The sequence below is a fragment of the Zingiber officinale genome, chromosome 9B (assembly GCF_018446385.1).
Source record: "Zingiber officinale cultivar Zhangliang chromosome 9B, Zo_v1.1, whole genome shotgun sequence".
NCBI classification, from domain to species: Eukaryota; Viridiplantae; Streptophyta; class Magnoliopsida; order Zingiberales; family Zingiberaceae; genus Zingiber; species Zingiber officinale.
In genome coordinates, this window is record NC_056003.1 from 17601179 (window position 1) to 17671736 (window position 70558).

The 70558-nt window shown below is 40.9% G+C and overlaps 6 protein-coding genes across 6 annotated transcripts; 4 read left to right on the forward strand and 2 right to left on the reverse strand.

Moving 5' to 3' along the window:
• Positions 1-6903: 6903 nt before the first annotated feature.
• Positions 6904-8766, forward strand: LOC122022547 (BTB/POZ domain-containing protein At3g19850-like). The gene is made up of 3 exons (XM_042580578.1): positions 6904-7060; positions 7138-8211; positions 8310-8766. The coding sequence occupies exons 1-3, from the start codon at positions 6998-7000 to the stop codon at positions 8658-8660; spliced, it is 1488 nt and encodes a 495-aa protein (XP_042436512.1). The 5' UTR covers positions 6904-6997; the 3' UTR covers positions 8661-8766.
• An 859-nt stretch (positions 8767-9625) lies between these two features.
• LOC122022389 (snakin-2-like) lies at positions 9626-10347 on the forward strand. The gene is made up of 3 exons (XM_042580364.1): positions 9626-9786; positions 9865-9904; positions 9997-10347. The coding sequence occupies exons 1-3, from the start codon at positions 9694-9696 to the stop codon at positions 10179-10181; spliced, it is 318 nt and encodes a 105-aa protein (XP_042436298.1). The 5' UTR covers positions 9626-9693; the 3' UTR covers positions 10182-10347.
• A 62-nt stretch (positions 10348-10409) lies between these two features.
• On the reverse strand, positions 10410-11595 carry LOC122022388 (GEM-like protein 7). The gene is made up of 4 exons (XM_042580363.1): positions 11376-11595; positions 11223-11291; positions 10868-11142; positions 10410-10786 (listed from the first exon to the last, which is right to left on the reverse strand). Exons 1-4 carry the CDS (start codon positions 11500-11502, stop codon positions 10586-10588), a joined length of 672 nt encoding a protein of 223 aa, XP_042436297.1. The 5' UTR covers positions 11503-11595; the 3' UTR covers positions 10410-10585.
• Positions 11596-12454: 859 nt separating this feature from the next.
• Positions 12455-28043, reverse strand: LOC122022698 (testis-expressed protein 2-like). The gene is made up of 7 exons (XM_042580767.1): positions 27721-28043; positions 21156-21397; positions 17131-17797; positions 16683-17040; positions 15650-15744; positions 13403-13597; positions 12455-13270 (listed from the first exon to the last, which is right to left on the reverse strand). The coding sequence occupies exons 1-7, from the start codon at positions 27907-27909 to the stop codon at positions 12620-12622; spliced, it is 2397 nt and encodes a 798-aa protein (XP_042436701.1). The 5' UTR covers positions 27910-28043; the 3' UTR covers positions 12455-12619.
• A 21154-nt stretch (positions 28044-49197) lies between these two features.
• On the forward strand, positions 49198-51458 carry LOC122025611 (zinc finger BED domain-containing protein RICESLEEPER 2-like). The gene is made up of 4 exons (XM_042584447.1): positions 49198-50658; positions 50737-51049; positions 51113-51225; positions 51324-51458. Exons 1-3 carry the CDS (start codon positions 49228-49230, stop codon positions 51208-51210), a joined length of 1842 nt encoding a protein of 613 aa, XP_042440381.1. The 5' UTR covers positions 49198-49227; the 3' UTR covers positions 51211-51225; positions 51324-51458.
• Positions 51459-51541: 83 nt separating this feature from the next.
• On the forward strand, positions 51542-51937 carry LOC122025612 (plasma membrane ATPase-like). Its single transcript, XM_042584448.1, has 2 exons — positions 51542-51756; positions 51843-51937. The coding sequence occupies exons 1-2, from the start codon at positions 51542-51544 to the stop codon at positions 51934-51936; spliced, it is 309 nt and encodes a 102-aa protein (XP_042440382.1). The 3' UTR covers position 51937.
• Positions 51938-70558: the final 18621 nt, after the last annotated feature.

Below are 70558 nucleotides of genomic sequence, written 5' to 3' on the forward strand. Positions count from 1 at the left end.
CTTAATGGTTTAGATTTGAATCGTAAGCGGAACTTAACACTATTGATTCAAATCCACCTATGTTATTAATTTAATTAAATATTAATTTCCAAAATTGGCTTACAGGACTGCATGGCGAGACACATGACCTTCTTGGATATGGGAGTAACTACCACCGCCTAGACAAAGCCTTTTAAGGAAAGCTAATATTTAATTTCCTTAAATAACTCTAGGTTAACTAAAAAGAACAATCGAATCACAAATTCGAAAAAGAAGAAAACACAAACTCGAAAAATAAATTCGATAAACTAGATCTAATTGTCTCTTGTATTTAGAATTCTTACAAAGAAAATAACTAGTATGATGCAGAAGAAAACTACTAGTTATACCTTCTCTTTGTAAGCTAATGACCTCAAGATCTTTTGTCGTATTCCTTGCCTCGCCTTGGACGTCGTGTGGGCGACGATCCTCCAAGATGAACACCACCCAAAAGCTTCTTCCTCTTCTTCTAAAATCCGACCACCACCACCACCAAGGAGAAGAGAGCAAGAGGGAGGGTCGACCACTTGAGGTTCTCCAAGCCAGAGAATAAGAATTGTGTCTCATGAAGCCTCCTCAGCCCTTCTTTTATATTAGCTGCCCAAGGCAAATAAGGGAAGAATTTTTACAAAAATTAAAATCTTCCTTTAATTTTTCCTTTTCCCTTTTAATTTTCCTTTTCTTTCCTCTTGATTGAATCAATCACCAAATCAATTAGATGATGATATTTTTTATACTTGGTCGGCCACCTTGCTTGGAGCCCTTGGGCTCCAAGCAAGGTGGCCGGCCACCACATCAAGAATAAAGAAATATATTTTTTAAAAATTTTACAAGAAGAAATCCTCTTATAAAATTTACAAGCTCTCTTTCCTAAAGTAGGAGTTAAAAAGGGAAAGTTTTAAAAATTAAAATCATATTTTAAAATTTAAAATTTCTCTTATAAAATTTCCTTTTTTAACATGATGATAGAAAATTTAAAATTTAAAACTTATCTTCATTTTTTTCTTAAACCATGAGGATGGTTAAAAAAGGAAAGTTTTAAAACTTTTAAAACTCTCTATTAAAACATGTGGCCTAATTCAAATAAGGAAAGTTTTTAAAATTAAAATATCTCTTTTAAAACTTATAGTTTTCTACAAAGAGAAGATTTTAAAAATTTAAAAACAACCCTCCTTGTTTGAATATTGTGGCCGGCCCCTACTAGCTTGGTCACCAAGCAATAGGGTCGACCCCTATAGAAGAGGATGTGGCCGACCCTTGCTTGGTCACCAAGCATTGGACCGACCCCTTTCTTGGACACCAAGAAGAGCCTTACATTTGGATGGACTTGAGGCTATAATGAGGCTACGACAGGGACCTAGAGGAGAAATTGATTTTGGCCTTCCGATGAGCTTGAGTATCCCGTGTTCACCCCGAACACACAACTCAAGTTCATCGATAATAACTCATTCCATTAGAGAGTTATTATCGCACTACCGCACTAATCCCAAATTACATTATGAGCTCTTTCTTATCATGAGTGTGTTAGTCTCCCTGTGTTTAAGATTACAAATGCCCACTAATTAAGTAAGTTACTGACAACTCACTTAATTAATATCTAACTCCAAGAGTAGTACCACTCAATTTCATTGTCATGTCGGACTAAGTCCACCTGCAGGGTTTAACATGACAATCCTTATGAGCTCCTCTTGGGGTCATTCTCAACCTAGATAACTAGGACACAGATTCCTTCTATAATCAACAACACACACTATAAGTAATATCATTTCCCAACTTATCGGGCATATTGATTTATCGAGCTAAACCTCACCCTTTGATAAGTCAAAGAAATAAATATTAAATATATGTGCTTGTTATTATATTAGGATTAAGAGCACACACTTCCATAATAACTAAGGTCTAGTTCTTTTATTAAATCAGTACAAAAAGAACTTACCTAAAATGGTCCTACTCAATACACTTAGAGTGTACCAGTGTAATTTATTAGTCAAGATAAACTAATACTTAATTACACTACAACTATTCCGATGGTTTGTTCCTTTCCATCTTAGTCATGAGCAACTGTTTATAATTTATAAAGAACAGTCAACATGATCTACTGTGTGTGACACCACACACCATATTGTCTACTATATACATTAATTGAACAATTACATTTAACAAACAAATGTAGATATTGACCAATGTGATTCTTTTATTTCAAAAATAAATGTTTACAAAAGCTAGGCTTTTAGTATACACTTCAACACTTGAGTCTGAACGACATGATATTGTAGCAATATGTCCCGTCGACCGTATTGAAGCTGACATTCTCTTAGTCTTTCCAAGCGAGCGACACTTGGTGGTAGCCTTGATATGCGTCGAGCATGCAGATGAGCTCATAGCCCGCAGTCGAGCCCACCATCTGATCTATCCTGAGCAGCGGATAGAAGTTCTTCGGGCACGTCTTGTTTAGATCGCGGAAGTCAATGTAGACCCGCCATTTGTTGCCCGGCTTGGAGACTAGCACAACATTTGCTAGCGAGCTCGGGAATTGGATTTCCCCGATATGCCCGGCTTCCAGTAGTTTTTCTATCTCCATTTGGATGACCATATTCTGCTCCACGCTGAAATCCCTTTTCCTTTGTTTGACCGGTTGAGCGTCCGGTCGGACGTGCAGCTCATGCTGAGCCACGCTCGGGGAGATGCTGGGCAACTCATGTGTTGACTAGGTGAACACATCGTGATTTTGTTTGAGGCAAGCGATCAGCTCTACCTTCTCTCCTCCAGGTCGACGGTGATGAAGGTCGTGGCTCTTGACCGACTTGGGTGGATCTAAACCTCATCTTTTTCTTCATATACTAAAGTGGAAGGTTTTTCTGTGATAGCATTTACCTCTAGCCGTGGAGTCTTCCTAGCGGTCTTGGCCTCAGTCTTGACCATCTCCACATAGCAATGTCGAGTGGCCAGTTGATCGCCCTTGACCTCACCCACCTGGTTGCCCATTGGGAACTTTATCTTCTGGCAGTAAGTTGATACTACCGCTTGGAATTCGTTGATGGCCGGTTGGCCCAAGATGACGTTGTAGGCCGACGGTGTGTATACCACTATAAAGTTGGTGGTTCGGGTCCTCCTCAATAGCTCTTCTTCCAGTGAGATAGCCAGCCTTGCCTGACCGATCGGCAAAACTTCATTGCGTGTGAATCCGCAGACCGGGGTTGCCATGGGCAGCAGCTCTCTTCGATCGATCTGCAGCTGATCAAACGCCTTCTTAAAAATGATGTTCACCGAACTTTCTGTGTCGACGAAGGTCTGGTGAATGGTGTAGCTGGTGATCACCACTCGGATGATCAAAGTATCATCATGAGGGATCTCGACACCTTCTAGATCGCTGGGGCCGAAGCTGATCTGAGGCCCTTCGGCTTTCTCTTTGCTGCACCCCACGGTGTCGATCTCCAACCACCGAGCGTATGTCTTCCTGGCTCGGCTGGAGTCGCCGTCGGTCGGTCCACCAGCTATCATGCCTATCTCTCCTTGAGAAGCATTACTCCTATTTTCTTCTTCCTGAGCGGATGGTCTGTCTCGCTCGGCTGGGGCCCGGGACGGATCGGTGTCTTCCCTCCACTGCTGGTGATGGTGATGGCGTTCGAGCGCCCTTCTGTCGTCCCGACGCTCAGCGGATCTGTACCGTGGTCATCGATCGGGCGAAGGTGATCGCGGTGATATCCTCTTGGAGTCGGTCGGCTGACAATCGGTGTCAGTCCCTGACAATCCCTTGTGTTGTGCGCCACTGATTGGTGGAATGAACAAAACATAGGAGTCCATACCTTGCCCTTCGACGCCTTAGTCCGATCGGACGCCACATGTTGCATGACATGCGCCCTGGTCTCCTGGTGCGGTCGTGCTCCTTCAGCCCTCGGCCCCTTGGGCGGCAGATGGATGCTCGTCGGTCGACACTCAGTCGGTACCGTATTCTCGGTCGGCGCCTCCTTTCTTCTGGCCGTCTGTTCTTCTTCCGCATTGATGTATTCATTGGTCTTCTTGAACATGTGGTCGAAGTCCCTGGGCGGCTTCCGGATGAGTGACTGGAAGAAATCTCCCTCGACGAGCCCCTGGATGAAGGCGTTCATCATGGTCTCGAACAAGACCGAGGGGATGTCCATGACCACTTGATTGAAACGTTGAATGTATGCTCGGAGCGCTTCCTTGGGTCCTTTCTTCAAGAAGAAGAGGTTGACGCTTGTCTTCTAGTAGCGGCGATTGCTGACGAAGTGAAGCTGGAACATGGCTCGGAAATCCTTGAAACTTTGTATTGAACCGTCTAGCAGTCTTCTGAACCAGCGCTGAGCCGATCCGGAGAGAGTCGTGAGAAATACTCTGCACCTCAATCCGTCCGTGTACTGGTGCAGCGTAGCTTCATTGTCGAACCAATCCAGATGATCATCTGGGTCGGTCGACCCGTTATATGTCTCAATCGCCAACGGGGTGTAGTGTCGGGACAGAGGGTCTTGTATGATCTCCTCTGAGAACTGTCTGTTGATCCGTTCGGGAGACACGACGTTTCGGGGTGCTTTACATTTCCGCGCATCCCGAACGGGCGCATCGTTTGAAGATGATCCCCACTCCTGATGCGTTTGGGCTATCTCCGATAGGGTTTGGAACAGGGCTCGATGGAAGGGGATCAGCGCGGGCAGCGCTTCCCCTTAGGGGCCGGTCAACCTTCGGTTTTGCCCCCATACGGAGAGTTGCTTCGCTCGGTCTTCTTGCCCCACTCGCCTATCGGTCGCCGATGCTGCAGGCTACGGTGCTAGCCGATCGGCTAGCGCTTGTTGTTGTTTCTCTATCATCTTTGCTGCTCGTGCTTGCACGAGCATCTCTAGCTCCTCATGAGTGAGCGTCATGGTGGTTAGTCGTCCAGCGTCTTCCATCTTCTTGGCTCGGATTCAAGTGACGTTCCCACAGATGGCGCCGAATATGATCTTGTCCGAAAGTCGAAGGGATGGATGTTGGGGACGTGACGCTCCTGCTGACCTCTGGTGGACTTCGCTTCCGCCTGCAACACAAGTAGCGTCAGTGCCGAGCCAAGGAAGGGGTCCCCAGCGATGGCCCTCCGACGCTCAAGTCAGCCTCCGGTGAAGCAAGAAGAAAAAAAGAGAACTATAGCGCAACAGTAGAAATCGCGTATAAAGCATACCCCCGTCGATGCTTAGACCCCCTTTATATAGAGCTCCGGAAGCGCGCGTGCACGCTTCCCTAGGCGAGCATGCATCTCAAAGCTTTATCTGAAAAGACATGTCAATAAAGTGTTTCTGACATAGTACCTTAACGGGTCGAGCATATCTCTGAAGTGATAGTGGAAGCTTCTGTCATACGATCTTTTGTTTGACCATGCCGCCTGTCAGCGACACTAGCTCTCAAAAGGATGTCCGAGGATATCCTGCTGTGTCTGTTGCTTGACCGAGCAAAATGGCCGCCCGGCCGGAATTCTGCTATCCCTGTGCTGTCTGTTGTCGCGCCGAGCGGGATAGCCACTTAGCTGAAAGTCCCCTGTTCGAGTGTCATCTGTTGTTGGGGCGAGTGGGATGGTCGCACGGCCGGAAGGCCACTGTACACTTGCTCTATTGCTCGGCCGAGCGGGATAGCCGCTCGGCATGCAGTTTACTGTCCACGTGCTCGGTTGGTGTCGAGTCCGCTGCTAGGTCGAGTGGAGGAGCCTTCGGCCCGGATTCTGCGTGTCCCTTGAGCGTCGGTTTGATTATTCCTTGTGTCGGTGGGTTGGTGCCTAATCCCTGGTCGGAGTATGATTTGTCCGACCAGCCAATACCGTCCACCCGCTGATCATCTTGACTTTGACTTCTTTGACCTCTACCGTGACGAGCATATCTCTGAAGTGATAGTGGAAGCTTCTGTTATACGATCTTTTGTCTAACCATGCCGTCTGTCAACTGCACTAGCACCCAAAAGGATGTCCGAGGATATCCTGCTGTGTCTGTTGCTTGACCGAGCGAAAATGGCTGCCCGGCCGGAAATCTACTATCCCTGCGTTGTCTGTTGTCGTGCTGAGCGGGATATCCGCTCGGTTGAAAGTCCCCTGTCCGAGTGTTGTCCGTTGCTGGGCCGAGCGAGATGACCGCTCGGCCGGAAGCCCACTGTACACCTGCTCTATTGCTCGACCGAGCGGGATAACCGCTCAATGGACAATTTACTATCCACGTGCTTGGCTGGTGTCGAGTCTACTGCTAGGCCGAGCAGAGGAGCTGTTTGACCCGAATTCTACGTGTCCCTTAAACGTCGGTTTGATTATTCCTTGTGTTGGTGGATTGGTGCCTAATCCCTGGTCGGAGTATGATTCGCCCAACCAGCCAACACCGTCCATCCATTGTCCATCTTAACTTTGATCTTTTTGCCTTCCACCGTGATGATAGGGTGGTGCCCCTTATCATAACCGCATCATAATCATTTAAAATTTAAACTTACTGCAATATATTATAAAAAAAAACTCTAAGTAGAATCATAAATTTAGAAACGTTGATGGCTGGAATGGACTTCCGTCAGAGTTTTTTGATTTATTTGACCAGTAACTGGATAAAACCAAAATAAAAAAGAAAAAGAAAAACCACCAGGTTCTCCAATCCATACGAAGAAAACACTAGCTCCTCGAATCCACATGTCCTAGGTGACACGGGCCACCATAGGGATTGCTATATTTTACGGACTACTTGACATACCGAGCTCCTCCACCAGCGTCAGACAAAATCCAGACAAGTTTCCACTACGAACTTAGGGCTAGGATTTTACTGATCTATGCATATATTTGTTTTTTGGAATCTACACTCGCTTGTGAACTGATCTAACTAAACTAACTATATTAATATACATGTACATGTGACAATCATACGTATCCATCAAACAGCTGTAATCTAAGAGACATCGACCCTCCTTCCTCAAAGTGTTGCCTGCCCTCCCTTTTGCCCACTCAACTTCCACCAGCAAATCGGCAATGCATGAACTCTGTGACCTCAAGGTTCACATCGATGGCAGGCACGTCTTCTTCCTCCATCAGGTACTTTTTCCATCCGAATTTCAAGCTAAGCCAAGCCATCTGACTCATTGGTAATTAACTGATCTACTTTGTTGCAGAAAGTCCTCTGTACATTCTCAGGCAGACTGAAGAGAACGGTGAGGAGTCTACCGAAGGGCCTGGGACTACGGATAATGGAGTTCCCGGGAGGCCCCCGTGGCTTTGAGCTGGTCTCCTGCTTCTGTTACAACAATGGAAGCATTGACATTAACCCCTCCAACGTCGGTCTCCTCCACAGCTCCGCAATTCTTCTCGAAATGACCGAAGAGATGGTCGACGGCAACCTCGTGCGCCAGACTGAGGCCTTCTTGGACGGCCTCTTCGACTGTGCATGGAACGACATCATCACGGCCTTGAAGAGCTGTGAGCTCTTCTTCCATGCCGCCGACTCCTGTGGCCTGCTCCAGAAGCTCGTATCGACCTTACTTGCTAAGATAGCATCCAATTCGGAGAACGCATTGATTTCCTCAGTGTCATTTCCTTCCTCTGCCTCCTCCTCCCCTGACGCCTCTGCTTTCAACTGGGAGTGGTGGTTTGATGACCTCACTGTGTTGGCTCCGGGCACGGTAGAGAAGATCATGAAGGCTCTTGGGGCTTACGGCGCCGACAACAAGAACCTTCTTCTGACCAGGTTTCTTCTGCATTATCTGAAGACGGCGGCGCAGAAGCCGTGCTGCAGAGAGAAGCACAGTGGCCTGGCAGACACCGCAGTCCATGGTGTGGCGGTGGTGGGAGCGGCAGCCTTTTCATGCAGAGGGCTGTTCAGGGTGATGAGGGTGCTGACAGGGCTAGGGCTCAGCAGGGAATGCAAGGGGAAGCTGGAGAGGGCGACAGGGCAGGTGCTTGACCAGGCCACATTGGATGATCTCCTGGTGACAGGCCACGGTGGTAGTGGTGTATACGATGTGAATCTGATTCTGAGATTGGTGAGAACATTTGTAAACTCAGAGCAGGGTGGTTCATCCTTGCAGAGGATGAAGAAGCTTGGCAGATTGATCGACAAGTACATCGTTGAGATCTCTCCAGATCAGAATTTAAAGATATCAAAGTTTCTGGAGGTGGCCGAGTGCTTGCCAGATTCAGCCCGGGACTGCTTTGATGGAGTCTATAAAGCAGTAGATATCTTTCTTGAGGTAATTCGTTCAATCTATAAGTCTCACCATTTGTTTTCAGAAGATGTTTTCTTCATTTATAAGTTTAAACAAGTAGATATCTGTATTTATTGACGCAGTCACACCCGACTCTAACCGTCGAGGAGAGAACGAGGTTGTGTGGATGCCTTAACTATGAGAAGCTCACTCTTGAAGCCTGCAAAGAGCTCGCAAAGGGCCGGCGAGTTCCGCCGACGGTAGCCGTGCAAGCATTGGCCTCCCAGCAACACAAGGTGGAAAATTGGAGCAGTATTTGTAAATTGAGAAGCATCGCTTCTTCAGAGTCAGAGGAGGAGGAGCAGGAGGAGGAGGAAGAGGAGCAGCAGCAGCTCAGGCTTAGCTTTCAAAGAATGATGATGGAGGTGTGCAGGAACATGAAAGGGAGGAGCGCAATAAGTCATGGTAGTAAAGGACTGCCAAGGCTCTGCTGAATTGCTAATATATATATATTTATTTTTGCTTCTTCTCATTTTTATTTTGTATAAGAATTGTAAGGTTTGAGTTGTGATATTGAATGAAATGGTAAAGTTTCAGATTTTTCAGGTTGTTTATGTGACATACTTAAAAGATTTACAATTAAAATCTTAACCATCATAAAATACTTAAATTTACTAAAAAGTGATGATAGATTTATTAAGTTATTTTCAGTAACTGTAATATGGGAGTGTGAGCATAGGACATCAGACACTGCTTTGGAATGCTTCTCCACGTGATGTACTGAGGCAACTTTATTGTTGCTCCACAATTTATCCAAATATTCCAAGAAATTTTGGGGGTTTCATGTGGTAAAGAATTATACTGATCTGTCTATCAAAATTAAGATGAGTCAAATATGACCCCAAAGAACTGTTCAAATGAGATTCAGGTCCAATTGAACCAGTGCAATACTCCACCATATCTTTTTTTCCTTCTCTATCTTCTTCTTCATACCATCTCAAATAAATCCTAATTTAAATATCAGAGTGGCCAACCGGCTGTATCTCTCCTGCACCAATCTAACTCTTTGTTAAAGTGTATTTCAGAGCTTCTTCATCCCCTAGCAATCTCCAGGGAACATCTGGAACACATGTGTCGAATCATTCGTTTGACTGATGATTTGATCCTCGATATTTGATCGGAATAAATTTAATTTATTCCAAACAACACGTGAAAAGTCTAGGACATCTACAAAATAACACGTCAAAATATAAGCTAAAATTTAACCTTTTATTTACAGCCACTGTCTTCGCTGTTGTGATTGCCACTGCATGCACATCCAACCTAACTCCACATGAACACATGCCATCCTGTCCCAGCACCCCTTCCTGGTAGCTGCTGCATGCCTCCGTTATTCAAATAATATACTCACCGACTTAAATTTATAGCAGGTCTCTTCCTAGCTAGTTTCCTCTATAAATCACCACCTCATCAGATCAGCAACTTCAGTTCACTCACTAGTTCCTCTTCCTTCTTGTCTTTCAATACATGGCTCTCTCGAGTCCCATCGTTGCGTGTCTTCTACTTGTCATGCTTGGGCTTTATCATGTTGATTCCCGCTCAGTTTCCATTGATCATTCGGTATGTAGGATTTTTTTTTTTTTTGTTTCTCTATTGGTTTTCAAGACTAATGTTAATCATAATGTTTGCAATTTGTAGATCATAGGGAAGAAGAGATCGGTTTTGGGAGTTACTATCGGTATATATGTTTTAATATTGATAATCAAATATGGTATTGAGAAAGCTCTAGCTCATTTGGTCGTGTATCTTCGTGTACAAACAAACATACAGATTGCGGAGCAGCATGCGCAGTGCGTTGTAGCAAATCGTGGAAGCCAAAGATGTGCAAGAAGATGTGCGGGGTGTGCTGCAACAAGTGTAACTGTGTGCCACCCGGCACATCAGTGGAGACTCGCATCACCTGTGCTTGCTATGCCTCCATGACCACCCCCTCCGGCAAGCTCAAGTGCCCTTAATAAGTAGTTTCTGGTAGGACTTTTTCAATTGGTTTCCTTGGTCCGCTATACTGTCGTCACTTGATCATGTGAGTATTGAGCATGAGATGGTTTTGAATGTTGTTTAGACAATAAAGAATAAATTCTCTTTGGTATATCAATGAGTGGTATCTGCAAGTTTAGTCAATATGCTGTACGATTTCCCCTCTAATTTCACCTTTTTTTTTTGCCATGATTGATCCAATTTTCCAAATTCATGCTTCCATGTCATGAATTGCTTTGTTCACAGAAAGAGTGAAATAACAGTCCACTACATCTATTTATACAAAATGAGATGAAGGAAGGCTGTTCAGTCCCATAAAGACTTCCACCTCCCACTCAAAAAAAAGAAAAAGGGATCCGAGATACAATTTCAGACAATTTGATCACTGAGTCAACTGCAAAATCCCAACTTGAGAATCTGAAATTGCTTGTTTCAAGTGCTTGAAAGATCTCTTGTAGCTCAAGAACCCCATGAACCAGAACTCAAAGTCATCTACTGTAACTATTTGGATGTACTTTTGACTTGGCTTCTCAGTGTTCTCACTTTGTATGGCTCTCTTGATGCTCCCAACTGGGATCAAAACCTGCTCAGTGATGCAATTCAGTTAGTATTCATCTTAATCGATGACTTGCATGTTCCATCATTTATCGATCAATCCATGTACCTTGTAGGGCACTCTGGTCAAGTTTCCCTTTGGAGAAGTGAGCTTGAGGGATCTGTCACTATGGAATGCTATCTTCTTGTTTGAGATGAATAGCAACCCTGCAATAGGACCAGCAGTGGTGTACAAATAGCACTGGAAGGCCTTCGACAACTTCTCTCCCTTTTCGATGCAGAAATTTTTCCTAAAGATTCTCTCAAGACCTCCGGCTTGAAAAATCTTAGCCCCCAGGTTGAACTTTCCCTTCAGAGTTTCTGAAAAGTTGGTTCCTAAATTCACTGCAATATGCATCAAGAACAAACTCATGTTAGAACAGAATTGCATAACATGAACCGAACTAGGAGGTTAAGTCGAGTACCGTGGTCGCGAATGTTTTCTGCCTTCTTGCTGAACTTGTTCATCCAATTGGCCACCAAATCAGAATGTCCTGCAGATAAGTATCATCTTGAGTAACCAAGAGAGTAAAAATTCATTAAGAAGCAACCGATGCAAGAAAGAAGATGGAACATACTTGGTTTGTATCCCGAACGGCCACATGATGCCGAATGGAGAGTTAGTCTTCTGTGATCGGTCGAAGAAGCATGTTGGAGATTCTTGAGTGGAATTCCAACTACTCGACTGCTGTTTAGTACCTCCATAGGTTGAGATGATGAAGCTCTTTAATTCTATGGCTCTGTAAGAGATGAGTTATTGTTTGTTCCAAATGGACTAATTTATAAGATGCATCTTGATTCATGGTGCATAGTCTTCACCTCGTCACTAGATCTAAAGGTGTTCAGATAAAGCTAGAAGATAATAAAGATTTAGATCATCTATCTTTTGCTCCATGTGCTTAAAAAGGATGGAGACACCAAATCTTTCTTTTGTGCTTGTCATTTATAAATCTAGCTGACACAAATCTCTGTCAGCGGCTTGTTGTGTTGCCTTTAGTTGGCGCTTTGCTTTAGTTATCTATGTGGAAAGTAAATCTTCTGAATGGGATCTGAGTTTGATAAGCATGCGATTAGTTTAAGGTTTGACAGACAACCCTTATGATGTAAGGGAAGTGGTCGAATCTTAATTATATCTTCTAAATAATGTTTGAATAAGTGACCGGATGTTGGGATAAGAGAGTTTTTTCCAGAAAATTTTATTTATTTATTGTAGTTTTATAAACAATTGAACAAAATATTCTTAAATTTCACCCACCTTCATTTTTTTTTCTTCTTATTCTTCCACATGTAAAAGACATAACAACAATAAAAAGCTCTATTCCCGTCAGTAGCAATCTTGTTCTAACTTACACTCACCATCAGTCATTTGCCCTCAGGCTGACTCGCCTTTCACATACAGTTATCACCTTTAACACAGTTCTCTTCACCTTTGATGAAACCTCCAAGTGCAATATTTAACCCTAAGAAATGAATCCTTAGTCCTAATTAAAAGGAAATGAATCATTTTTCGTAATTAAATATAATATGATTAAACAAAATCTGTTATATTTCATGGTGTCACGTGAGCATTATATACTTTGGAATGCGATTCATCAAACGCTGATGCTGACTATGGGTCAACGCTGGACGCATATGCCTGTGCATCAAAATGAATGACTTGAAAATAATAGCAGAAAAAAACTGAAAAAAAATAAGGAACATTACATCTGTACACGTTGTCAACGATCGTTGTACAAACATCACTAAACAGATATTTTGGCAGTTTCAATTTGAATAGAATCTCTCTCCATTAAATCTGCTTTACCTGCCATTGTTTCTCATGTCAGCTTGAATCATAACTTCCTGTTCTCGCATTCTCACGCATCTTTTCCACAATATGCCTGCCTTTTTCTTCAATGTGTCGTCTCTTCTCTTCCAGCTTATCCCCAACCTTCTTCCCGAAATCCATCATTCTAGCACGTCTGCTGATTTTCTTTGGCTTATCGTCGTCTTCAGCACTCAAATGATCATTCCGCGAGACTAACGACCTGGACATGGAAACCGTAGGGTTATCTGTGTTTCTTTGGATAGAAGTCTTTTCAGGTTCACCGGTCAATAGTGGAGCCTTCAGATCAGCATTCATGGCATCATAAGAAGACTGAATAGAAGTAGCAGAGCCAGTTTGACCACCGATGGTAGTTGAAGATGATGCTGGAGTAGTTGCCTGGGAACTTTGCTCGACATGCATCACATACTTTACTTTTTCAATTCTGTCATCCGAACCGTCTTTAATGTTGATGCCACTATCAACCTTCAATTTATCTTCAGTAGCTCGAGGTACTGATGACTCGAGTTCTGTGTTGTCTGCATTCTCATTATTGGTCCATAGGAATGGTGCAACTTTACTTGGGACCCAATCATCTTTTTCTGCTATCATCCATGGGATACAAATGCTTTCACAATTAGGGAGAACCAAACTGTCTCTAATTGCTGCCTGCATAGTAACATGGTCCAGAGTTACAATTTTAAAGGGTGACATTTACATTTCAAAATACAAGTCAAAATTCCTCAACTAGGAAAACCATTAATGAAGGGGGGAAAAATGATACTTGAATGAAAATATCACCTTAATCCGATTGCCAATGAGCAAACCAATGTGACTATGGGATAATTTTCGATCCCCAATTGAAGAGTCCAAATTCCAATCTAATTCTGGCATATTGGTGAAGCCAAACCATAACTGATCAGATGGTGGTGGCTTTATCTGCAACCGCAATGTCCCACGGAGAGAAACAACTCTTATTGCCAACGAAAGGGGCACCTTAAAAAAACAAAAATAGTCATTCAGGATCAGTCAAAAACTAAGCATGAAGAAAACAATTTAAATATCCAGACCAGTAACAAGTTCAATGGTGCATTCCTCAACAAAAGTGTAGTGGAAGAAGTGATGCAAGAGGTGAAGTTTGTATCAAGTGATAAATCAGAGTAATGTGAAATTTATATCGTAATGGCGTGTATTAGTATTTCCAGATTTAGAAAATCCAGAATTGATCTTTGCTGTTATTTCCAGAACTTTATGTCACCCTTGAATAGAGAAACTCATTGATTGCTAAAGGGGATGCATGTAAACTCAACTTATTCCCTAGATCAGTTTAAGTTTAAGATATGTCTTACTCATTTGTCCCAATTATCTGTGATGTCGTTTAATAAGTTTGGTCACCAGAGTGCAACAAAACAGAACATTCACTACTTGTCCACCAGTAGTTTTGATAGTTTATGTTTAAATTTAATAAAAAATTTAAGAATTTCGTGTTATTTTCATTTAGTAGAAGATTTCTGATATTTTTAAAGATGTCTATATCTCAAACTCATGCGCGGTTGTTTGTTTACCAGAAATCAATGTACTTGGATGCAGACTGGTAGATGCTCTGATTATCCAAAATGATAATCCAGAGTTAGGAAATCATGATGGATTTGAACTTTATCATTTTTAAGGAAGATTTTTAAGTATATAATGCAAAAAAGAAAGAATAATGCAAAGAAGGAAACAAATATCACAGATTTTTTTTTGAAGAAAATAAATTGAAGATAAATTACAAATTAATTCATCCACAATAAAAGGAAAGAAATTGAAAATCTTCAAGAATTGTTGATCATATTCAAGATTAGCGAATCTACATTGGCGGATCTGAAATAAATGTAATTAAATTGGAAAATATTTAAGATTAACACATCTACAGTCAATCACAAATTTATTTTTTATTATTTAATAATTAATTTTTATATTTTGGTATAAATATATAGAATACATGCGTGGGCGGCAATGGCAAGTAGAACTGTGAAAGATATAGAATATATAGACAATAAAAGTACAGTGTGACAATCAAGTAACCATATATTCTACAAGAAAAATTCAGTATTCCATGAACATGTTATATATATTTTTTAAAAGAATATATTGCTGATGTTTTTTCCAAGCAACCTAATAGAGTTCAGTTTTGTTTTTTCTGACAAGTTGGGTATGACAGGCATCCATGTTTGAGGTTAATCAATTTAGATATATATTTGTGTAGGTCTTATAGGTGATATATATTGTGTGGCCTTATAGGTGGCAAATTAATATGGTGCAAAAACATAAATGGAGATCAAGAATACTCTAGCCAAGGTAACAAAAGTGATACAACCCATCTAACATTATCAGTATTATACTTTGCATAGAATTCCATAAAAGATAAGTCCATATAACCAATCCAAATAAGTAGGACTACCACAACTTGTTGGTCATCGTTGTAACATATCTGTCACCCTCTAGCCAACTGGCACCCCCGTGGAGACAGCTTGTTGGTCATCCTGATATAAGGCTTGGAGGGTGTATAAACATGGACTGTTAATCTCATTATAATATGTGAAAAAAAAAACTTGCTACTTTGCATCAAAGCTATGGTAATAAGAAACCCATAGGCAATTGCCCCTGGGTAGACAATTGACATTATTTTAATGGGCAACAATCACATCTTTGATGTCCATTTGACAACCCTAGTAAACAAAATTGGTATAGACTTTCTATTCAAATTAGAATTATTATTATATTTATCCAAAACGTAGAAGTATAAAAATAAAGGAACAATGATTTTATTTACAGATGAAAAATCAATACTTGATTTTTTATGGCACTAAACAGTGGTTTTCTGCTTTTCTTCAGCTACAAGAAAAAAGACATTGTGCAGATGCCCGTGTGTTTGTGGAAAAAGTGCATAATGATTTTTCAAAAAAACACCATATTCATACCTAGGTGTTATATATTCACCCATGCCATCTGTACTTCAAGTTAATTATATGCAACATCCTTAAAGTTCTTTGAATATAAACTAACCTGTGAAACTTGATCAGCAACAGAGTGGAGGATGGTCTTCCATCTAGATACATAGCTTGCAGTCCAACCAGCACTCTTTGTGTTTCTCAGGCTATCTGAACAACAACAATACTTGGCAAACTTAGTGATGGGATAACCTGAACGAGTATTCCAACCATCTGCATCTCTACACGAGTAACTTTGCTTGGGAATGGTTAAGCTAAAAAAGGTATACCAGCCAACAAAAAGAAGAGCATACAGTTAAGAGAAACAAATTTAGGATGTTAATAATAACAGATTACATGCAGTAAATTACAACTAATGCACAAGGAGTGGGGGTGGGGTGGGTGGGGCATGGTCAGCTATTATTAAAAAAATATCAACGAAAAGACAATCTATAGAAAAGACAAAACTACAAAAATCCAAAGGCAATGAAAAAAAGTTACACTTGACAACAACTTCTGGGTAAAGTACAAACTCACTATTTGGTTAAAGAAAGCAAAAGTTCATGGAATATACATGAGAAGTAAAATAATGTCCAACAAAGATTACAAAGCCTCATTTCATTTTGAATAGACACACTGCTTATTGCATAACTAAATATTGCAAACACTCACATAAAGTATCAGCTACTGCGATTAGTGATCTAAAGAGAACAATGTTTTTGGAAATAGCTTGATAGTTGTAGTCAACTAGTTGTGCAATTCTGTTCTTAGATTTCTGATCAACAATTCAAATGAATCTGATAAGTGATTATATTAAAGAATTTAAAAAATTCTGTTTGATAATTGATCTCAAACATAATAGGGCAAGCAACAAATATCCACTTAAAAAAGGGCATAAAAGGACCATGAATCTTGACTAAGAAAGATGATAAGGATATGACTCAAATCTTCATCAGAGAATCAGGAAATGAGGGGTAATTGTATATATTCACAATAGTGAGTTATAGTCAATTTATTTTTTGGTTTCCCACAAGAAAATAGCATATATAGAAACTTCAATATATAAACAGTATGCCGAAACACAACAATATCCAGAATCCTATACTCACCTGCTTTCTCCGCTTCATTTCTGTTATCCATTACAGTGGCTAAGTTATATTTCAACTGGTTTCCATAATATTCGATACCATCAAGTAAATCTGAGTTTACCTCACCAGCAGAATTTGGTTCTAAACTCGGTTCTATTATGTTCTTTTGCAACTCTGGTTCACAAACTTCAAGTCTTGTCTCTATATCTAACAATATACCACCTGAATATTCAATATCCACTTCCATAGACCACACCTCATTCAAGTCCATTGGGAAAACTCTCATTCTGTGAATGTAAGGTGGAAGATTTCCAATATCTAAGCCAGTACAAATTATTTCACCGATATAACTTGGCCTTCTCATATTTGACAGACTCTTCTGCTCAAATAATCAGAAGATTAGAGGCCATATAAACCAAAATGTAAAAAACTGAATATAAAAGGGAAAAGAAAAAGAAAAAGAAAATACCTGGATGCGTGCTTTTATGATACTATTAATGTTGATACTTCTTTTAGCATCAAAAAATAACCGTGAGAACAACAGATTACAACAAAGTGTACCCTCATCGTTAACAATCTTTTCATCAACGGTTGTATTTAAATTGCCAGGCCGTAAACTTTTGCTGCCCAAATAAGAAGAAGTTGGTGGTATATGCTGTCCTATATTATTTGACGAGGAACTACCTAAACTTCTGTCCGCAGATGAACTTATTGATATATCAGCTGTCGAATGTGACTTCTCAAAAGTCTTCTTTTCACCATAGTTTAATGATGAAACTGAGCTCATTCTACCCTCTATACCATTCTTTGAAGTCTTTTTTGCCAGTTTTTTCCAAAATAGACGAACTCTTGAAGATCCATCGATCTTATTTGATTTGTCTGTAGTCTCAGAAAAAACCACTGATGGTTTTAGAAAAGAAGGATATTCATTATTCAAGGATGAGACATAATCTTGGAAATCTTCACTAATCTTTGTGTACCAGTTCCTTTTTCCCTCATCAGGAGAAGAAGCAAGACGGAGAGCTCTGCACCAGGATTCTTTCTCCCAAGAAGTGTCAAAATATAAGTAACATGTCTTACTACCCTTGTAAACTACTGAGTCTTTGCTCTCCACTTTTATGGGATACCTCTTAGCCCTATATAAGCCATGTCAGGAAAAGATAATAGATCTATATATAACAAAAATGCTTAAAGATGATTATTTTATTTGTAGAATAATGATTGTGCATTATTTTGGCATTCCAATAAATTATGCATCAAACATATAGAAAAAGTCATAAAACCATCTTGCATTTCTAATCAATGTGCAGTTCGAGAAGTCATACTAGAAGAAAACCTACATATAGATAATGGCTGGTATCTTGGGGATGACAACAAACTGTTTTTCAACCAATATATTCTGAATTTTACCTTTATAAATTGGTGATATGACAAATCCAGGGTAAAAGAATGCAACCTACAAGTAAAAAAAAACAGTCAATAAGTATGTTAGTTGACCAGTAAACTTGCTTGACCATTTTTAAGGTCGAGTATGCCTATATTGAGATCTACCCTTGCCCCGAGATACATTCTCTAAATACTCAACTCCCTTAGTTTATCTTAGCCTTTAAGTTATCCTTGTTTAGGCCCCACGTCTTTTGGATGCACCCTAGTCCACGGCTAATCTCCATGTCCTCCTTCACGCCTTTGCCTTCAACGTCCACTTCCCTTTGCTCCACTCCGATGATCCTTGTCCTACGATCCTTCGGATGCTCCATATCATCCTTCACTGATCTCCATGAATCTCGAATCACTGGATGTCCAACTACCTTGGTCATGTCAAGTCATCTCCATGTGTATTTTACTAAGTCTTGCAAGACTCAAATACACATATCAAAGCCACAAACAAACTTAACTTAAACTCTTTGCTCGTACATTCACAAATAGAAATAGAACCATTTAGGGATGTAAATGAACCAAACGGTTCGTGAGCTATTCGGAGCTCAATTCGGTAAAAAGCTCGTTCGAGTCCGTTCGTTTATCTTATCGAACCGAGCTCGAGCTCGACAGTTTTATCGAGCCAAGCTCAAGCTTAAGGATATTCGGCTCGTGAGCTCGCGAACATGTTCGTTTATAGGCTCGCGAGAAAAAAAAAACGAGCCTTAAACCGAGTCAAAAAACGAGCTCTAAAACGAGCCTTAAAATGAGTTTTAAAATAGCCAAAAAATGAGCTCTAAAACGAGCCAAAAACGAGCTCTAAACGAGTCCGAAAACGAGCCCGAGCTAGCTTAACGAGTTAGGCTCATTAACTTTGATAATCGAGCTAATAACGAGCCGAGCTCGAACTGTTCGCGAGCTTGATAATTCTAAAACGAGCCGAGCTCGAGCCTTGTGATAAAAGCTCGATTCAAGCTCGAGCCGAGCTCGAGCCGAATATAACTTAAATGAGCCGAGCTCGAGCCTAATACTGTTCGGCTCGGTTCGGCTCGTTTACATCCCTAGAACCATTCTGTTCGCGAGGATCGCAAATAGCTCAACATCAAGCTGAAACATCAATTATGAACAAAACACATGTTCCTCGATCGAGCAAACCAATAGGTAGAGTCAACCTAAAATTACAACCCCTCATAATCTCTCACAACTCATATGTCTTTAAGTTTTTAATGTCGTCAATGCTTTACGCCCTTAAGCCCATCTCATTTTGGGCTTCCAAGTCATCTCCACTTGATCATATGAGTCCTATTGCACAAGAGACCTACCAAACTCCTAGTGACCTATTAGACTTTCAATCATCCTTCCAGGTCAAGTTTAATCTTTTGGACTTTCAATCATCTTGTCAAGCTCTAAAACTCTCCTCTTGGACTTTCAATCAACTTGTGCATCCTACAAATTCAACACATATCAGAAATACAGGATGAACCTAACTTAAGCACTTTCAATCACATTAAAACATCAGAAGAACCTGATCAAAGTCAACCTAATTGAGGATATTTGCACCATCAATTTAATGGCTTTCTATCTTAATTGAAGTAAATAAAATTGTCGGACGGTATGATCAATGTCACCACAATGGTGATGATTGTAGTACCATGATTAGTTGACACCATGATTTAAAGTGTCGTGCCGAGACGGTCGAAACGGGCGTAACATCTCGTTCTGCTCGACGATCGGCACCGACATGACCCCAGCATGAGACCCACGACAACTGCGATGTGTTGCGCCACCCCGTGGCCACAGCGGAGGGGTCCGCACGACCACGGCACCGACAGTTGTGACGTGTTGCACGACTCCATGGCCGCAACAAAGGGGTCGATCAACCTCGCAATAGTAGCAGAGGGGTTGCATAACCCTTTCGCTGTCGCCATGGAGACGTTGTGTGACCTATGGCCACTGCAGAGAGGTCGCACGACCACCGTGGTCGCCCCGGAGGAGTCATGCAATCCCCGCGACCATAGCTGAGAGGTCGTGCAACCCCGCGGCACCGCCGAAGTAGCGCGAGTTCGCGAGTGGTGTCGAATTTCGGATTTTTTTAATTAAACTTAGGTTAATTATTTTAATCAACTCCTAGTTATAATGGAGATAATCTAAATAGGCTTTATTAAACCCTCATAAAATTTTTATTTATTGATTATCTATTTTCATATCTTTTCCTTTTTTTTTAAAGATTATTTTTTATATTTTTTATTTTGTTTATTTTTTAAATATTTATATTAAATATTTATTTTTTTAATTAATATATTTTATATTTAAAAAATACCGAAACTATATCAGCATGACACGATACGGTACCGAAATTATATCGTTCCGGTCCAGGACTGATATCTCGGCACGGGTCGAAATTTTAAACCTTGGTTGACACACAGATTACCAAACTGTGTAAGAACTTCTGTTATAGGCTTACAGCCAATAGATATAAGCAATCTGTTTATTTTACTAATATCAACGTTTTTTACAAACATACATATTGTAAAATGCATAAATCTCTGTATGCACTTCTCTTCTACCTTAATTTCTTTTTCATAAAAAAGATCACTATGAAACCAACATTAACAACTTGAATCAGTTTCTAACTTCCAAACAGTCAAAAAGGAAAAACAGAGGTGAGGTCAGAATCCTTGTGAGGCTTGTAATCCACGATTGAAAACAACTGACATTTCACAATCAGCAATTGCAGTGAATTGGTCCACTTCCTGTACCTAGTCCTTACTTCATCAGTATCACAGGCTTCAATGACAAAAATTCAGCGATGAACAGAATTAGTTCTTCAAGTCAACGTGAACTAAGATTAAACAAAAAAACTTACTGTTGAATTGTGGCAAGAACATATATATCATTTAAAGTGATTCATTACTGAATAAAACACTGGACTGATCTACTAATCTTGTATTCAATAAAAGAATGATCTACTAAATCTTGTATTCAATAAAAGAATAAATCACTTATTGAAAATCCTCCAATCAAAGAGTTGTGTCATCACCAAAACTTTTTTATAGCAGAGGATTTGATCCAACTCACCACTTCCGTGAAGACAAATTTGAGGCAGAAACAGCAACCACTGTACAGCCCAAGAGTTTTATAATTGCTCGAGAACCATCAGAGTCAGACAAGATCAATAAGTGATCTTTAATTTTACCATATTTTCTGACAGGAACTACCTCCAGAGTGCTTTTATTCTTTTTTTCTTTTGGCACTTTTGTTGATGATTCATCAATGTTGATTTTTGGAACTTTATCTGGATCGAGTAACCAAACTGAACCCTGTGTTTCAAAAGTCAAAAGGGTAAAGATAGAAAGCAAATAATTATAATACAAATTGTCATGTGCATAAATTTATTTGAAAAACAAACAAAAGTTTAGAAGCGTCATTGTTGGGCAAGTAGGAATCATGAAAAAAATAGCATAGTTGAGATATGTAAATTCAAATGCATGTGAGGAATTATTAAAAAATAAATAAACAATATTGGTATCCCAAAACAGTTAGGTGTAACTCTAATTGATAATAGATACAAAAGTAATATGCTAAAATGAGATGGAAGTATAAAGTTGACAAGCAGATTTCTCAGTTAGTCAAACAAAGTCAATCAGAGTCACATGTGTCACCAGCAGATTTCTCAGTTAGTCAAATTAAGTTAATTAGAGTCCAATGTGAGGCAAAAGGGCACCAGCCCAAAGAAAATTCTAGATAGCATAATTAAGAATGATTTAGAGATTGGAAAATTAATAGTGATATAACCTTTTAGAGTCCAAAAGCAAAATGAAATCATGAAGCTAGCTCTGGCAGACGGATGAAAAATATAACAGTTGATTGATTCTTATTGACATGTAAAATTATGTTAGCATGACCAACAACTTCACAGGTATCAGGTATGTTTGGTTTCAAACTACAACTAAAGCCAAATTTTTTGTTGACAATGGCAAGATAATTACATATATCCTCATAAAGATTGAATTCACAGATATAATTACAAAAAAAAAATGTTTCATCAAACCAAGCAACAATGAAATATATAAAATAATAAGAAAGAAGCAACAACAAAAATTGGATGAATTATTAGAAGTACTAAACACTAATGGCTAATCAATCTATTACCATTTCCAACAATGATATAATTGATAGTGCGCAACAACAAAAATAATAACAATAATATTGTCACTAGTCTCAAAATAGTTAACTCTATGGATCTTATCACTTAGTTACACTTCCAATGCAAGGATATATGACTTGCCATATACTCCATTGAATTATCCCTCATGACCTTCCATCATGATCAAAAATCTCATTATTTGCCGCTAAAAATGCCATTGCACTAGCCAACCAACACTGAGATGGTAGGACCAAGTAAAGGTAGTGGATGTTGGAGACTTTGCTAAAGGAGAAATCAATATCGAGAAATGACACCAATGGTGATAGAGGCTTTATGAGAGGAATAATTAGCAGTTGAAGATAAAACCAACAATAGAGTCAGGCATAAAATCAAACTCAAGCTATTACTTCCAAAAAGACTCAAACTCTTAGAGCCATCTATTGTACTTTCGATTCAAAGATTCCACTTTTCATCGTGTTGCCAAAGCGATGTTATTTAGCAAAGTGCTTCAATTAGGAGTGGTCTGTACATGAAATTTTATGTTGGAAAATTAATTAGTTCACAGATGGCTCTTAAACTAAAAGATATTCTGTTTTTACCGTTTATTACCAGTTTCCAAGAAGAAGATACATATACAACTACAAAAAGAAACATATCAGAAAGCCTAGTCCTATAACATCTTAAACACAACAACTACCTGGCAACTGATTCTCCAAAAGAGGATTCTTTAAAGATAATCATGGCCTTGGCACCTCATTTTAATTTTAAGTTACATGAAATGGTGGATAAAAATGAAAATAACATTTTCAAATGGGAATATGGAGGAAGTAGTATGGATCAACTTGAAGCCTTTAATGATAAAGAACATTTGGTTTGTATTTTTTTTTTAAAAAAAAGTGTAGACTAAGCAAGCATCATGTCAATGAAATAAAAAAAATCATAATATTATTGCCTCATTTGGTTTCAAAAAAAATATTATGGATTAATGTGAGGACCTAAAGGTAATATTTTAGTCCAATATATGGATCATATTCTACTTTGAATGACTTCAGTATGCTACATGAAAGGAAGTGTTATCTTTCTCAAATTTCCAAAACAAAAGACTGAAGTTAAGCTTCTTATGTCCTTGGCATAGAGATTCATAGAGATGAATCTTAAACTACTATTATTATTAGGATTATCGAAGAAGGTTTTCATTAAAATATTTTGAAAAGGTTCAAAATGAAAAAAAAATGCATCCTTTGTATTATTCATTGTCAAAGAGGATATGATCAGTCAATATCCACTTAAAAATGGAGCAAATGAAAAATTAGTCATATGCACCCACACTTGAAATCTTATATATGCATAGACATATATAAAACCTAGCATAGCTTTAGTGGTAAGGATGCTAGGTAGATGTAAAAAAAAAAAATCCTATAATGGATCATTAACAAGCTGCTCAGAAGATATATAGTATTTGCAAGGAACCAAAGGTATGTGATATGCTTACTCATAATATATGGATCATGGTTTCAAATGTCACTATGTCAGTCAACGCAACACAAATTGAGACGTAGTGGCAAGGAGAAAGTATCTACATGGCTAAGTATGATATAAGATTAGTCATGAATAGTCTAGGTCTTGAAAATGACTAAATTTTAGTTTTTCTAAATGTCTTTTAGCAATTGCAGAGAAGCTTCTACAATTTCCAAGGTAGCCTTTTTATGGTAGAAAAAATAAAAGTTTCTTTCTTGATCCATGAGATAAGGGTCCCTAGTTGAGTCTATAGTCCATATAAACACCATGACTCTCCATCAATTATCACAGGATGTTCCATTAGGCATATACTAGAAGACTCTTGTGTTGATGCAATCAATCTATCAGATAAGGGGGAGAGAATTGTGATAGTCATATTTGTTGGTGCGGAAAGCATCCGACGATCAAACCTATGTTTTGATTATGTCAAAGGGTCCAAAGTTAAGATGTTTTGCTATCTGACAAGGTTAAACGAGATTGCAGGAAAGTCCTAAGTGTACTTAGGCAAAAGTCCTAACTGCGGTTAGGCAGGTGGAAAACCCTAGGGGGTGGTAACCTTAGGTAAGGAAAAGTCCTAGTTGCGGTTAGACAAAGGGAAAACCCTAGGGGGTAATAACCCTAGGTCCTAGGGGGTGGTAACCCTAGGCGGAAAGTCTTGGCGGGTCAAGAGCTTCGGGCAAAATCCTAGGGGGTGGTAACCCTAGGTTGAAATCCTGGTGTCGTGAACCGGGTGGAAGTCTGGGCAGGTCGTGGAGCGGACGTCCAGCATGAAGACCGGAAGCTTCGGGCGCTGAGCAAAAGTCCAGTTGGTCTGGAGGATCAACTGTCAACAGGCATACTCTCCTGAGTGGAGTAGGTGAGGACGCATTCCCCGGTGAGGGAACAGTAGACGTTGCTTCGACCTAGGGTTTTCGGAGAAAATCCGAAGTCAGAACCGGACAGTCTGAAGGTTGTCAACTTATTTGTTTGATATTATTTGCTACTTGCCTAACTCTGTTTTGCAGGGAACTAACAATTCTGCAAGGTCGGACTTAACCTTGATCGGTGAACGGCCAAATCGGTCGACCGAACTCCAGTACAACCAGGTCAGATTTCCAGATTGCAGACCGGGTTCAATCGAGGGATCGGTCAGACCGAACTCGGGGATCGATCGACCAAACCAAGGATATGAGTTGACCTGATCGAAGCGGGGTGATCAGATCGGATGAGGAGGAGATCATCTGATTGGTCGACCGAACATGGGGATCGGTCGATGGATCCGGTTCAGGTCAAACCTGATCCCGAGTTTCGAGGATCTGGATCAGTTCTAAAGAGGCTATAAAAGGGAGCCTCGGGTAGCACTTCGAAGACAACCAAAAACAGAACAATGTGTGCTCCTGTGCGCTGCTCCGAACGCCTCAACAACGCTCTGCTGTTCCGACAATCGACGACTACTTTCTTCATTTTGTATTGTCGGTATAATCATTCTTTATTCTGTACTTGTACTTACATTCCTGTAAAGAATTTCGGATTTATAGTGATTGCCCAACGAAAGCGATTAACGATCGCGGGCCTTGGAGTAGGAGTCGCCACAAGCTCCGAACTAAGTAAAAGAAACAGTGTTAGCGTTGCTTCTATGTTTATTACTTTTCCACTGCGTATTTACTCGATAGTTTTTAGAAACAAACAAAATAGCCACGAGCGCTAAGTTAGGCTTAATATATATCCTGGTAATTGTACTTGAGGAAAAGTCAAACTAAGTTGCGGCTTAGCAAAGAAAAAATCGAAAAGCATTGGCAAAAGAAGTCTAGAGAAGTGGACTCCAAGCAGACAAGGAAAATCCTAAATTGGTATAAGTTCAAGTGGCTCTTTGCAGATGATAAGTCTCAAAGATCCTGAGTGAACTCTTGGCAAGCAATAGTCCAAGTGGATCGGGAAGGAAGAGAAGTCTCAGAGGAGTAAATTCCAAGTAGGCAAAAGTTCAATCAGATCTTAGTGGATGAAGTTCTAAAAGAGTGAACTCCAAGCTAAAAGTCCAACTAGAACTTGGAAGATGAGAAGTCTTGGAGGGGGAACTCATAGTAGGTTTGACAAATGTCGAAGGTGATCTACATGTCTTAAGAGGTGTTGAATGGATGACTCAAGTGACCTAAATCAAGCAAACTTGAAGGAAAAACTCTAAGAACTGGAGGCTTGTCGAGAAGGACCCAAGGGATAGAGTATCATCAACATAAAGACACATGAGATGAGAGATAGTAGCCAATGCCATTTAGGGCATTTTGGGTAAAAGCTTTCTACTCAGCATAATCAACCAGAGAACAAGTGCTCGAGGTCAAGTCAATAAAGTACCCAATTAGACTGTTTTTAGTCAGCGTAGCCAAGTTGGAATGCTACTCATGATCAAATGATTTCTATTCTGGCTTGAGTCAACTGAATGGCAAAATAGTCAATTGAAGTTGCCTAAGTTGACTACCCTAGTTGATTGTTTGTGTGGTTTGAATTTGAACCGATACGAGTGGTCATTTGTGCAGGATAAAGTTTATGGCTAAGAATATCAGTAAACTAAAGACCTAGAGTCGATTAAACTACGTCAATGGCGAAAAAGTCGAAGGTTTATTCAAGAGAGTCAACTGGTGATCGAAGGAGTCCACTGAAGACACAATTGTCAGAAGACCAAGTCAAAAAAGTTATCTGAGTCAACTAATGGTCAAAGGAATCAATCAAAAACACTCGTTAGAAGGCAAGGTTGAAATTATATCCAGATGGAGCAATTAGAGGCATTGGAATAGAATAATGACAATCGCATATTCGCATCAACTAAATGCTCTTTGAGTCGACTAGATATGAAACAGAATCATTGTGGATGGTTCAGTCAAGTAACCGAGGAGGTTTGAGTCTGCTGATTGTTTGCATACCGACTCTATAAATAGGGAGTTAAGTCATTTCGAACAACATCATTGTACATTCTTGTGTAGCTACTATTTTGAAGTGTTGTAAAGGACCTCAAGGAAGGGATACTTCGATCAGGTTCAATTTTCTATTTTACATTTAGTTTCTCTTTATATTGCATTCTCATCTTGAAAAGAGAATTATTTTATTCAACGTTTCTCTACCTCTAAAAAAGAGAAACTTTTACGTTTAGTGGTTTCATAGAGTGATTCATCTAACGAGTCATGGCCATGGAGTAGCAAGCTGGTGTTCCAAAGCACGTTAAATATTTTTTGTTAGAAGTGCATATTGTTTTTTATTATTTTCATTGCTGTACATCTGATAAATATTTTCTAACGAGATAATCAAGTTTTGCATTTGCAAGAACAAGAGAAAAAAGTTTCAAAATTTCACCTATTCGCTCCCCTCTAAAAGCACGACGGTCCTGACATCTTGCACTAAAGGTTAGTTTGTGTCTTCACAACTTGATCTTAGACAATCACAGTCGGAGGTGTGATTTGTTTATCGGCATAGAATTATTCTATTGGAAACTGGAAACCATTATTTGTTTCATGGATTTCATGTATATACCACTATGATAAGGTTTAGGGCTTCCACCTTGATCATATATCTTTCATGTAAAGTTTAGTTATGCTTTGTAATCTTTCAATTTTTAGTTGATACTTCCACCATCAAATACCATTACAAAACTGTGTTTCTCTCCAATCGAAAAGAACTTCAAGATAAATAACAATTTATTGATAGCTGTTTCTGGAAAAGTCATCGAGTGAATTTCTAACGTCCCCAAACAGACAGAACGCTGGGATTCCCAAGCCAGTCTTCTTCGCCATATTATAAAAAACCTCTTGCTAAATTGTAATCAATTTCCAAATATGGGAAATTAAGGGACTGGGCAGCATGAATGATTACGGAAAAATGCAAATCTATTCATCAAATTCTTCAAACACGCATAAACCAAACACAACCCTAGGCAAACTATTCAAATCAGTCAAGTTTCACCTCACTTGGAATAAAAGAGAAAGATCAATCGAATCCATCAAAGGCACTGACCTTTTTCTCGTCGGGATAAGTGAGTGGCCGATCCTCACCAAGATCGCGCACTTTCGCTTGCGTCCGAGACACATCAGCGGCTGGCCGCTTCCGGATGAGGCGACGGAGGAGCCAGAGAAAGGCGACGCCCTCGGCGGCCACGAGGGCGACGACGCCGGCGAAGAAGCCGAAGAGGATGGCTATGAGCATCGCAAGGGGCCAAACCAGCGATCGGCGGAGGCGGATGCGAGAAGGAAGAAGACGAGGGGAAGTTGGAGGCGAATCGCATCGACACACCTCTCTCGCTTGCTTCTAGACCTGTAATTTTTTTATTCGAACGCGCGTCTAATTATTCATGCGGATGTTACAAAACTAATCACTGTATGGAGTTTGAGTGTGAGTGGGTGTTACGGCAGTTTACCAAAAAGTAAAACTAAACTTTTCACATTTTTAAAACGGCCCTAAAACATCTCCATTTTCCATAAATGTCCCATTCATTCCCTTTTATCAAAAAAAAAACTCATCGTAGTAACTAAAATTATATTTAAATAATATTAATGAAGTATGGTAATATTGGATAAAATTTAAAAGGTAATTAATATTTTTACTATAAGATAATCCTGAAAAAATATTTAAGAGCATTTTTATATGGTGCATAATTATATTTTAATTAAAATGTAATTTTATTGGATTAAAAAAATCTAAGTTTTTAAGCATTGGTAAGTATTCCGGATTAATTTTGATGTGATCAACTAGGTTAAGTTAGGTTCTGTTATATTTAATCTTTGTATTTAAGTGTGCAAGAGCTTAAGAACACAAGAAGTCGAGTAGAAGACACAGCTAGCGAGAAAGATGACACGGGAAGAGAGTCGATAGGCTCGGTGCGTCCGAGTGACGAGTTGCTATGGAAGAGTACGTTGGTGAACGTGAAGGAAGCGCGTGACATTTTCGAGAAAGGAGAAGTCGGAATAGAAGACTGCTCGAGAAAAAGGCCGGAGTTGGGTTTGAGTGAGCTCAACTTTGGATGGTGGAAAAATCACTCAAGCAACCGAAGTGGAAGACTAGACAAAGTCAATGCAGAGTTGACCTTGTTCGGGCGCCTGGACCAAGTCTAGGCGCTTGGTCCAATTTAGTGCTGAACAAGTGCCCTAACGCAAAACGTTGTTGTGAATCATCGTTGGATCCACGTCAGCAACACTCCGGGCACTTGGACTGGATCCAAGCACCCGGATTGTGATAAAACTTTATCATCACATTGTTACGTAGCCGTTGCGAGCAGATAAAGCACACAGCTAGGGCCGCCTCGAGTCGTCACGTCAGCAAAAAGTTATTTTCAACCAGTGGGATATAAATAGAGCTCTGATTTTTTTCATTGAAGAAGAACACTTTCTGTATTCGAGTTTTCCATTTATGTTCTGTGCTTTCAATGTAACGTTCTGTATGAAGCTTCTCCACCTTCGACTTGTATCGAAGAATGAGTCGACTAGTTGAGCTTCGATTTTTATTTATTAAAGTGTTTGTATTAACCTAAGTCAAAAGATTTGAGAAAGATACATTTTTAATTTTAGATAATTTATCCTCTTTCACCATGACCAACCACATATATTAATTAGACTTTGTTGACAAAATAAATGCCAAGGGATTAAACTATATATATTAGATTTCAAGAATTTAAAATATTTGAGGATTAATTTTCTTAAACATATATGATCCTGTCCGAACCAGAAGTCAAAGGACGCTGGGGATGTGGCGCTCCCTGCTGGATCCTCGAGTGCTCCAGCGAACCTGCAACAAAACCGAGCCGGGAGGGGTGTCCCGGCGACGACCCTCCGACGCTCAAGTCAGGCGAGGAATAACAAAGAGGTGGCTTCGAAGATTCAGACCAGCGTACCTCCGGTGAAGAAATGGAGACCTTATATAGACCTCTCGAAGGAGCCTGGGCGCGCCAATCAAAGCAATCACCTGCTTTCGACCATGCCCAGGTATGAGTCTGTCAGAAGGACATCCATAAGGCCATACCGTTACTGTATCAGCCTCTCCATGATGTGACGGCGAGATCCTCCCTCGTGCAAACTTGTGTACGGCATAATCATCAAACACGCCTTTGCTGACATCCCATATCCCGAGCCGAAAGAATAGGCCGCTCGGCTAACCTTTGTATCCTCGCCCTTATCCTGGCCGAACGGACCACCCGCTCGGCCCTTCGGTTCCAGCCGGGTAGACACCCGCTCGGCCATTCGGTTCTCCCGCCTTGGCGTCGGAAACCCAAGCCCATGGCGGGGTTATCTCTGGCTCCGCTCGGACCTGCTTAGCGCGGCCATTACCCGCTTGGCCAGCCCTCCATCCGTTCTTAGGCCGAGACCCTTCAGGAAATGAGTCCCCCATTCTTACCGCCGGATCACTTGCTTCCCCTTCAAGTCGTCGAAGGAGGCAGTGAGTCCGACTGACTGGACTATGTGTCCGAGCGGGTGCTTGTCGCCTTTTGTTTTAAAAGTATTCCACAGGCCGCTCGGTGTGTGCGCCGAATTCAGCCGTTCGGCGCTCACTCAGATGTGACTTATGCGGCCTGTCGTCGTTGCCTCCTGTCTAAATCCCCTCGGGAACGGCGGCAATCCATTCCATTAAGGCTATGCGTGCGTGGCATGGTGCACATTAAATGCGCCGAATCGCTCAGCGCCACGTGTCGACCATTGCGTGGCGGCGGCGTTACTTCTGATGGGACGCCATCGTTTGAAATGGACGGCCCGATGACGTCCTCGTTTCTCGTGACCTGGATCGGACGGCGGAGGCCGACCGGCCTCGGCCGTATAAAGCCTCAGTCTCCCTCTTTGGCCGCACGCTTGCTCGCGCTTCGTCCTTCTGCTTCTTCTGTTGCTGCGACCTCCGGCAATCCAGTTTCTATTTTTAGGCGGCTATCATCTCACCGGTGATCCTTTCCGCCCGTTTCCTTCTCAGTGAGTCTTTTTCCTTCATTTACTAGGTCTTCCCTGCTCATTTTGCCTCTTTCGTTCCCATTCCTTCGATTTCTTGCTATCCTTTGGCCTCTTTTGTTCCTATTCATTCGATTTCTTGCTATCCTTTCGTCTCTCCGAGATGGCAAGCACCTCCGAACCCGCCACCAACGTTCACGGTCCATGGTATGCGACCATGGAGAGTCGGTTTGATGAAGAGAGCGCTCGGCGTCTTGTTCGGACGTACGGGATCCCGGACGACCATGAAATAGTTGTAGCCGACCCGACCGACCAGCCCCATAACCCGCCGATCGGTACCATTTGTTTTTTTCTGGACCAATTCCAGGGCGACCTTAGATTTCCTACCCATCCTTTTGTTTTGGAAGTTTGTAATTATTTTCCCATCCCGCTCGGCTAACTTGTGCCGAATTCCTTTAGGCTGCTGAGCGGGGTGGTCGTCCTCTTTAGGCTGCACAGTATCCCACTCGACCCCAAAATATTCCACTACTTCTTCTACCCCAAACAATCCGAGTTGGGTACTTTTATTTTCCAAAGTAGAATAGGCTTCAAATTTTTTGAGAATATGCCGACCTCCAACAAGCACTGGAAGGAGTCCTTCTTCTATATCCGAACCAAATGGCAGACCGCTGTGCCGACCCAGCCGGAGCTCGGCAAATTCAGAAGCAATCCAGCCTACCTTCATGCGGCAAACTGGTTGTCCGGTCAGCGGTACAAAATCGACCAGTTGCTTCTCAAGGGGGTGTTGTACATTTTTGGATTATCTCCCGTTCGGGCCAATCTCCCCTACCGCATGGGTAAGGACTCTTTACTCCCTTCGCCTTTTTTATCTAACTGATTTTAATTTTTTCTACTGCAGCTGAAGTCATGTGGTGCTCCAAGACTACTGATCAGCTGAAATTGAAAGCCGTGGAAATTGAGGCGGCTACTAAAAAAGAACTCGCCGAGCGGGGTCTCATCCCCAGCCGCCCGGCAGATGCAGGAGAGGGGGGGGGGCGCAATCCGCCCCTGAAACAGAAGTTGCCCCATCCGCTTCAACGGAGGTTGAGGCGGATCCTGTTTCCTCTGCTCCAGCCGAGCTGGGAGTCCCCCAGGCCGGGGATTCACCACTGGAAGTTCGGCGGAAACGTCGAAGAGACTCCAGCCTTCCGCCGACCCAAGAGGGTGAACCACAGGCGTCGATCGAGATCGCTTCTCCAGATCGCATGCCGTCGCAGATCAGGACCTCCGTGGCCTCGCCCATCGCACAGCCTTTTGGCTCTCCTCCACGGACTCGCCGTCGCTTACGACGGTTGGGCGAAACTTCAACCATAGGGGAGTCCTCGGGCCAGGCGACTGCGGCTGAAGAAGTGTCGGCCGGCCACCCGACCATCAAGACTACCCTTCGATTCCCATCGGAGGAATATTTATTGTCTGCCGATCGGCCATCGAGCCCCGTTCATGAAATAACATTGACGGGTCCGCTCGCCAAACTTTTCGAAGACGCCCAGATTCGGGTGGCCCTCATGATGCCCAAGCAGCTCGGCGATAACCACATGCAGCAGGCCACTCAGGTAGGTTCATTTTTCTTCCTGTGTCATGCTACTGTTCGGTTCCTGATTTTATTATTTCCCTTATAGCATTGGGCTGAGCAAATCGCCACTAGCCATCGGTTGGCCGAGCTGGAGGATCTTATGGAAAAACTCCAAGTCTCGGGGGGTCCATCGGCCGAGCGGGAGAAACAAGCCCGTGAGGCCGAACAGAAGAAGGTCGCCGACCTGGCTACAGAGGTGGCTCGACTTGAAGGCCTGGTGAAGAAGCGCGACGAAGACATGAAGCGCGCCAGTAGCCGGAAGAAGCGGGCGATCGCGATATGGACAAAATGAAAGTTGAGCCCTAGATCAGCGATCTAAGGAGCTGGAAGCCCAACTAACTGCCGAACGGGATGGGCGCTCAGCTGAACGCACGAAAGCGGAGGTGGATCAGAAAGTCCTCCACGATTCACTGATTGCCTCCCGGGCGGCGCTCAGAAACTACAAGGAAGGGGAGCCGAGTCGTCTGGCTGCTGCACGTCAAGATTACCTCCGCTCGGAGAGGTTTGGCACGAAATTTGGCGGCAGCATCTCTTCGACCTTTGCCGAGGCCGTTAAGGTCACTGTGGCCTACTTGAAGAAGGGTGGCCACCTTCCTGCGGGAATGCACATTCCCGCCTCCGATCTGGCGGCCATGATAGACGACATTCCGGACGACTTCTTCAACTTCGAAGACCCTGAGTGAGGAGTGTTCCTTGTCTGTACCTTGTTTTTACGTTTCTTAAGCCTAGCGCAACTTTTTGTACTTGCCGTTCGGCATGCTTCCCTTTTAATGTAATTATGTCTTTGCTTGTGTCTTCCTATCCATAATATTCTTCTGTTTGCTTAACGTTTATGCTTAGAGTTAGTCATGCTCTTAAGCGTTCTCCGTCACGTGGCCGGTCAGCTTAACCCATTAAACAAAGTCCGAGCAGGAGGGTCTACTCGCTCTACACGTATCTAGCCAGTGTGAACTCAACAAACGCCAAGTATCGAAGGACCAACGCCCGAGCGGGCCTAAATGTTTTAATACTTGTGGTTTCCGCGGTTTCTTATTCTCTGATATTCGTTCGTCCGCCCGGGGTATTTATAGTCGCCGGACCGACTCTCGATTTTTAACGACGGAGCTTGTCGGCGCGGATATTTATAGCCGGTCGGCGCGGCTCTCGCTCTTTAACGACGGAGCTCGTCGGCGCGGATATTTATAGTCGGTCGGTGCGGCTCTCGATCTTTAACGACGGAGCTCGTCGGCGCGGATATTTATAGCCGGTCGGCGCGACTCTCGATCTTTAACGACGGAGCTCGTCGGCGCGGATATTTATAGCCGGTCGGCGCGGCTCTCGATCTTTAATGACGGAGCTCGTCGGCATTTCGCTCGGACGTTTCTCGATCTTTAATGACGGAGCTCGTCGGCGCGGATATTTATAGCCGGTCGGCGCGGCTCTCGATCTTTAACGACGGAGCTCGTCGGCGCGGATATTTATAGCCGGTCGGCGCGGCTCTCGATCTTTAACGACGGAGCTCGTCGGCGCGGATATTTATAGCCGGTCGGCGCGGCTCTCGATCTTTAACGACGAAGCTCGTCGGCGCGGATATTTATAGACGCCAGCTCGTCTCCCGGCTTCCCGGCCGGAGGGTTTATAGACGCCGGACCGTCTCCCGGTTTCCCGGCCGGAGGGTTTATAGACGCCGGACCGTCTCCCGGTTTCCCGGCCGGAGGGTTTATAAACGCCAGTCCGTCTCCCGATCTTTAACTGAGCTTGCATATATAAACCTCCCGGCCGAGCGGCTCGGGGGCCTTCGGATAACCAGCCGTTCGGCTATGAATACAGAATGCCTTGGGAATAATTTGTTTCCTGCGACAAAAGGAGTACAGCTATTTAGAATTTACACAAAATAGAGCAACAACGCACCTCTCACCCAGCTCTATATGGCTGAAGGTGATTTGCACTCCAGGGCCGGTCCAGCATCCGAGCTTCCGCGTCCTTGAGGTAATAAGCGCCCGAACGGAGCTTCTCGACCACTTCAAAGGGTCCTGCCCAGGGAGCTTCCAACTTGCCGACATCTCCGACCGGCTTAACTTTCTTCCAAACTAGGTCGCCTACTTGAAAGGCTCTGGGGATCACGCGCCGGTTGTAGTTCTGTTTCATACGTTGCCGGTACGCCATCAGCTGGACGGACGCTTTAGCTCTTTCCTCTTCGACCAAGTCTAGCTCCATGCTCCTCCGTTCGGCGTTATCTTCATCATAGTTTTGCACCCGAACGGACTCCACCCCAACTTCAATCGGGATGACTGCTTCGCCTCCATATACCAAGTGAAATGGAGTGACGCCCGTTCCCTCTTTTGGTGTCGTGCGGAGAGCCCATAGGACTCCCGGCAGCTCGTCTACCCAGCTGCCTCCTTCATGGTCGAGCCGAGTTTGTAAAATTCTGAGAATCTCTCGGTTGGTTACCTCGGCTTGACCGTTACTCTGGGGATATGCCACCGATGTGAAGTGCTGCTCGATGCCATAACTTTCGCACCACTCCCCGAGCAACTTCCCCGTGAATTGACGTCCGTTGTCGGAGACGTGTCGTCTTGGGATGCCAAAGCGGCAGATGATATTTTGCCATATGAACTTTTTAACCATCTGCTCGGATATTTTTGCAAGTGGCTCAGCTTCTACCCATTTTGAGAAGTAGTCGACCGCCACCAATAAGAACTTCCGCTGCCCGGTAGCCATGGGGAAGGGTCCCACGATGTCCATCCCCCATTGGTCGAACGGGCAGGCCACAGTTGATGCTTTCATCTCATCTGCCGGTCGGTGGGACATGCTGTGATACTTCTGACAGGATAGACAATTTGCCACGGTCCGGGCAGCATCCATTTGAAGTGTTGGCCAAAAATACCCGGCTAGCAAAATCTTCCTGGTTAATGACCGTCCGCCTGGATGTCCACCGCACGAACCTTGGTGCACTTCTCGAAGGATGTACTCGGCATCTTCCCAGCTGACGCATTTTAGGAGCGGACGAGAGAATGCCTTCTTGTAGAGTTGATCTCCTACGAGGGTGAACCGACTAGCCCTTCTCTTTAGTAAGTGAGCTTCTTCCCGGTCGGATGGGGTAGCTCCCGAGCGCAAAAACTCCACAATAGTTGTCCTCCAGTCGCTCGGGTATGTGATGCCCTCCATCCGATCGACATGTGCTACTAAAGATACTTGCTCGATCGACTTTTGAGAGCCGACCGGGGATAACGCGCTTGCCAGCTTGGCCAATTCGTCCGCCACTTGATTCTCCGCCCGGGGGATCTTCTGAATAATCACCTCCCTAAAGTTGAGCTTAAGTTTTTCAATAGCTTCCACGTAGAGCTTGATCCTTGTACTATTTATCTCAAAAATCCCCGAGATTTGCTGAGCAGCCAACTGGGAACCTGAATAGAGGATGACCCGGGCGGCTCCAACGTGCCGAGCGGCCTGCAATCCAGCAATAAGGGCTTCATATTCTGCTTCGTTGTTGGTCGCTCGGTAATCTAGCCGGACGGAGAGCTGCATCCGCTCTCCTTGAGGGGACAGCAAAACTATGCCAATTCCGCTCCCGTGTCTAGTGGACGATCCATCCACGAACACTTTCCACACAGCTTTAGGTTCCGGGTCCTGCACCTCTGTCACGAAATCGGCTAAGGCTTGTGCTTTGATAGCCGAACGGGGTTGATATTGGATATCAAATTCGCTTAGCTCGGTTGTCCATTTGATGAGCCGTCCGGAAGCTTCTGGATTTAAAAGCACTCGTCCCAACGGGCTATTGGTCTTGACGATAATCGTGTGCGCCAGGAAATAAGGACGAAGCCTCCGAGCGGCAAGGATCAAAGCAAAGGCCAACTTCTCGAGTCCGGTGTAGCTAGTTTCAACATCTTTCAAGATATGACTAAGGAAATATACAGGTTGCTCCTCACCTCCCGACCGGACTAACGCCGATCCCACAGCATGCTTGGTTGAGGATAAATAAATGTGCAACGGTTCGTCAACAGTTGGCTTGGCCAGCACAGGTAGGGAATTTAAGTACGTCTTCAGTTCTTCAAAGGCCCGATCGCAGTCTTCATTCCATTGGAACTTTGTAGCTTTGCGGAGGATTTTGAAGAACGGAAGGCTCCGGTCGGCAGTCCTGGAGATGAAACGTGATAGCGCTGTAATCCGACCGGTCAGCCTCTGTACTTCCCTCATGCTTCTAGGCGGTGGCATGTCCTGAAGAGCCTTCACCTTGCTAGGATTAGCTTCAATACCCCGTTCAGTCACAATATAGCCCAAGAAACGTCCTCCTTTGGCGCCGAATAAACACTTATGAGGATTTAGCTTGACCCCATATTTTCTGAGTGTGTGGAAGGTTTCTTCCATATCTTTGCATAAAGTGGCCGCTCGGAAGGATTTGATGAGGATGTCATCTACATAGACCTCCAGGTTGTGTCCGATTTGCTCGCGGAAGACCCTATTCATCAATCTTTGATATGTTGCTCCGACATTCTTTAGTCCGAACGGCATCACCGTATAGCAATACGTCCCGTCCGGTGTAACGAAGCTAACTTTTTCCTGATCTTCCGGGGCGAGCGGCACTTGATGATAGCCTTGGTAGGCGTCCAGCATACATATAAGCTCGCATCCGACTGTAGAATCTACGAGCTGGTCGATTCGGGGCAGAGGGTAGAAATCCTTCGGGCAGGCTTTGTTCAGATCTCTGAAGTCGATGCATACCCTCCATTTGTTGCCCGGCTTGGAGACGAGCACCACATTGGCTAACCAGCTTGGGAATTGAACTTCCCGTATGTGGCCGGCCTCTAAGAGCCTTTCTACTTCCGCTCGAATGATAATATTCTGCTCGGCGCTGAAATCTCTTCTCCTTTGTTTTACTGGCCGAGCGTCCGGCCGGACGTGAAGCTTATGTTGGGCTATGCTGGGGGAGACACCAGGCAGCTCATGCCTCGACCAGGCGAAGACGTCATGATTCATTTGGAGGCATTTGACCACTTCTTCTTTCTGTTCGTCCTCCAGGTCGGCGGCAATAAAGGTTGTAGCCTCCGATCGGCTCGGATGGATCTGAACCTCCTCCTTTTCATCATAAATTAGGGGGTTTCTCGGTTATGGCGTGTACCTCGATCCGTGGAGCCTTTCGGGCGGCGCTGGATTCGGCTCGAACCATCTCCACATAGCATCTCCGAGCGGCTAATTGATCTCCTCGTACTTCACCGACTTTGTCCTCGATGGAATTTGATCTTCGGTAGAATTCGCTTAACGCCGGTCGCCCCAGTATCACGTTGTAGGATGAAGGGGAGTCGACCACCACAAAGTTTGTTGTCCTCGTTCTCCGGAGCGGTTCCTCCCCTAAGGAGATAGCCAGTCTTACCTGTCCGACCGGAAGAACCTCATTGCCCGTAAACCCGTAGAGGGGGGTTGTCATGGGTAGCAGCTCGGCTTGATCGATTTATAGTTGATCAAAGGCCTTTCTGAAGATGATGTTGACCGAGCTGCCAGTGTCAATGAAGATACGGTGGATGGTGTAGTTGGCTATTACAGCTTTGACGATAAGGGCATCATCATGCGGCACTTCAACTCCCTCAAGATCCTTGGGCCCGAAATTGATCTTGGGTCCGCTCGCCCTTTCTTGGCTGCAACCCACCTCATGGATTCTGAGCTGCCGAGCGCTTGCTTTTCTCGCCATGTGTGAATCTCCTCCGGTCGGCCCACCCGCAATAATATTGATTTCTCCCCGGGAGATGTTGTTTCTATTCTCCTCTTCCCGAGCGGACTGCCTAGGTCGCTCATTGGACCTTCGAGAGCGATCTTCATGCCTTAGAGGGAAACGCTGTTCGGGAGATCTCCTATATGTTCGCCGACCGGACTCTTGATGCCGCTGCCGGCGGTCGGGTGAAGGCGATCGACGAGGGCCACCCCGTCGTACGGGATGGGTGATTGAAGGCAGGCCCCGACAGTCGCGGGTGTTGTGGGAGTCAGTATTATGGAAAGAGCAAAACATTGGGGTCCATACCCTCTTTTTCTTCATCTTTGACCGCTCGGCCGCTACCTCTTGGACCACCGGGGATTTCGCATGATGTGCCCGGGATGCCTCAACTCTTGGTCCTCTTGGTGGCTGATGGGCAGCGGGCTGCTTCCGTTCGGCTTGGGCCGGACGTTCGGCATGAGTTCCCTTCCGTCGGGCAGCCTCCGCCTCTTCCACATTTATATACTCATTCGCCCGGTGTAACATGTGGTCGTAGTCTCTGGGCGGTTTGCGAATGAGCGTGAGGAAGAAATCCCCTTCCACGAGGCCTTGCGTGAATGCGTTTACCATTGTCTCCGAGGTGGCTGTGGGGATGTCCATCGCTATTTGATTAAACCGCTGTATATACGCCCGGAGAGATTCTCTTGGTTCTTGTTTGATGGTGAACAGGCTGACGCTTGTCCTTTGATAATGTCGGCTGCTTGCAAAGTGATGAAGGAATGCCGTTCGGAACTCCTGGAAGCTAGTGATAGAGTCGTCCGGCAGCCTCCGGAACCACCTATGTGCAGATTCCGATAGAGTGGTGAGAAATACCCGGCACTTTACGCCATCGGAGTACTGATGCAAGGTGGCGATGCTGTCGAACTTCCCCAAATGATCGTCGGGGTCGGTCGTTCCATTGTAAGGTCCGATCGACGGTGGTGTATAGTATTTTGGTAACGGATCCCGATGTATGGCTTCAGAGAATTGTCGGTGAACCTGCTCGGGTGGTGCGTCCGCTCGGGGAGCTTTGCCCTTCCTATGATCCCGGATGGGAGGCTCATCGGATGAAGATCCTTGCTCCCCGTGGGCGGGCGCGATTTCTGGGGGAGTACGGAAGAGAGCCCGAGGGAACCCTCCTGTTGAAACATATTCCGGGCGGTCTGCTTGCGCCGCCCGGCCTGCTGAAGCCGAGGTTGTTTTCTGTTGCGCTCGCTCAGCTTGTGCTTTCTCCTTTTGCTGCGCCACTATCTTGGCTGCCCTCGCCTCGACTACAGCGTCAAACTCTTCTTGTGAGAGTACCACGGTATGTAGTCTTCCAGCCTCGTCCATTGCTTCTGCTCGGATGCAGGTGCGTTCCCACAGACGGCGCCAAATTGATCCTGTCCGAACCAGAAGTCAAAGGACGCTGGGGATGTGGCGCTCTCTGCTGGATCCTCGAGTGCTCCGGCGAACCTGCAACAAAACCGAGCCGGGAGGGGTGTCCCGGCGACGGCCCTCCGACGCTCAAGTCAGGCGAGGAATAACAAAGAGGTGGCTTCGAAGATTCAGACCAGCGTACCTCCGGTGAAGAAATGGAGACCTTATATAGACCTCTCGAAGGAGCCTGGGCGCGCCAATCAAAGCAATCACCTGCTTTCGACCATGCCCAGGTATGAGTCTGTCAGAAGGACATCCATAAGGCCATACCGTTACTGTATCAGCCTCTCTATGATGTGATAGCGAGATCCTCCCTCGTGCAAACTTGTGTACGGCATAATCATCAGACACGCCTTTGCTGACATCCCATATCCCGAGCCGAAAGAATAGGCCGCTCGGCTAACCTTTGTATCCTCGCCCTTATCCTGGCCGAACGGACCACCCGCTCGGCCCTTCGGTTCCAGCCGGGTAGACACCCGCTCGGCCATTCGATTCTCCCGCCTTGGCGTCGGAAACCCAAGCCCATGGCGGGGTTATCTCTGGCTCCGCTCAGACCTGCTTAGCGCGGCCATTACCCGCTTGGCCAGCCCTCCATCCGTTCTTAGGCCGGGACCCTTCAGGAAGTGGGTCCCCCATTCTTACCGCCGGATCAATATATATATATATATATATATATATATATATATTTCAATATTTAAACTTTAATACAAGATGACGGCTAACTAAGATATCATGTATTATAGGGAGTGAGATTCAAGAGAAAAGTAGTTTAAAAAGTGATGCAGCCAATAAGATAGGGTCTCAAAGTGTTGATTGATGTAGTGGTTAAAATTAGGGAGAGATTAATACTAGGGACTAATATGGTCGCATGGCTTGATCAAGTAGGCCAGTCAATCAAATCTTTCATACAATTGGATCCTAAGTCCTCTCAGCTCAACTGGACTCCTTGTCTGAATTGAGCTGAATCCTCAAGGAGATCGAGTCGAGTCCTCAAGGAGGCCGAGCCGAGTCTTCAAAGAAGCTAAGTCATCAAGGAGGTTGAGTCCTCGAGATAGTCGACATTCCTTAGTCGACCCCAACCCTGTCTAAGAATGAGGTTTGATCAGATGTCAGAGGAGACCCAGCCAACCCACTATTAAAATATATTAATGGTCTATCAACTCAATGATCTAATATCCCTTTTTATTGTTTTGTGTAATAGTTATCAGAGAATCAAGGGAATATTGTCTGTGCAATCCATATGACGGAAGCTTCAATCATGCAAAGCACAGGAATGGTGGATCTATTTCAAAAAAGTGTCAAAATATTAGAATAGTCTGCTCTATTTTAGTAATGAATCAATATTAGTACAGAGAGAAAAAATAATATTATATAAGAGAGTCCCCATCTACAAGTACAAGTAAACTTTACTATCAGAGTTCACTATTTGTCACCACTATTCTTCATTTTCTCCATAATCCTTTATTTGACTTGAGCGTAGGAGTGTTTACATCGGGGATCTCTCCCTGGCCCGCTACTGATTTCTTTTTACTTCTAGTTTTTCTCTTTGATACACAAGCACACTCGTGGTACTAGGTCTCTCATGCTCAAAGTCTTTTCACAATAAACCTCGATGCCACTTAATTATCGAGTCATCTTCCCTGATTTTAAACAAGATCAAAAAGTTTTTAGCAAATCGTGGGCAAATATAAGGTCATCAATCCAAGTCGTGTGGACTTAGCAACTAATTAACGTAATCATGTACTTAAATTTTTTTTATTTAACAGAAAAATATGTAATTTTTTATGATAGAGTTGACTATGCAAGTTAAATGGTCTAAATGCGTGGAGCAAACTTGATAATTTTAATGTAAATCGAGTCGGCTAAGTGAACAAGCCTAAATAGAGGAGGGGACAATATTTTCCCCTCCTTTAGCTAGCCCATAAATATATGCAAAGATGCCACATTCAAATAAGAAAAATATTTATTTTAAAATTAAATTAAAACTCTAAAAATTTGTTATGATTTTTTTTAATAATTAATAGATGAAATTTCACTCTATTTAAATTGGACACTTTCCACGAAATGTTAGTCATGATATTTTTGATATCATTTAAATATGACAAAACTTGACAATTATTTAGGTTTTCTTTTATTTCAATGAAACATATAACAAATTATATTTTGGTATTTTAGTAATAAGAGTGAAAAGGTAAACACCATGCAATGGTAAAATGCTTCCGTATTCAACTAGTTATATACGGATTGATTTCTAGGTACGATTAATTCAATCTAAATAACTTTATTTTTAAGGTTAAAATTTAAGATTGAGATATTTTGAATCGGTAGTTTTGAACTATGAAAAATGACAATTTCGAATGGTGGTCAAATCTAGCAAGGGGTCAATCGGTAGGTGCCCTAATCGAACGGGAGTTGCCTAAATTAAATGAGGGAAACTCCAAAGAAGCATCGCATTGATTGAGGTCGTCTCAACTGTTCTTTCACATTGCTTCATTTATGTCCTCTATTATTATTATTATTATTTTATTTTTTTTTGATTTGGGCAAGAATTATTTTAAAGGGCGTTTATACCAACTGTTCACCTTCGGTTTTTTTATCTTGAGACTTGGAATAAACTGGATGAATTGTTTTTGGTTTTTGGTTTTTAAAAGGCCTACGAGATAAACTTGAAACGATACAACTGAGAATGCGAGAAGGAATGTTCAACTCGAATCCAATGTTTGTTAAAAAAAAGGGGTAATAATTATAATGTTAATATATGCGAGCTGTTGGCCCCGGAGACAATAATAAAATACAATGGTGGTTGAGAATGTCATAAAAAGGCATTGAGTTAATTAAAGACAACTAGGCAGGTTTAATGAACTCTAGGTGAACTTTTTCAGTTCTTATAAGAGAAAAGGTGACTCACTCATCTCAAATATTTCGGTGACCATACAATGAGATGAAGAGATGGACTAAGCACATCTCTAGATAGAAGAGATTTTATTCTAGATTATTTTCTCCGAGATTCGATCACTATATTTTTTCGGTGACCATACAATGAGATGAAGAGATGGCTAAACAACATCTCTATATAGAAGAGATTTTATTCTAGATTATTTTCTCCGAGATTTGATTAATTTTTTTTTTATAGTTCTCAATATGTAATCTCAAAAGCATAAAAATCAATATATATATATATATAGTGGGCAACCATGAGCAAAATCTGACTTGGGCTATCTGACGTGATCAAAATCCAATTTTTTTAATCTCTTTCTCATCTGCATGCAACAACTTTTCTCTCTCATTTGTATGTATCAACTATAAAATTCTCATTTCTCTCTCATCTGATTGCATGCAACAATCACTGCGTTGTTAATTTTTAAAGGTGATGTAGCTGCTACTAAATAATAGCTGTTACATGTTATAACAGCTTTTGTATAGTAGCTGCTATAACGTGTAGTAGTGTTATTTGTGTAGCTACTATGTTGTAGCAACTACTGCACCGTTGGAGCAGTTACTGCACCTTTGTAGCAACTACTGCACCGTTATAGCAGCTACTACACCGTTGTAGCAGCTTCTGCACCGTTGTAGCAGCTACTGCACCGTTGTAGCAGCTTCTGCACCGTTGTAGCAGCTACTGCACCGTTGTAGCAGCTTCTGCACCGTTGTAGCAGCTACTGCATAGTAACTGCTACAATGTTGTGTCATCATTACCATAATAATTTTTTACATGTAATAATAGGAGAGAGAATATAAAATTTCATTTTAATTTAAAAAGAAAGAGAAAAGTTGTTGCATGTGGATGAGAGAGAGATTAAAAAAATTACATTTTAGCCGCGTCAGATAGCCCACGTCGAATTTCGCTCACGGTTGCGCACTAAGCGTCGCTTAGCATATCATATATATATATATATATATATATAGAGAGAGAGAGAGAGAGAGAGAGAGAGTGAGAAAAAGATTTTACCTGCGCACTCTTAGGCGAGCGATCATAGTCGACATCTAATATGGCCACCTGATGTGGCCAAAATCTGAATTTTGTAATCTCTCTCATTTGCATGCTGTAAGTACCTCGGGTAAGTTTTGATGTAATCAACCGGGTTAAATTTAGGTTCTGTTGTTTTTGATGTCTTATGTCTAAGTGTGCAGAAGTTTAGAAACACAAGAAGTCTAGCGGAAGACGTAGCTAGCAGAAGGATGGCATGGGAAGGGAGCCGACTGGTTCAGTGCATCCTAAGAACGAGGTGCTCCGAAAGAGTACATCGGTGGACGAAAAGGATGTGCATGACATCCGAGGAATGAAAAGCTAAAGCGGAAATTTGCTCGAAGAGAAGGTTGAAGTTGGGTTCAGGTATGCTCAACTCTGGAAGGTCGGAGCATCACCCAAGCAACTGGAGATGAAGCCGACGATCGGAAGGTCAGCATGAAGCTGACCGGTCCGGCGCCTAGACAACTAGGATGCACAAAGGGCACCTCATCGTTGCAGATCAACTTTGGGTCCATGTCAGCACCGGTCCGAGCGCTCGAATATAGTCTAAGCGCCCGAAGATGAAAAAGTCTATATTCCAGCCGTTGCATGAAGTAGTTGCATGGAGATAAAATTTATCACCCTAGGGCCTCCTGGAGAGGGTCCAGGTGCCTGAACCATGCCACGTCAGCAACGGATAACATTCACTAGAGCACTATAAATAAAGCCCTAGTATAGTTAATTCAGAACAACACACTCTGTATTACTTTCTAACTCTTGTCTTAAGTGTTCGTGCTTTCAACGATTGTAAGAGGCTACTATGCCTGCTTGAAAGGAGAATCTTAGTGGAGCTTGTCATTACCTTAGATTAATAACCATGTAGGCTGTAACCAAGTAAAATTCTACGTGTCTCTTACTTCCTTATGTTGTTATTTTTACTTAACTAATGTGAGTGTGTCTTTGCTAAATTCAGAAAGTAAAAGAAAGTTTTAAATTTACTTTGCAGGCCAATTCACCGCCCTTTTGTTGGCCGCATGGGACCTACAATTGGTATCAGAGCGAGGACACTTCAAAAGGACTAACCGTCGACCGAAGCACAAGAAATAACCGGAGCTAACATCTATCCACCAATGTTCGAGGGTGATGTGCGTAGATTTTATACACTTGTTTAGCATATTTTGACACACATTCTTATATTTTATACATGTTGGGTGCTACTTGGAATTCCATTCTGTTTCTCTGTACAAAAATTTGTACAAGAAAATAACTTTTCCTAGCAGCCCATGTGCTCTACAGAAGTTAAACTTGGATTGCAAATGAAACTTAATATTTTTAATCCAAGTTGTTCTTCAGAAGTTAAACTTGGATTGGAAACGGAACTTAATATTTTTACTCCAAGTTCAACCCATGTGTTCTTCAGAAGTTAAACCATATTATAGAAGTTGATTAAATATCTATTTCAAAGATTAACTTCTAGGTTAAAAATGGCGAGACACTCGACCTTCTTGGGTATGAGATCATCCACCACTTCTTAGACAAAGCCTTTCAAAGAAATTAAATATTTAAACTTCTTACAGTAACCTTAGGTTTAACTATAGAGACCACAATAGAAACACAAAATTGATAGCCTCTTATGTTGGTATTTCAGGATCCATACAAAGAAAAACTAAACTAGTTTCGTTGCGGAATAAATTAACTAGTTATACCTTTCTTTGTATCTTAACGACCTCTTGATCTTATGATGTATTCCTCTCCTCCTCTTGGACGTCATGTGACCAACGATCTACCAAGACGAAGACACCCAACCTTCTCCTTCTTTTCCAAGCTTTCAGCCACAAAAGAATACAAAGTGAAGAGGCCTCCTCCTTTTTCTTCTTCTCCACCAAGCAATCGACCACCAAATACTTCTTCTCTTCTTCTTCTTCTCCTTCAAGCCGTGACCACCAAGGTGAGATGGGAACCGACCCTAGAAGGAAGAAAGGGAGGAAGTGGGGCGTCAGCCTAAAGAGCGAAAGAGAGAAGAAGAGGGCCAACCACCAAGAGAATAAAAGAGAGAGGGCTTAGGTTGTGGTTTTTAGAGAGCATCCCCTCCTCTTTTATAATCTTTGCTAGCGGCTAATAAAGAAAGTTTTTAATAAAATTTCCTTTTATTTGCTATTGTAGATGGTTACAAAAAAGGAAAGATTTTAACAAAATTAAAATATCTCTTTTAAACCATTGTAAATAGCTATAAAAGGAAAGATTACAACAAAATTTTGTTTTAAACAAAATCTTCCTTTTATTTCTATAATGGTTGGTTACAAAAAGAAAAGATTTTAACAAAATTAAAATATCTCTTTTAACCATTGTAGATAACTACAAAAAAAGAAAGATTTTAATAAAATTAAAATCTCTCTTTTAACCATTGTAGATAACTACAAAAAGGAAAGATTTTAACAAAATTAAAATCTCTCTTTTAATCCATTATAGAAAGCTACAAAAGGAAAGATTTTAACAAAATTTTATTTTCAACAAAACTTCCTTTTCTCTTCTTGGATGGCCGACCCCATGCTTGGGTACCAAGCATGGCTTGGCCGACCCACATCTTGGGCACCAAGAGGTCTTGGTCGGCCCCTTGCTTGGGCACCAAGCAAGGATGTGGCCGACCCTCTCATTTGGGTAAAAAGGAAAATCAAAACGGGTGAACGTGAGGCTTTATAGAGGCTACAGCAGGGACCGAGAGGAGGAATTGGTTTTGGCCTCCCGATGAGCTTGAGCTTCCTATGTTCGACCCGAATACCTAACTCAAGTTCATCAATAATAACTCATACCACTAAAGAGTTATTATTGAATTACCGCACCAATCCCATATTACATTATGGACTCCTTCTTATCATGAGTGGATTAATCTCCCTGTGTTTAAAATATCGAATGCCCATTAATTAAATGAGTTACTGATAACTCTCTTAATTAATATCTAGCTCCAAGAGTAGTACTACTCAACTTCATTGTCATGTCGGATTAAGTCCACCTGCAGGGTTTACATGACAATCCTTATGAGCTCCTCAAGGGGACATCATCAACATAGATAACTAGGACACAATTTCCTTCTATAATCAACAACACACCATATAAATAATATTATTTCCCAACTTATTGAGCCTATTGATTTATCGAATAAATCTCACCCATTGATAAATTAAAGAAATAAATACTAAGTATATGTGCTTGTTATTATATCGGGATTAAGAGTACGCATATCTATAATAACAGAGATTATGTTCTTTTATGCAGTCAGTATAAAAGGAACAACATCAAATGGTCCTATCAATACACACATAGTGTACTAGTGTAATTTTATAGTCAAGATAAACTAATATCAAATTACACTACAATCATTCCAATGGCTTGTCCTAATCCATCTTGGTTGTGAGCTACTATTTATAACTTATAAGGAACTGATAACATGATCTTTTGTGTGACACTACACACCATGTTATCTACAATATAAATTAAATGGACAACTGCATTTAACTAAATACAGATATTTGACCAATGTGATTCTTATTACAAAATAAATGTTCATACAAAAGTTAGGCTTTTAATATACATCCTATCAATACATGCTTTAGTTATGCACTTTCATGCTCCTTACTTTACTTTTGGCATAAATGATTTTCTTTGTTTGGAGATCTGCTCGTGTGTTTTATGCTTTCAGGAGTCAAATTTGGAGAAGAATTGATGTTCATAGCCAATTCTATGATCAAACAGAGGAAAATAACTTTGACAATGTATGCCACATGACCTTGCAAAGGGGAATGGCCCTGGCCGTGTGGTGATGACAGGGTCATGTAGCATCAACAGCAAGGGAGAGTGCCTTGACCGTGTGAAGCTTACACGATTTTTTCCACTTTTCCAAGCCAGCCAGTACACGACCGTGCAACCTTTCCAGAGCCAAAAAATGGCATGACCGTGTGTGTCACACGACCATGCAACACTTCTAGAGATAGAAATTGGCTAAGCCGTATGGATTTGCACGGTTGTGTAAGCAGGCAGAAGCAGAACATGGCATGGCCGTGTGAGGGTCACACGGTCATGTGACCTTGGCCGAGAGGAAGAGCGCCCTGGCCGTGTGAATCTCACACGAGCATGTCCTAGCCGTGTGACACCCAAATTCCCTCTTCTATATAAAGGGTTTCCCCCTCTTTGAAAGGGGGAGGCTCCCCCTTTGGGGAGATCAGTTCTTGGGCGTGATTTCCACCTATTAGGAGGCGTTTTCTGTCCAAGATTAGACTCCAAGGGCGGTGGATTGGTTCCGGAGATCACTCATTGTATTGAGATAAGCGTTCCTTTCTATTTTCTTGATTTGGATTGGAATGTTTTCAATCCTCTCGTCTTCGGTTCTTTTCCTATTTTCTATGGAGTAGATTCCTTTGTTCTAGGATGGAGGGAGTATTGGTGATGTAAATTGATGTAAGATTCATGGATTTGCCATCTTCTTGATTCATGGATGTTGTTATGTTTTGTATCAATCAATCTTGTATGGATTGCTATGTTTTGTGCCCTAATACCATTCTTGATTGGTTGTTTGTATTTCTTGTGGAATCTTTTAGAAAAATTTTCTAGATTGTATTACCGCATGGCGTCGTGACAGGGCTGCCCCATTAAACGAACATTTAGGGGATTACTTTGAGGGGATGAAGCAGGGATCTACAAAGAAGTAGGACGGATTGATATGCTGAATTCTATATCTATAAATGGATTGATTAGTGATGATATTTCTATGTTGTATGACCGTAAGGCGTCATGACAGGGCTGCCCCATTAAACGGGCTTCATAGGGATCATAACTATTTGATTGCTTAAGGTTTAGATATGAGTCCTTGATCGGTGTTTTCTGCAAAAAATAACCGGTGACTTCTTGCAAACACATTTCAATTGAGGATATGATTTGTAGATTGCTTTACATTAATGAGTATCACTAAAAAACTAAATCTCCTAGAACCTTCACAAAACTAAGTTTCTACATTTAACTTTGACTTCTAATCTTTAGTTGTTTCTTAAGACATATAACCTCTTCACGATTGTTTAGCTAATTCTAGGGGTGTCAAAAATGAACTCGACCCGATAACCCGACCCGAGTCGACACGAAAAATATTGGGTTAGGGTTGGGATTTTAGGATTAGGGTCAGATTGGGTTGAACCCAAAATCTGACCCGATTTTTTTTCCAGGTTGGGTTGGGTTCAGGTCAACCCGGGTTGACCTGAATTAAGAATCAGGTCACCCATAAACCCGAACCCACCCGAACCAACCCGAACCCACTGGACCAATCTATTTTTTTTGTATTTAATGTTTTAAACTTTTAATTAGGGCTTCACAGAATGCTAGAATCGCAGCCACAGCTTCGGTTCGAAGCTTCGGGAGAATCGGGACTCGGGAGTTTAGGCGATAGGAGGCAGGCGACACCGTGAGTCCGCGACCAGCACCGCCCTCCTCCTCCTCCTCCTCCTCTTCTCTGCCGCCGGTGCCGCCCTATACTTCGTCGTGATCGCCAACGCGACCGTGATTGGCCCTCGTCCGCAAATCCGCGACAATCGACAAGGTTCATGCAGTCGAAGGAAGGGGGTTCACGATTCTCTTTTATTTCCCCAACATCGTCATCGACAACATGGCTTCTCAACCTATTGATCTCGATCAAGAGGAGGATAGTGAGGAGGAGGAACCGGAGGGTGCACCAGCTGTATCTATGACTACGAGGGATTTAAATGTAGATGAAGAAACGTCTTCGCAAGGCAAGGCCTCCGGAAGTGGCAAACGGAAGAGAGTCTTGAAATCAAAGTGGTGACAATATTTTGAGATACTTCCTAAAATAGAGGGAGAAGATTTGCATTGCAAATGTAAAGCTTGTGGGATTACATACAAAGCAGAAAGTAGCATGGGTATAGGTAATCTCCGACGTCATATCCTTAATCAATATCTGAAACAGAAAACTAGTGATATTGCTCAAGCATTGTTAGAACAAGGTGATAAAAGTCTTGCCATTAGGTCACAAAGGTTTAACCAAGAAAGATTTAGAGAGTTGCTAATCTTAGCAATTGTGAAGCATGATTTACCTTTTCAGTTTGTGGAATATGAGGCAATTAGATCTATTTTTACGTATTTGGAACCTCAAGTAAATTATTTCACTAGAAACACCGCAAGGACTGATATTCTCAAGATGCATAAAAATGAATGCAATAGAATAGCTCAAGAAATGCATTCATGCCCTGGAAAAATTTGTTTCACTTCTGATTTGTGGACTTCTATTGCCACTAATGGTTATATATGCTTGACAGCACATTTCATTGATTCTAATTGGGTTTTACAAAAAAGGATAATTAACTTCTCTTACATGCCTCCACCTCACTCTGGTATTGCATTGTGTGATAAAATTAATAGTTTATTCAATGTTTGGGGAATTCAGAGAAAGATTTTCATAATTACATTAGACAATGCGACTGCAAATGATGTGTTTGTTGGCCTTTTAAGGGATCAACTTGGTTTAAATTGTTCATTAGTGAGTGGTGGCGAGTTTTTGCATGTTCGTTGTTGTGCACACATTCTCAATTTAATTGTGCAAGAAGGTTTGAAAAGAATTGATAGTTCTGTTGATAAAATTCGTGAATGTGTAAAGTATGTGAAAGGCAGTCAAGTGAGAATGCAAAAGTTTATAGAATCGGTTACCCAAACTTCACTTGATTCTAAGAAATCACTAAGGCAAGATGTTCCTACTAGATGGAATTCTACATATTTGATGCTTTCTAGTGCCATGTATTATCGACGTGCTTTTAATCATTTGAGATTGGCTGATACTAATTTCACACATTGTCCATCGGTTGATGAGTGGGGACAAGTTGAAAAAATATTCAAATTCCTTGAGGTTTTCTATGAGACAACAACTTTGTTTTCTGGAGTGAAATATCCTACTGCCAACCTTTACTTTCCTCGCATCTTTACGGTTCAGTTGACAATAAGTCAAGCCTTGCAAAGCTCTGATGATTTCATGAGATCAATGGCCAATCGGATGTTTCATAAATTTGATAAGTACTGGAAGGATTATAACATTTTGTTTGCCATTGCCGTGATAGTTGATCCGAGGTTCAAGATGCAATTTGTTGAGTTTTGTTACAACAAGTTATATGGACATGGTAGTAATGAATTAAGTCTTGTGAGATCCAAATTGGTTTCTTTGTTTGAGGAATATATGCACATGGGAATTGCTTCCAAGGTAAGTACTAGCAGTGCATCTTCGAGCTCTCATAGTGCCATTGATGATAATGCTTCTCTTGCTCTAAATTTAGGCAGCGGATGCATGGATGTTTTGAAGGTACTGTTGATAATTTTTTTTTGCATTTTCTCACTATTTTTTACTACTTTTTACTAATACATTTCATTTATGATATAGGAATTTGACACTTTTCAAAGTTTAGAATTCATTGGCAGAGCTCAAAAGAGTCAATTAGAGCTATATTTGGAAGAACCAACAATTGATAGAATAACAAAATTGGATGTTCTCGGGTTTTGGAAAGCTCACCAATTTAGGTATCCTGACCTTGCACAAATGGCTAGAGATATCTTGAGTGTTCCAATTTCTACAGTTGCTTCTGAATCGGCTTTTAGCACCGGTGGTAGGATACTTGACCAATATCGCAGTGCAATGAAGCCTGATGTTGTTGAGGCATTAGTTTGTTGTAGAGATTGGTTAGCTGGAGGGAAAGGTAAGTAGATTTTTTTTATTTTCATTTTAAAGTTATTTGTTTTAATAATATTTATTTTTGTAGAAACTACTGAGGTGGGGTTGAATGATTTGACTGAAAATATTATGAATTTATTCACAAATGAGGATACTGAATCAAAACCTACTGCAACACATGATTGATGATTCTAATGAAAAGTAAGTTGATTAAACCATTTAAGTTTATTAAGTATAGGTTTTTAAAAATCTTTTAGATTTTAATTTGTTTATTTCATACCTTGTTGGCTTGTTTCAAGGTTTGACTCGGTACAAAGGAGGAGTAAAACAATGGAAAAGTGGAGCTTGAAACTGAAAGTTATTTTGTGAAGCTTGAAAACTTTTTTATTTTGTATTGATATCATAAATTTTCTTATATAGACTCTGGACTCTATAGGATCGTTTACTTGTATAAATAATATAGTTGTATTAACCTTTAATCCTTTTGGATTGCCTTAAAAGTTATTTTTTGGGTTTCATGTGGAACCCCCTTTCATGGGTGATGGAAATGGCTTCCATCATGGCCATTGCCTTGGCCATCGGCAGTGGAAAACCCCCAGACTGGCAAGACTTTGTCGGTATTGTAGTGCTGCTCGTGATAAACTCCACCATCAGTTTCATTGAAGAAAACAATGCTGACAATGCTGTTGCTGTGCTGCAGCTCTTATGGCTGGCCTGGCTCCAAAAACGAAGGTACAAGCTTATAAGATCCCTTGGGAGCTTTCTTTCTTTCCTATAAATTCTGTTTACCAAAATTGTTGTTGATTTGATGCTTTCAGGTGCTCAGAGAGTCAGAGTGGTAAGATTGTATTTGTTTTGCCCTTTTTTGAAAGAGTGTGTTTTGAAGGACCCTTAGAATTTGTGAGACATTGAGGTTGCCTTTGTTGGAGTGTATACTGAGAGCCTAAGCTTTGTAAACATTCATTATGAATAAAGAATCACATTTGGTCTAATTATATACATTTGTTTGTAGTTGTTCATTTAATTTATATTGTAGATAACATAGTATGTGGTGTCACATACAGAAGATGATGTTATCGGTACCTTATAAATTATAAACAGTAGCTCACGACCAGAATGGAAAGGAACAAACCATTAGAAAGTCGTAGTGTAATTAGGTATTAGTTTATCTTGACTATATAATTACACTAGTACACTCAGAGTGTATTGAGTAGGACCATTTGAGGTCGTTCCTTTTATACTGACTTTATAAAGGAACAAAGACCTTAGTTATTATGGAAGTGTGTGCTCTTAATCCTAATATAATAACAAGCACATATGTTTGATATTTATTTCTTTAATTTATCAATGGGTGAGATTTAGTTCGATGAATCAATAAACCCGATAAATTGGGAAATGGTATCACCATAGTGTGTGTTGTTGATTATAGAAGGAAACCGTGTCCTAGTGATACTAGGTTGATAATGTCCTCAAGAGGAGCTCATAAAGATTGTCATGTTAAACCTGCAGGTGGACTTAGTCCGACATGATAATAAGGTTGAGTGGTACTACTCTTGGACTTAGATATTAATTAAATGAGTTGTCAGTAACTCACTTAATTAGTGGACATTCGATATCTTAAACAGTGAGACTAACACACTCATAATAAGAAGGAGCCCAAAATATAATTTGGGATTGGTGCGGTAGTTCAATGATAGTTCTCTAGTGGAATGAATTATCATTGATAAAATTAAGTTGTGTGTTCGGGGCGAACACGGGACTTAATTTTATCGGGAGACCAAAACCAATTCCTCCTCTCGGTCCCTATCGTAGCCTCTTATTTATAGAGTACTATACCCACCTATACCCACCTTCACACCCACCTAGGCGGGCCAAGCTAGCTTGGGAATCAAGCTAGGCCGGCCTAGGTATGATTTGGGGTGGCCTAGCTTGAACCCAAGCTAGTAGGGTCGCCAAATAAAATTAAAAAGAATTTTAATTTTAATTTTATTATTATGTGGAAGATATATTTTAAAGAGAATTAAAATTAAAATATCTCTTATAAAAATCTAAAAGATTAAAGAAAGAGATTAGATCTCTTTCCTTATTTGTAGATTGAGAGATGTTTTATTTTCTCTTTAAAAATTATTCACATGTTAATAAAATTAAAATTATAGATATTTCATTTATTAACCATGAAGAGATTTTAAAGAGAAATTTTATTTTTTAAAATTTCCGGAAACAAATTAGGAAGTTTTAATTGTTGATTGAAACTTGTCCTATTTGCCTTCCAATGATGTGGCCGGCCATCACAAATTAATTGGGGAAATTTTATTTTATTTCTCTCAATTAAATCATGACAAGGAAATTAAGGAAAATTTATTTCCTAATTTGCCTAGGCCAAGGAATATAAAAGAAGGGGTGAGGGTGCCTTCACAAGACACAACCTCTATTGTTTTCTCTCCCTCTTTCCTTGGTGTTGTGGCCGGCCATTACCCTCTCCCTCTCTTCCTCTTGTGGTGGCCGAACCTCTCCCTCTCCCTTGGAGTTCTTGTGGTGGCCGGATACTACTCGGAGAAGAAGAAGAAGAAGGAGAGAAAGCTAGCATCTCTTGAGCTTGGTTAGTATTTTGTTTTTCCTCCTGTGAAGTTTCCTTTGTGGCGAACCTTGCTGAGGAGAAGAAGGTGGTTGGTGGTTTCTCATCTTGGAAGATCGTGCCCACACAACGTCCGAGGTTAGAAGAGGAATACGGTAGAAGATCAAGAGGTTTTTCTACAAGGTATAACTAGTAATTTCTATTTCCGCATCATGCTAGTTATTTATGGAAATAATACCAAATACAAGAGGCTTACGTTCTAGTATTTCGAATATGTTTTTTCGAAGTTGTGTTCTTTTGTTTCTTTTTTTCCTTGTGATTTGATTGTTCTCTTTGGTTAACCTAAAGTTATTTTAGGAAATTAAATATTAGCTTTCTATTAAAGGTTTTGTCTAGTCGGTGGTGGTTGCTCCCATATCCAAGAAGGCCATGTGCCTCGCCACGTCAGTACTGGGAACCTTTTATGGAAATTAATATTTAATGGAATTAATAACTTAAGGAGACTTGGGTCGAACGTGTTAAGTTCCGCAGAGATCCAAGTCAAAACCTAAAAGAACAATAGATTAAGTTTTGGATCAAACGTTAAGTTCCGCAGAGATCCAAAATTTAATTTAAAAGAACACATGGTAGCTAGGAAAAGGTTCTGACCTTTGTACAAAATTTTGTACAGGGAACCTATAGGCTTTCCGAGTAGCAACCAACAATTGGTATCGAGCTAGGGTTTTGCTGTGTATTTGGTATTTAGTTTAATTATGCACATGTCATACATAATTTAGGCAGGGATAATAGTAGGATGTGCTAACTTTGTGGATGCGGATCCAACTATTATGGCTTTTAGTTAATTATGTGTGATTGGACCTTGGACATGTCAAGGGCAATTTATATGTGTGTGCATGATTGTATTAAAATACAGCAGGAGTATTTAGTTTTATTAGGATTTTATTTTGATCTAGATACATGTACATTCCTTTTATGGAATATAGGATCAAAATGTAAAATTCTATTTATGTCATGGATCGAATCTTGCAAAGCGTGGAACCTTCTAAGGACCAGAGGCGCAATGAACTCGAGCAAGATGGATGCGACAGATAGACCTTATGTGGCCAAATATGGCGGCAAGATTTTCGATGACAACACACGAGGACAATTAAAGATAAAGCCATAATAGTTGAAAATTAGATTTTCTATTTATTGCTTTTATATTGTCTTAGTGTGTGCATGTTAGTTTACAAGTTTAGTAGGCTAGCATAGTTAAAATTCTCATTTATAAATAACTAAGTGGGAGAGGGATTTTAAGTAAATCCCATGGTCTCCATTCTCGGTTTGTAAGTGATGCAAACAAGCTTGCCGTTGGCTCGAAGTGCCTTCCTCCATAACGGATGAGCTTGTTTGCAGATCACAGATCAGACTCCATTTTGGATGACTATAGGAAGTTAATTAAGAGCGTGCCAACGGAAGGGGCATAATCTTATTAATGGACTTAGTGTCAAGTAATGGTGTACACTTAGACACATCTAATAGTATCCTCCCAACGGAGTCACTGCTATTATTTGTGTGACCAAATATACCAACTATTAATTTTATTTGTCAAAAGTTAGGTTGACAAGATAATAAAATTAATGGGTTAAAACCCTCCTTTTACGAATGTTGAATTTGTATACGTCCACACTAACGCGGCATACAAAATTCACGGTGTTTTAAGGTGTTGGTTAATTTAAAATAGTATTGTTTGAGGAATCAATATTATTCTAAATTTAGAGTTCGACCAAAAGTTATTTGTGATTCTTAGGATGACTTTCAACCCATCGTCCATCATACTTCAACAAAATAGACTTATGGACCAAATTACATAGATTGGAAAAGAAACACGGACATTGTTCTTATTCTGAAAGCTATAAATTTGTCTTGACCGAGCATTGCCCTGATGCACCCATGGTGAATCTACCCAAGAGGAGATTGAATATCATAGGAAATGGGTAAAGCGGATGAGATGGCGCGGTGTTACATTTTGCTTCAATGTCAAATGTATTGCAACATCAACATAAAGATTTACCAACTTTATGATATTATGAACAATCTCAAGGAACTCTTTTGTCATCAGGATAGGGCTTCTAGACAAGAAGCTATGAGAAAGATAATGACAACACCATGCAAGAGGGTACTCTGTAAGGGATCATATCCTAAACATGATGGCTTATCCGAACGAAATACAGATCCTTGGAGGAGAAATTGATGGGAAACCCAGATCGATATGATCCTCCAAACCCTACCTAGAAGTTTTGAGCCCCGACTGAACTATAATATGAATAAAAGGATTTATTCATTAGGGGAACTACTGACGGAACTTGCAGCAGAAGGGTTATTTCGTCACAATGCTCAAATTCACTATGTTGAAAATGGTTCTACTTCTAAACCGAAGAAGAAGAAGAAACAAAATGGTTCAGAAAGAAAGTGAATAAATCTCAGTACGGATTTAAAGTCGAATGAAGAAGTCAAGGGCAGTGCTTCATCCGCAAGGTGCGAGGACATTGGAAGGCTGGACCGTCTCGTAAGAACCAAAACAAAGGTATATCTCATACTCTAGTTGTTGAAACATGTTTAGCGGTGTTATCTACCAAGACCTGGTGTGTAGATACAGGAGCCATGATCATGTCTGCAATTCCTTGCAGGGGTTCCGGAAACCCGACGACTAAAGAGATTACCGTCTACATGGGCAATGCTACTAAGGTGGCAGTGTTGCAATGGGAGACGCCTACTTATCTTTTAGTAGAAATAGAAATTTGGTTTTAAGAAATTGTCTTTATGTACCCAGTTTTAGAAAGAATTTAATTTCAGTTTCTAAACTGTTTTTAGATGGATATTCAGTTTCTTTCAGTAACGATGTAGTTATTAAAAGAAATAAAGTGATTATCTGTTCTGGTGCATTAGTTGGCAATTTGTATATTTTAAATCCAAATTCTTCCACAAAGCAAAACATGGAAATTTATAATTCATCTTCTAATTCTAATAAGAGAAAAGAACCTTCAGAAATGAACCAAGCATATCTTTGGCATCTAAGGCTTGGTCATATTAACTTAAGTAGGATTCAGAGGCTTATAGCCGATGGACTTTTGGGTTCATTAGAGTTGGAAAATTTTCCAACTTGTGAATCTTGCTTGGAAGGTAAAATGACCAAGAGGCCTTTTAAGGCCAAGGGGTATAGAGCCAAAGAAGTGTTAGAATTGGTTCACTCTGATTTGTGTGGTCCTATGTCTGTCCAGGCAAGAGGAGGTTTTGAATATTTTGTCTCTTTCATAGACGATTATTCAAGATATGGATACATTTACCTAATGCGCCGCAAGTCCGAGTGCTTTGATAAGTTCAAAGAATACAAGGCTGATGTGGAAAAACGATTAGGTAAAAGTATCAAGACACTACGATCTGATCGTGGTGGCGAATACCTCTTAGGAGAGTTTAGGAATTACTTATCAGAAGCTGGGATTCAATCCCAATTGTCTGCACCTGGAACACCCCAACAGAATGGTGTAGCAGAACGAAGGAATAGGACTCTTATGGAGATGGTTAGATCAATGATGAGTTATTCAGAATTACCAAATTGCTTTGGGGATATGCTCCAACAAGAAGATTCCGAACTTAGTACCTTCTAAATCGTTTCTTCTACTCCCATAGAATTATGGAATGGGCGAAACCCAGTAAGACATATTCGGATATGGGTAGTCCAACACATGTCTTGAAACAAGATCTTGATAAGTTAGAATCTCGTATGAAGTTCGCGTGTTTGTAGGATATCCCAAAGGAACGAAGGTGGTTTATTTTATAGTCCTAAGACCGAAGGTCATTGTTAGCACCAATGCCCGCTTTTTAGAAGAGGACTATATAATGGATCACAAGCCCAGAGTAAAATTGTTTTAGAAGAACTTAGAGAGGACATGTCTACTTCAGTACCAACAAGACAAGATGAAGTACCACAAGAGACGCAACACGTGTCACACATGATACACAACCACGGAGTGCCTCGTCAGAGTGGGAGGGTTGTAAGAGCCTGAAAGATTCATGTTTTGGGAGAGTCTTGGACTTGATCCGGGTAAACATGAACTCGATCCCCGAATATGATTAAGCACTCCAAGATATAGATGCAACATCTTGGCAATATTGAAATAGAGTCCATGTACTCTAATAAGGTCTGGGAGCTTGTAGAACCACCTGATGGTGTAAAAGCCGTTGGATGCAAGTGGATCTACAAAAGGAAAAGAGGGACAGACGGGAAGGTAGAAACCTTCAAAGCTAGGCTTGTTGCGAAAGGGTACACTCAGAAAGAGGGAATCGATTATGAGGAGACTTTTTCACCGGTAGCCATGCTTAAGTCTATCCGGATACTCTTATCCATTGCTGCTCATATGGATTATGAGATTTGGCAAATGGATGTCAAGACAGCTTTCCTTAATGGAAGTCTTGAAGAGAACATCCATATGAAGCAACCAAAAAGATTTATTGAAAAAGGCAAAGAGCATCTAGTATGCAAGCTCAATCGGTCCATTTATGGACTAAAGCAAGCTTCAAGGTCTTGGAACATCCGGTTTAATGAAGTAATCCAGTCATATGGATTTATTCAAAGTCCGGATGAGTCTTGTGTATATAAGAAGTGTAACGGAAACGTGGTGGTATTTCTTGTACTATACGATATTTTGTTAGTTGGCAACAATGTCAAGGGATTATCAGACGTAAGGGTATGGTTGTCCAAACAATTTGATATGAAGGACTTAGGAGAATGTGCACATATTCTTGGGATCAAAGTTATAAGGGATCGCAAGAAAAGAATGTTGTGTCTATCCCAAGCTTCATATATAGATACAATCCTTGCTCGTTTTAGCATGCAAGACTCCAAGAAAGGTTTCTTACCTTTTAGACATGGAGTAGCTCTATCTAAAGAGATGTCTCCAAAGACATCAAAAGAGATAGAGGACATGAAAGCGGTTCCTTATTCGGCTGTAGGAAGCCTAATGTATGCAATGTTATGTACGAGACCGATATCTGCTTTATAGCAGATAACAGAGTAACCTGGACAAGGACATTGGATCGCGGTAAAGCATATATTAAAGTACCGAGAAGGACTAGGGATTATATGCTAGTTTACCAAGCGGATGATTTGCTCCCGTGGGTTACACGGATTGATTTCCATGGATAATAGTAAGTCTACATCAGGCCATGTGTTTACTTTAGGAGGTGGAGCCATTTCATGGAGGAGTGTTAAGCGAAATGTTCGGACTCAACCATGGAAGTCGAGTATGTAGCAACCTCTGAGGCCTAAAGAAGCAGTATGGCTCGGAACTTTCTAATGGACTTAGATGTGATTCTGGTTTGCCCAAGATCATCACAATTTATTGTGATAATAGCGATGCAGTTGCAAACTCGAAGGAACCACGAGCTCATAAGGCGAGTAAACATATTGAGCGCAAGTACCACGATACGAGATATCGTGAAGCGAGGAGAAGTTGTCATCGCCAAGATTGCATCACGGATAACCTGGCATCCTTTCACTAAGGCCCTTCCTCGAAAGCTTTCCATGTGGAGGAATGAGAATCGGATGTATGGTAGAAGATATGGCAACAGTCATTAGTATAAGTGGGAGATTGTTGGAGTGTATACGAGAGCCTAAGCTTTGTAAACATTCATTATGAATAAAGAATCACATTTGGTCTAATTATATACATTTGTTTGTAGTTGTTCATTTAATTTATATTGTAGATAACATAGTATGTGGTGTCACATACAGAAGATGATGTTATCGGTACCTTATAAATTATAAACAGTAGCTCACGACCAGAATGGAAAGGAACAAACCATTAGAAAGTCGTAGTGTAATTAGGTATTAGTTTATCTTGACTATATAATTACACTAGTACACTCAGAGTGTATTGAGTAGGACCATTTGAGGTCGTTTCTTTTATCTCGACTTTATAAAGGAACAAAGACCTTAGTTATTATGGAAGTGTGTGCTCTTAATCCTAATATAATAACAAGCACATATGTTTGATATTTATTTCTTTAATTTATCAATGGGTGAGATTTAGTTCGATGAATCAATAAACCCGATAAATTGGGAAATGGTATCACTCATAGTGTGTGTTGTTGATTATAGAAGGAAGCCGTGTCCTAGTGATACTAGGTTGATAATGTCCTCAAGAGGAGCTCATAAAGATTGTCATGTTAAACCCCGCAGTGGACTTAGTCCGACATGATAATAAGGTTGAGTGGTACTACTCTTGGACTTAGATATTAATTAAATGAGTTGTCGTTAACTCACTTAATTAGTGGACATTCGATATCTTAAACACAGGAGACTAACACACTCATAATAAGAAGGAGCCCAAAATGTAATTTGGGATTGGTGCGGTAGTTCAATGATAGTTCTCTAGTGGAATGAATTATCATTGATAAAATTAAGTTGTGTGTTCGGGCGAACACGGGATGCTTAATTTTATCGGAGACCAAAACCAATTCCTCCTCTCGGTCCCTATCGTAGCCTCTTATTTATAGAGTACTATACCCACCTATACCCACCTTCTACACCCACCAAAGGGGCGGCCAAGCTAGCTTGGGAATCAAGCTAGGGCCGGCCTAGGGTGGCTGGCCCTAGCTTGAACCCAAGCTAGTAGGGCCGGCCAAATAAAATTAAAAAGAATTTTAATTTTAATTTTTATTATTATGTGGAAGATATATTTTAAAGAGAATTAAAATTAAAATATCTCTTATAAAAAATCTACAAAAGATTAAAGAAAGAGATTAGATCTCTTTCCTTATTTGTAGATTGGAGAGATGTTTTATTTTCTCTTTAAAATTATTCACATGTTAATAAAATTAAAATTATAGATATTTCCTTTTATTAACCATGAAGAGATTTTAAAGAGAAATTTTATTTTTTAAAATTTCCGGAAACAAATTAGGAAGTTTTAATTGTTGATTGAAACTTGTCCTATTTTGCTTCCAATGATGTGGCCGGCCATCACAAATTAATTGGGGAAATTTTATTTTATTTCTCTCAATTAAATCATGACAAGGAAATTAAGGAAAATTTATTTCCTAATTTGCCTAGGCCAAGGAATATAAAAGAAGGGGTGAGGGTGCCTTCACAAGACACAACCTCTATTGTTTTCTCTCCCTCTTTCCTTGGTGTTGTGGCCGGCCATTACCCTCTCCCTCTCTTCCTCTTGTGGTGGCCGAACCTCTCCCTCTCCCTTGGAGTTCTTGTGGTGGCCGGATACTACTCGGAGAAGAAGAAGAAGAAGGAGAGAAAGCTAGCATCTCTTGGAGCTTGGTTAGTATTTTGTTTTTCCTCCTTGGTGAAGTTTCCCTTTGTGGCCGAACCTTGCTTGGAGGAGAAGAAGGTGGTTGGTGGTTTCTCATCTTGGAAGATCGTTGCCCACACAACGTCCGAGGTTAGAAGAGGAATACGGTAGAAGATCAAGAGGTTTTTCTACAAGGTATAACTAGTAATTTCTATTTCCGCATCATGCTAGTTATTTATGGAAATAATACCAAATACAAGAGGCTTACGTTCTAGTATTTCGAATATGATTTTTCGAAGTTGTGTTCTTTTGTTTCTTTCTTTTCCTTGTGATTTGATTGTTCTCTTTGGTTAACCTAAAGTTATTTTAGGAAATTAAATATTAGCTTTCTATTAAAGGTTTTGTCTAGTCGGTGGTGGTTGCTCCCATATCCAAGAAGGCCATGTGCCTCGCCACGTCAGTACTGGGAACCTTTTATGGAAATTGATATTTAATGGAATTAATAACTTAAGGAGACTTGGGTCGAATGTGTTAAGTTCCGCAGGAGATCCAAGTCAAAACCTAAAAGAACAAATAGATTAAGTTTTGGATCAAACGTGTTAAGTTCCGCAGGAGATCCAAAATTTAATTTAAAAGAACACATGGTAGCTAGGAAAAGGTTCAGACCTTTGTACAAAATTTTTGTACAGTGGAACCTATAGGCTTTCCGAGTAGCAACCAACAGCCTTATGATTCATGATGTTGTAATCGGTGGTTTCTTTTCCATTTGCAAGTAGTCGAGCATTGGTATTTGGTATTTAGGACGAGCTTAGAAAATGGGTTCAATGTTTTGGTTATGCAATGGAGTTGTTATGGCTTATGGGTGATTTTCAGATTTTGTCATTTTGTGTTCCATTACTTACAGTGATAGCTGCCAACCCTCTCCGATCTGCCGCTCGCCCTCGAGCGTCGCTACCTTTGCCAGCGCCGTTGACTTGGTGAGTCATTGGCCTTTTCCCGACCATGAGCAAGTAGATCTTCTTAGAAGGTAATACAAATTTGATTCTGTGATGTTTTTCCTGGTAACGAATCCAATGTGTGCTTGCTGCAACCTCGTGGGTTTGGCGAATCAGAGTTGATTTAGGGAATTTTTGTTATGAGTTCACGGATGGGTGTTTAATCATGCTAGTTTTGTATTTCTGAGATGAAATTTTTGGTAGATTATGCGTTGTTCTTTTCATGTTAATGCCCTGCTTGGGTTCTTTAAGTGAGTTGTGAGTTTTTTTTTTGAATCGAATGGCAGATGGTGAATGGATGGTTGTTGTGTTCCAGATTCTTGAGATAGCTTTGGTTTTGAATTTCTGGATTGAATTGGAAGGTGATGAATCGGTGTTGATGTGGTGTGCGTTTCCTTAAAATTAGCCAGAACTTTGGGTCAAATTTGAAAGAATAGGAATTGGTGTTGATAAGGGTGTTCTTCCATTACTGCATGTTGTTCTTCCATTACTCCATATGCATAGTTTGTGTAAACTCGGCTTCAACTTTAAATAGATTCCCTTATGAATAACAGTATAAGAACTATGCATGCTACTTGTGTGTATAGTACGGTTAAGTTACGTTTGATTTTAACTATAAGGATAACTAAATGAATATGGGCATGGGTGGTCATCCATTTGCTCCTAGTCAAAGCATCGAGAGTACAAGTTTAGGTTGTTTAGCTGTTTAGGAAATTAGTTGGCTTTGATGGTTTTGATTATGCAAATGAGATTCATGCTGATAAAGTATGGTTCTGGTCTCCTGCAAATTATTATCTTCAACTATCATTTATGTTATACTAACTATACAATTACAAGAAGCTATGTTAACTCTAAAAATAATTGTTCAAAGAAGCAAATTACAAGAAATTATATAAGCCACAGACTTCTAGTCCACAAATTCAAGGACAAATTGTAAAGCTAACTTTTAATTGGAAGGAGGCAAATGTGCGCTTCAGCCGCTGGAAAGCCTAACAACACAACGCATATCTGAACTGTGAACACCTCACAAAATTTGAAGAGCTTGCTACCTCAGGTCTCCTTTTGGATTTCTGAGCTCGAGGAGCAGATGCATCATCAACTTTTACATTCTCTTCTTTCTCTTCATTGGTGCCTGGAGAATCATTCCCAACAGTTTCGGCTGACTTGGTTTTGGAAGCAGACGGTGCCGAGACTTGTCTCTGTAAAATGCAAGGTTTAGGAAGTCAACACCCAGATATATCTAAAGATAGAACATCAACTAGTTAGATTCAAGCCAGATTGAAAGCCTCTCAACGACTCACCTGAGGTTTCTTTTTGCTACCAAAGAGAATCCTGACTATCAGATAATCAGACTATGGCAGTGGCAAATACCACTACCGTGGACACCAGAACAGTAGAACTCCAATGCCCAATGGTGACGGTAGGTTGTTTCTCTACCAGTCTACCTTCTCAATAACATCCTGCTCCAAAAGACCAAAACCAATCATCAAATGTGAAAGGACTAATATGGATTTAAGATAGGAATATAAATAGGGAAATCTTATAGATAATAGAACATACAATGATTTTTATCTAGTATGGTTTCAAGAAAGGAATGTCTGCTATCCTGTAGAGAACATCAAATATCTTCTTCTGCAATAACAATGGCATTGGGTGTGACCGTGTGAGAAGGATACCATCAACTGGATACCATCAACTAAACATTAAAGTTAGTGGAACTAAGCATTACCTGGATACCATCAACTGAGATTCATGCTTTTATTTTTTTGAGACTGATAAAAAAAATAAAAGAATAATTAAAAATAAAATCGGGTTGGCTGGTTGTCCGGGTTGGAACGGGTTCGGGTTCGGGTTTATAGGTTTTGGGTTAGAGTCGGGTTCGGGTTGGGTGATTTTTAAAAAAATTGATTTTCAACCCAACCTGAACCCACCCGAATTGACATCCCTAGCTAATTCGCTGTTGAGACATCTTTAGTGCTTATAACCAGTCCCTATGAATTCGATATTCTTTTATTACTGACGACGTAACCGTACACTTGCGTGTTAGAGTGTATACTAAAAGCCTAGCTTTTGTAAACATTTATTTTTGAAATAAAAGAATCACGTTGATCAAATGTCTACATTTATTTGTTAAGTGTAGTTGTTCAATTAATTTATATTGTAGATAACATGGTGTGTGGTGTCACACACAGAAGATCATGTTATTAGTTCTTTATAAATTATAAACAGTTGCTCATGACTAAGATGGAAAGGAACAAACTATTGAAATAGTCATAGTGTAATTAGGTATTAGTCTATCTTGACTAATAAATTGCACTAGTACACTCTAAGTGTATTGAGTAGGACCATTTTAGGTAAGTTCTTTTTATACTGACTTAATAAAAGAACTAGACCTTAGTTATTATGGAAGTGTGTGCTCTTAATCCTAATATAATAACAAGCATATATATATTTAGTATTTATTTTTTAACTTATCAAAGGGTGAGATTTAGCTCGATAAATCAATAGGCCCGATAAGTTGGGAAATGATATTATTTATAGTGTATGTTATTGATTATAGAGGGAAACTGTGTCCTAGTTATCTAGGTTGAGAATGTCCCCAAGAGGAGCTCATAAGGATTGTCATGTTAAACCCTGCAGGTGGACTTAGTCCGACATGATGATAAGGTTGAGTGGTACTACTCTTGGACTAAGACATTAATTAACATGAGTTGTCAGTAACTCAATTAAATTAATGGACATTCGATATCTTAGACACAGGGAGACTAACACACTCATAATAAGAATGTAACGACCCACCTCCTACTGACTAGGCTGCGAGGCCGATCGTTACGTAATGCTGTGCTAAGTTACTATTGCAGAAAAAGCTGGATTGATTAAAACTTTTACTAAACTAATTACTGTAAACTGAACTTAATATTCTAGGTGTACCTAGGAGTCGTACACATGCTAGGGGAGATATTCTATGCCTTTCGGATGTCCTGCTAGCTGTAATCAGGCATTTCAATCGATCCATGGATCGATTGGGCTGTTGGATCGATCCAGTGATCGATCCAACTTGATACTGGCACCGAGAGAAGCCCTGGATCGGTCGGCTGACCGATCCACAAGCTGTCTTGTTTCTGTACGCGGCTGGATCGGTCTACCGACCGATCCAGGAGTGCACTGATCGGTCGGTAGACCGATCCAGTGACTCACTGATCGGTCGGCTGATCGATCAGTGAGCTTTTGCACTCACTGTTCGCCTCTGGATCGGTCGGCTGACCGATCCATAAACTCTCTGTTCGTGACTGGATCGGTCAGCTGACCGATCGAGGTCCTCCGATCGATCCGTGGATCGATCGGAGTTTCTGATTTCGCACTGAAACTCTGATTTCAGCACTTGTTCATGCCAAAATCTCACATTTCACTTATACAATCCATAGAATATATTCTAATGACATAAAACTAGCATTCTAAACTGGATATAAAGCATGGTTTACTAGTTCGTAGCATTTAACAATTAAAAGTGCGTGAAAATAGAAATACTAAAGGTTCAATTGTTTAAGCTTGCTAGATCCCCTAAGGATCTTTTATTCCATGTTCCTGCCACACACACCATTTCTGCATTGACCTCCAGCTTCCTCTGCTAGTCCATCTTCCCTTTACCTTTATCTGCAGTATAAGGGAAAATAGTATCTGTAAGCTTTAAGCTTAGTAAGAAACCATCTACCTCACTAAAACATGCATACGATGCCATATGTTTTTAAAACATGCTATTTGAAAATACATACTGAATATGCTAAGCATGGCATGACATACAACACATAGAAGTAAACTTATCATGGCAATAAAGCTAATGATAAACTATCATTTGTATCAACAGAAAACTAAACTGATCTGGACATAAACTGAGCTAGACTGGAGCTGAATTCAAACTCAACTAACATAACTAATCTTTGTGAGTTTTGAAAAACTAATAATGTAATAGATTAAAGTACATAATCATACTGCTAGTGGGCCCGACAACTGTAAATGCTATGTGCGCATCCTTAACTAGACCCGGGGTTGCAAATCCCGAATTTAGTAAGGTTTACTAGGTTATCTAAACCTAGGGACCGACTATGGGAGCCCAGCCCAGTGGATATCTAATCCTGTACAGTGCCACTGAAAATAAAATACTGAACATAACTACTAATTGCTTATTTTACTATTTCTAGGTTATCTGAACCTAGAGCTAGGTTATCTAAACCTAGAGGCGACTGTGGGAGCCCACCCATTGGACCGTAGTCCCATGTAAGCTGTAGTAAGGCTAACTAAGCTATTTTAAATGCTTCTATTGCATTTACTGAGCTATTAAAAATACCTAAGTTGCATTTTACTGAGCTAATCATTTAATTGAACATCTAGTGTGCTTAAACTCTCCCCTCTATTAAGGAGACTACCTCTAGGCACCCGACAACATCTAAAACCTCCAATTGAAGGGGAAAAGACGTGTCCGGCCCATCCAAAGGTACTCACTAAATCCCTAAACCTGCGAGGAGGGTTAAATACACCCTATGTGTCCGAAAAATCTGCATATAACTAAACTAATGCATAGAAAACCAAACGGAGCTACTTATACTGCAGGTGAGGGGTTTCTTACCTCGTACGCTAATTTCCTTACAATTCTATTCGCTAGAATTCGGGTGGAGACGACCCCTTCGACAATCTTCTCGCGTCTATGCGTTCCTCTCGCGAAGAAGAGCGTCCTCGTGCCGGAGTTGTCGCCGGAAGATGACCTTGGGGCCCTAGGGAAGGAACCCTAGGGTTGGCGCCGAGAGAGAAAGGGGAGAGAAGAGAGAGGGTCGGCGGTGAGGGTTTGGGAGGAGGAGAAGTTGCCGAACCAAAATAACCCTTCACCTAATTAATTCCCTATTTATATTAAGTGGGTATTTCGGCCCAACTTAAACTCAAATATAAATGTTTCCCTTTCCTTTCAGCACGACCCTGCTGGGTTCAACTGGTTACTAAAATTATCCGTAAACCATAGGTCTCGGGTTTAATTTCCGCCTAAGCTATTTTGCGGTTCTAATTATTTTTGCTGCTTCCGCTACTCGAAAAATTCCGGAAAAATATCTAAAAATCCCAGAAAAATCATAGAATATTTATAATGCAGTTTCAAAAATTTTTGGGTGTTACAAAGAAGGAGCCCATAATATAATTTGGGATTGGTGCGGTAGTGTAATAATAACTCTCTAGTGGAATGTGTTATTATTGATGAACTTGAGTTGTGTGTTCGGGGCGAACACGGGATACTCAAGCTCCTCGGAAGGCCAAAACCAATTTCTCCTCTAGGTCCCTGTCGTAGCCTCGATAAAGCCTTAAATCCACTCATGAAAAGCACATCTTGGTGTTTAAGAGGGGGTCGACCCATGACTTGGTGACCAAGCCATAGGGGCCGACCACTTACTTCTCAAAGGGGGTCGACCCTTTGCTTGGTATCCAAGCAAGAAGGGGCCGACCAATAAAATTCAAACTAGGAGGGGTGTTTTGAATTTTTAAAATCTTCTCTTTGTAGATATCTACCAGTTTTAAAAGAGAGATTTTAAAATATAAAACTTTCCTTATTTGAATTAGGCCACATGGTTTAAAAGAAAGTTTAAAAGTTTTAAAATTTGTCTTTTTTAACCATCCTCATGGTTTTTAGAAAAAAGGAAGAGAAGTTTTAAATTCGAAACTTTATATTTTTGTAATCATGTTAAAAAAAGGAAATTTTAGAAGAGAAGTTTTAAATTTTAAAACTTGGTTTTAATTTTTAAAACTTTCCTTTTTTAACATCCATGTTAGGAAATTAAAAGAAAGTTTGTAAAATTTTATAAGAGATTTTCTACTTTGCTTATAAAATTTTTACAAAAGATTTTATTTCTTTCCTCTTAGGGTCGGCCACCCTTACTTGGTGCCCAAACAAGGGGTCGGCCAATCAATTTAATCAATGATTGATGATTGAATCAATCAAGAGGAAGGAAAAGGAAAAATAAAAGGGGAAAAGGAAAAATAAGAGGAAGATTTTAATTTTTGTAAAAATCTTTTCCTTATTTGCCTTGGGCAAGTAATATAAAAAAATGGGAGGGGAGGCTTCATGGATTATCAATTCTTATTCTCTTGTTGGAGCTCTTCATTGTGGCCGGCCCCTCTCTTTTCTTTTCCCCTTGCTCTCTTTTGTCCCTTGGTGGTGGTGGTGGCCGAATACTAGAGAAGGAGGAGGAGCTTTGGGTGGTGTTCATCTTGGAGGATCGTCGCCCACACGACGTCCAAGAGGAGGCGAGGAATACGGCAGAAGATCTCGAGGTTATTAGCATACAAAGAAGAGGTATAACTAGTAATTATTTTCCGCATCATACTAGTTCTTCTTTGTTAGAATTCCAAACACAAGAGGCATATGATTCAAGAATTTCGGATTTGTTTCGAAGTTGTGTTTTTTTTGTTTTTCGAATTTGTGATTCGATTGTTCTTTTCGGTTAAACCTAATGTTATTTTAGGAAATTAAATATTGAATTTCTATTAAAGGCTTTATCGAGGCAGTGGTGGATGATCTCATACCCAAGAAAGCCTAGTGCCTCGCCATGTTTGACCTGGGAGCCGATTTTAGAAATAAATATTTAATTAACTTTATAACATAGGTGGATTTGGATCAATAGTGTTAAGTTCCGCTTGCGATCCAAATTTAAACCATCAAGAACAGATAAGTTAAATTTGGAATCAATAATGTTAAGTTCCGTTTGTGATTCCTAATTTAATTTATAAAGAATACAATAGGTTGTTTAGGAAAGGTTTGACACTTATACAAAATTTTTGTATAGTGGAACCGGTACGATCTTCCTAGGACCAACCAACATTGCGGTGACGTAACAAGTTTTTGGCGTCGTTGCCGGGGACTGCGTCTATAACATTAGAGATTATTATTTGAGTTAGACTAAACTTTTCTTTTCTTTTCTTACATCTAACTTGTAACTAGTTTTCTAATTCTGTTTTGCATTCTTTCATTACATTCTTTCATTGCATATTTTTTTTCTTTATCATTTCATTCATTCATTGCATTCATTGATCTTTAATTCTTTTTTGTAAACTAAATTCTTTCTATTCTTTTCTTTTCTTTGAATCAAATTCTTTAATTTTGTTCTTGTATGCGAAGATCTAACTTTGCAGGAGATCTACTTCCTCTTGATCCCGAGATTGATAGAACATTCCATAGAAGGAGAATCTTGCAAAGACATCAAGAAAAACAAGAACAATCAAATATGGCGAATAGACCACTTAAGAATTATGCAGCACCTTATGCTAGAGGGTTTCACTCAAGCATTACTAGCCCCTCTGTTGAAGTAAATAACTTTGAAATCAAGCCTACAATAATCAATATGGTACAACAAAATCAGTTTGGAGGTTGACCACATGAAGATCCTAATCAGCATTTGGAAGTCTTCTATGAAATTTGCAGTACCATGAAAATGAATGGTGTTCCTTCAGAAGCAGTTATATTATTACTGTTTAGGTTTTCTTTAAGAGATAGAGCTAAACAATGGTTGAATTCCTTACCTCCAAATAGCATTACCACTTGGGAACAATGTGAGCAGCAATTCTTAGATAAGTTCTATCCCCCTAGCAAGACAGCTCATATGAGAAATCTTATTGCAAGCTTCAGTCAATCCGATTTAGAATTTTTATTTGAAGCACGGGATAGATACAATAATATGCTCAGGCAATGCCCACACCATGGGTTAGAGAAATAGTTAGTGTTGCACATATTTTATAACGACATAAACTATCATACTAAAGTGTCCCTAGATTCAGTTGCTGGAGGGGCACTTATGAATAAGAGTCTAGATGACGCCGAAGAAATTATTGAAAGTGTAGCACAAAACCATCATCAATGGGCAACAGAGAGAAGTGGAGGCTATTCTTATTCAAACCCAACACAAGCATCAGGAAAATTTGATGTAGATGTAGTTACTCTAATGACTGCAAAGTTGGATGCTCTTACTAAAAAGATAGAAAATATGGGAACAAATTCTAACACAATAAATGCCATAGTATGTGCTTGTGAAACATGTAGAAGTTCTGATCATTCTCAAGACTCATGTCCTTTGGGAGCTATATCTACACAAATAAATCAATTAGAGCAATGTGATGCTATCATGGGTTTTAATCAAAGGCAGAACAATCCATATTCTAACACATATAACCCTGGGTGGAAGAATCTGTTAGAGTGTATACTAAAAGTCTAGCTTTTGTAAACATTTATTTTGAAATAAAGAATCACATTGGTCAAAAATGTCTACATTTATGCTGAGTGTAGTTTTTCAATTAATTTATATTATAGATAACATGGTGTGTGGTGTCACACACAGAAGATCATGTTATCGGTTCTTTATAAATTATAAACAGTAGATTGTGACTAAGATGGAAAAGAACAAACCATTGGAATAGTTGTAGTGTAATTAGGTGTTAGTTTATCTTGACTGATAAATTACACTAGTACACTTTGAGTGTACTGAGCAGGACCATTTAAGGTAAGTTCTTTTTATACTGACTTGATAAAAGAATAACACCTTAGTTATTATGGAAGTGTGTGCTCTTAATCCTAATATAATAACAAGCACATATATTTAGTATTCATTTCTTTGACTTATCAAAGGGTGAGATTTAGCTCGATAAATCAA

Bases quoted from the DNA above. Each gene is read 5' to 3' on its own strand.
- LOC122022547 (XM_042580578.1), top strand. From the start codon at position 6,998: ATGCATGAACTCTGTGACCTCAAGGTTCACATCGATGGCAGGCACGTC. The intron at 7,061-7,137 runs GTACTTTTTCCA...ACTTTGTTGCAG, and splicing joins ACGTCTTCTTCCTCCATCAG to AAAGTCCTCTGTACATTCTC. The intron at 8,212-8,309 runs GTAATTCGTTCA...TTATTGACGCAG, and splicing joins CAGTAGATATCTTTCTTGAG to TCACACCCGACTCTAACCGT.
- LOC122025612 (XM_042584448.1), top strand. From the start codon at position 51,542: ATGTGGAACCCCCTTTCATGGGTGATGGAAATGGCTTCCATCATGGCC. The intron at 51,757-51,842 runs GTACAAGCTTAT...TGATGCTTTCAG, and splicing joins GCCTGGCTCCAAAAACGAAG to GTGCTCAGAGAGTCAGAGTG.
- LOC122022388 (XM_042580363.1), bottom strand. From the start codon at position 11,502: ATGGAGGTACTAAACAGCAGTCGAGTAGTTGGAATTCCACTCAAGAAT. The intron at 11,292-11,375 runs GTATGTTCCATC...ACTTATCTGCAG, and splicing joins CCGTTCGGGATACAAACCAA to GACATTCTGATTTGGTGGCC. The intron at 11,143-11,222 runs GTACTCGACTTA...TGCATATTGCAG, and splicing joins AGAAAACATTCGCGACCACG to TGAATTTAGGAACCAACTTT.
- LOC122022698 (XM_042580767.1), bottom strand. From the start codon at position 27,909: ATGCTCATAGCCATCCTCTTCGGCTTCTTCGCCGGCGTCGTCGCCCTC. The intron at 17,798-21,155 runs GTGAGTTGGATC...TGGCTTATATAG, and splicing joins AATTTGTCTTCACGGAAGTG to GGCTAAGAGGTATCCCATAA. The intron at 15,745-16,682 runs GTGAGTATAGGA...GTTGTTGTTCAG, and splicing joins AAATGAAGCGGAGAAAGCAG to ATAGCCTGAGAAACACAAAG.
- LOC122022389 (XM_042580364.1), top strand. From the start codon at position 9,694: ATGGCTCTCTCGAGTCCCATCGTTGCGTGTCTTCTACTTGTCATGCTT. The intron at 9,787-9,864 runs GTATGTAGGATT...TGCAATTTGTAG, and splicing joins CAGTTTCCATTGATCATTCG to ATCATAGGGAAGAAGAGATC. The intron at 9,905-9,996 runs GTATATATGTTT...ACAAACATACAG, and splicing joins GGTTTTGGGAGTTACTATCG to ATTGCGGAGCAGCATGCGCA.
- LOC122025611 (XM_042584447.1), top strand. From the start codon at position 49,228: ATGGGTATAGGTAATCTCCGACGTCATATCCTTAATCAATATCTGAAA. The intron at 50,659-50,736 runs GTACTGTTGATA...TTTATGATATAG, and splicing joins GATGCATGGATGTTTTGAAG to GAATTTGACACTTTTCAAAG. The intron at 51,050-51,112 runs GTAAGTAGATTT...TTATTTTTGTAG, and splicing joins TTGGTTAGCTGGAGGGAAAG to AAACTACTGAGGTGGGGTTG.